At 42.6% G+C, this 72,089-nt stretch overlaps 1 protein-coding gene and 1 pseudogene across 1 annotated transcript; one reads left to right on the forward strand and one right to left on the reverse strand.

Annotated features, from left to right (window-relative positions):
- Nucleotides 1-45,034: 45,034 nt before the first annotated feature.
- LOC136458720 (uncharacterized) lies at nt 45,035-45,791 on the forward strand (annotated as a pseudogene).
- A 153-nt stretch (nt 45,792-45,944) lies between these two features.
- LOC136487163 (calcium-transporting ATPase 7, plasma membrane-type-like) lies at nt 45,945-49,957 on the reverse strand. Its single transcript, XM_066484296.1, has one exon. The coding sequence runs from the start codon at nt 49,165-49,167 to the stop codon at nt 46,093-46,095; it is 3,075 nt and encodes a 1,024-aa protein (XP_066340393.1). The 5' UTR covers nt 49,168-49,957; the 3' UTR covers nt 45,945-46,092.
- Between the last annotated feature and the right edge of the window lie 22,132 nt (nt 49,958-72,089).

Here is a 72,089-nt window from a genome sequence, read left to right on the forward strand (position 1 = left end):
GAGAAAGCAACACAGATGCATATGCAATGCAATACTTGAAAGTAATTCTAGTTGCTTGTCAAGTTTGATCTAAGATTAAGCTTCTTCACATGCTTTTCGGTGGTTATCTTAATCATGTTAGACAAGCCCTAAGTGCATTACCAACAATTGAACATGTTGTGTATTACAATGCAATGCAAGGAACAACACAAGCTCATTTTCTAGTAAAGTTACTAAAATCAAACACATTGAGCTCATTCCTCAACCGACAAAATGTAGCCTCATCTAGCGGTTTAGTGAATATATCCACCAATTGATCCTCGGTCCTTACACCTTCTAGTGAAATATCATTTTTAGCAACATGATCTCTAAGAAAGTGATGGCAGATATCTATGTGCTTGGTGCGAGAGTGTTGAACCAGATTATTAGCAAGCTTTACCGCACTCTCATTATCACACAAAAGAGGTACCATTTCTAGAACTACACCATAGTCTAGCAAAGTTTGCTTCATGTAAAGAATTTGTGCACAACAAGCACCCACGGCAATGTATTCCACTTCGGCGGTGGACAAAGCCACACTATTTTGCTTCTTAGAGGATCAAGACACTAGTGATCTACCAAGCAAATGGCACCCTCTGGATGTGCTTTTTCTATCAACTTTGCAACCGACATAATCTGAATCGGAATAGCCAACTAGTTGGAATCTGGTTTCTTTGGGATACCAAAGACCAATGCTTGGTGTGTGCTTAAGGTACCTAAGGATTCTTTTAACGGCAACCAAATGAGTTTCCTTAGGATTAGCTTGAAATCTAGCACACATACACACATTAAACATGATGTTGGGCCTAGATGCGGTCAAATATAACAAGCTACCAATCATAGAGCGGTAGAGAGTATGATCAACCGTTTTACCTCCCTCATCTAGGTCGAGATGTCCATTAGATGGCATTGGTGTCTTGATTGGCTTACATTCATCCATATTGAACATCTTGAGAAGGTCCTTGGTATACTTTTCTTGAGAGATGAAAATCTCTTCTCTCATTTGCTTGACTTGAAAATGAAGAAAGAATGTAAGTTCTCCAATCATAGACATCTCAAACTCATTCGACATCAATTCACCAAACTCTTTGCAATAATCTTCATTTGATGGTCCAAAGATGATATCGTCAATATATACTTGACAAATGAAGATTTTACCATCAAGCTTCTTGGTGAATAGTATGGTGTCGACCTTCCTAATGGTGAAGCCCTTCTCAATGAGGAAATCCCAAAGGCGTTCATACCAAGCTCTTGGGGCTTGCTTAAGCCCATATAGCATCTTAGACAACCTATAAACATGATTAGGATATCTAGGGTCTTCAAACCCAAGAGGTTGATCAACATAGACTAGTTTATTTATGAAGCCATTTAAAAATACAATTTTAACATCCATTTGATATAATTTCATTTCATGATGTGATACATATGCAAGGAGGATACAGATGGCTTCAAGTCTTGCAACCAGTGCAAAGGTCTCTCCAAAATCCAACCCTTCAACTTGAGAGAACCCCTTTGCAACTAGCCTTGCCTTATTCCTCACCATAATGCCTTGATCATCTTGCTTGTTGCGGAATACCCACTTTGTTCCAATGACTCTTGCACCTTGTGGTTGCTCTTCAAGAGTCCAAACTTCATTGCGAGTGAAGTTGTTCAACTCTTCATGCATGGCATTTATCTAATCAGAATCTTGAAGAGCTTCTTCTACATTCTTAGGTTCAACACAAGAGACAAAAGAGTGATGTTCAATAAATGAAGCAAATTTTTGAGAGCGAGTCATTACACCCTTTGAAGGACTCCCTATAATGAGATCTTGTGGATGTGCTTGTAGTAGAGGTGAATTTCTTCTATCAACCACTTGAGAGGGAGGTTGTGGAGCATCAACATCTTTTATTTGTGCCACCATTTGATCATGAGAGACATGAGTATCTTCATTTTATACTCTCCCATCTTTATCTCCATCTTGTGGCACATTTGATGAAGAAGGTGGATCAATCACTTGTACATCATCTTCATCATCTTTGGGCTTGATGTCTTCAACCAGAATGTTCTTCATAGCCTCCCACAATGGTTCATAACCTATATCATCAAGATTCTCATGTGCTCCTTGGGAGCTGTTAGATTCATCAAATTTCACATCATATGTTTCTTCAACCAAGTCGGTGGCATGATTAAATACTCGATATGCTTTGGACTTTAATGAGTAACCAACAAGAAAGCCAATATCACAATGTCTTTGAAACTTCCCTAGGTGTTGTCACTTCTTGTAGATGTAGCATTTGCAACCAAACACCCAGAAGAATGAGACGTCTGGCTTCTTCCCATTGAGCAACTCATAAGATGCCTTGCCAAGGAACTTTTGAAGGAATAGGCGATTGGATGCATAACATGCAGTGTTGATAGCTTCCGCCCATAAAGCTTCGAGTGTGTTGTACTCATCAAGCATTGTTCTTGTAAGTGTAATAAGTGTCTTGTTCTTTCTCTCAACTACACCATTTTGTTGAGGAGTATATATTGCGGAGACCTCATGCTTGATTCCAACTTCATCATAATAAACTTCAATGTTTGTGTTCACTCTCTTTTCCATTATCACTTCTTATCTTCTTAAGCTTCACTTCAAACTTATTTTGTGCTCTCTTGGCAAACTTCTTGAAACATGAAGCCACTTCGGTCTTGTCATGAAGGAAGAACACCCATGTATATCTAGAGTAGTCATCAATAATCACAAGACAATAGAGATTTCCTCCCAAACTCTTATAGGTTGTTGGTCCAAATAGATCCATGTGAAGGAGCTCTAACACTCTTGTTGTTGACATGTAAGCTTTTGTAGGATGAGTGTTTGCAACTTGTTTGCCGGCTTGACATGCACTACAAAGCTTGTCCTTCTCAAATTTCACATCCTTCAACCCTCTCACCAATTCATTCTTCATAAGCTTCTTGAGTGAACTCATTCCAACATGAGCAAGTATTCTATGCCATAGCCACCCAAGTGATATTTTGGTGAATAGGCATGTCTTCAAGTTAGCATCTTCAGAGGTAAAATCCACTAGATATAGGTTGTTGTACCTAAAACCCTTGAATATCACTTGATCATCATCTTTCTTAGATACAACCACTTCCTTCTCGATAAACAAGCATTGAAAGCCAAGATCACACAATTGACCAACGGATAGCAAGTTGAAACTCAATGAAGTGACATATAACACATTTGAAATTGAATGATCATTTGATATTGCCACTTTGCCCAATCCTTAAACTTTACCCTTTGAGTTGTCACCAAATGTAATTCTTTCTTGGCCATCTACTTCTTTATCTAGTGAGATGAACATACAAGGATCATCGGTCATATGTTGAGTACAACCACTATCAATTACTCAATGACTTCCACCGGTCTTGTAGTTCACCTACACACAAGAGATCAAGCTTGTTTAGAGACCCAAACTTGTTGAGGGCCCTTGACTTTCTTAACAAGTGACTTTGTAACCCAAATTTTCTTAGGCCTATTCTTGTAAAGAACATGACTTTCATTTTCCACTAGAGTCCTTTCTAAGCATGTAATGAGCATTGAAAGCAAAGGGTCTAGCATGCTTAGGCAAGGGTTGTGGTGGTGGAGTTTGACACTCATGGGCAAAGTGACCTTCTTGTCCACACTCAAAACACCTCTTTGGCTTTGGCTTTGACTTGTGTTGTTGTTGTTGTTGAGCTTGAGCCTTCTTCTCTTGATTTGCCAAATACTCAATACCACTTCTATCCATCTTCATGATGGTGTTCATGAGTAGCTCACTTGGGAGATATTGGCCTCTTGTGAACTTGCTCAAGCCGGTCCTGAGATGTTCTTTCTCCAATTTGAGCTTCTTGTTCTCTTCTTTGAGTTCATCATGATTTTTCTCCATCTTGAGTCTCTTGTTCTCTTCTTTAAGCTTGTCATTCTCAAGAACTAGATCACAATCATGGTCAAGGTTCTCTATCACAATGGTGTTGGTGGTTGATAGCTTTTCAAGATCTTTCTTGAGCTTCTCATTCTCATTCTTCATCTTGACATACTCATCATAGTTATCGGACTGAACCACTTGCTTGCCTTTGCTACTAGAACCTTGCCCAATGCTTTCAATAATCAAATCATCACATGATGTAGCTATATCAATCATAACAACATGGTTAGTAGCATAATGTGGCTCATTGGATAATAGCTCATGAGAAACAACAAGATTATCATGATTGATCTTGAGATTTATATATTCTTCTTTTAGCATATTGTAGCTAGTGATGAGCTCATTATGTATCCCCTCAAGTTTATCATGTTTTTCTTGAAGCTCCTTTTTAGAAGATTTGAGCTCCTTGAGTTTGAATGACATAGCTTCATTTTCTTCTCTAAGCTCAACACTAGCTTTTTCCACTATGTCACATTTAACTAAAAGTGAGTCATTCTTAAGTTCTAGCTTTTCATTTTTAGCTCTTGTCTTTCTAATGATTTTAGTATATTAGTTTAGCAACTTGACAAGATCATCATAAGAAGGTGATTCAAATTCATCATCACTATCACTATCATCATTGCTAGCATGATCATCACCGCTACTATCATCATCATTTTGTACCTTTCGTTCACCCTAGGCCATAAGGCATAGGTGTGTAGAGGATGATGGCGGTGGTGTCGGTGAAGATAGTGAAGAGTCGATCACAATAGCGGCCACCTTCTCATTCTCATTATCATCATTGGATGAGCAACTTGATGAATCAATATCCATGAGCCAATCACCGATGATGTATGCCTTTCCATTCTTCTTCTTCTTATGGAAATCCTTCTTGCCATCCTTCTTCTTGTATGGCTTGTTTTTCTTCTTCTCATCATTATCTTCATCACTTGAGTCATCTTTCTTGCCCTTGTACTTCTTCTTGTACTTGTGTTTCTTGGGCTTAGGGCATTGATGAGCTAGATGACCAAGTTCTCTACAATTATAGCAATCCATCTTGGAGATTGGCTTCCTTCTATTGCTAGTGAAGAACTTCTTCTTCTTGCCATCAAACTTGACACCGTTCTTGTTGAGCTTCTTAAGCATCTTGGCGGTTCTTCTCACCATGAGAGCAAGACTTGCATCATCAATTTCATCATCACTTGAGCTCTCATGTTCAACTCTTGCTTTGCCCTTGTTCTCTTGGCAAGCCTTGAATGCCAAGTCTTTCTTCTTAGTGGAGGAAGAGCCATCTTGTGGTGTGATGTGCATGTACATCTCATGTGCATTGATCTTTCTTAATATTTGAATTGGTGTAGCGGTGGAAAGATCACCTTGATAAAGCATGGTCACAATATACCCATATTTGTCAATGGGGAGGACACTCAAGATTTTTATTACAACATCGAAGGGTTGTATTTGTGTAAGTCCTAACACATTGACTTCCTCTACAAGAACATTTAAGCGTGAGTACATTTCATTAGCACTTTCTTTAGGAAGCATCTCAAATGAATTAATTTTTTTCATAACAAGATGATAGCGTTCCTCACGCTCACTCTTTGTTCCCTCATGGAGCACACAAATGTTCGACCATAGTGCATGGGCGTCTTTATGGTTCCATACACGGTTGAAAACATCTTTGCAAAGGCCTCTAAAGATGGTGTTTCTAGCCTTTGCATTCCATTTTTCGTAATTGACTTCATCACCTTGAAGGTTGGTGGGATCCTTAGGTTTTGGGAAGCCTTGTGAGGTGGCTCTAAGAATTCCAACATCTAAGGCTTCTAAATAAGCCTGCATGCAAATTTTACAATAAGGAAAATCATCTCCCTCAAAGATAGGAGGAGGTCCATCCCCATGGGACATCTTTCTCTAGGTGGTTAAGCCTAATTTAGCGAGCACATGGATCCAATATCAATTGAAAGGATTAAGATGCCCAAGAGGGGGGTGAATTGGGCTAATTCTAAAATTCTTTGCAAAAATTAAACCCTACACTTAGCCCTCTTCACCCCTTGTGCTTAGAATGTGTTTCTATTGTTCTACTGCACAAAAGTTTTGCAACCTAAGTTCCAATCCTACTCTAGCATGGCAATTCTAGGAATGTAAAGACATAAAATGAATTGCTCAAATGTAAATGCTTAAAGTAAAGAGAGGGAAAGGAACACGGCGATGTTTTGCCGAGGTATCGGAGAGTCGCCACACCCCACTAGTCCTCGTTGGAGCACCCGTGCAAGGGTGTAGCTCCCCCTTGATCTGTGCAAGGATCAAGTGCTCTCTATGGGCTGATTCTTCGACACTCTATCGTGGTGAATCACCCACAATCGCTCACAACTTGAGTTGGGTCATCCACAAGCTCCGCCGGATGATCACCAACCTCCCGATCACCACCAAGCCATCTAGGTGATGGCGATCACCAAGAGTAACAAGCACAAACTCTCACTTGACCATGACAGGCCTAATGAGAAGGGTGGATGCACACTTGCTACTCTCCTTGCACGAATAAGGCCTTAATCTTGGATTCTCAAATCTCAATAACCTCACTGGGCTCTTGCTCTCCTTTGCACTCTCAAGGGTGTTTCTCAGCTGAACAAATGGGCAAGAGACCTCCCTTGGACGAGTGGAGTAAGTATTTATAGCCCCTCATTCAAAACATAACATTTGGAGGCTGAGTCATCACTCTACGAGGTGACTGGATGCTCTGGTTAGGGTGACCAGACGCTCCGGTTAGTTATCCCCACCACTGTGTCAGAAAGAGCCGTTAAGTTCTGACCTGCATCCGGTCAGCACTGACCGGACACGTCCGGTCATGAAAAACGCTCTCTAGAACCTTACTGATGTTGACTGGAAGCTAGTGCCCAGAGTCTGATCACTTCACTGTTCAGCATCCGGTCAGTTATCGGATCCTAACCAACTTCCGATCAGCACTAACTGTACACGTCCGATCAGGAAACTCCCTCTCTGGAACCTCTCTGGAGTTGACCAGACTCTGGCACCCAGCGTCCGATCACTTTTCACTTAGCATTCAATCGCAACCAAACGACTCTAGTTTATCAAATGAACTGATCGGACTCTCACTCCAATATCCGGTCACAACTAGACCAGCGTCCGGTCAGTCATTTGACGCTCCATTCACTTCCAACTCGAAATTCTATGTGAATGAAGTTTGCTCCAATTGATCTTAGGGCTACTCCTAAGCTACCTAGTACTAGATTTGACAAGTGTGCACCACACCTAACCTACTAGACCCACCTAGGTCAAGCTACTAGTCCATACCCCCCTTAATAGTATGGCCAAATGGCTAGGCCGCGGCGCGTGGTGGTGCTTCGACCATCCCCGGTGATGGCATGGCTAGGCGAGCATGCCTATGGCATCTACGAACTTTAGCAGAGCTCTACGGTGTGGATCGAGCCATGGTGAAGCGATGGTAGAGCTTGGCCACGTGCATGGCGGCACGGCGGCGTGAGCGCAACGTCGGCATGACGGCGTTCCGCTCTAACGAGGCAGGCATTGGCCTTAGGCTCTTGCCTGGAACTAGACCTAGCTCTAACCTAACTCTAATGTCTAGAAGCACACAAGGAAGAGAACTGAGCATGCATAGCCATGATGACGTGAATGGTGGCGGCGCTCTCGTCTCACGGCGGTGCAGCCCCGTTTCGGCACTGGCGACGCGGTAGTAGCTCAACGAGCTACGACTATAGCTTCTAGGACCTACAATGATGATGTAGCAAGAGAGAGAGAGATGGGAGGACTGGTGGATAGGGCTGGCCACGGCGAGCTCGAAGCTCGGCGGCGCTCTGTGGCCATGGCGGCGACGGCAACATAAAATGCGGCCTTACCCTTGCTCGAATGGTGGTGCTAGCGGGTTGGCAAGGTGGAGGAGGTGGTGGCAGAGCTGTGTGCGCGATGGATTGGACAGTGGTGCGGTGGAGGTTGCGTGCAAGCTCAGTGGAGCTACGGTGGCGGTGGCGATGGCGCTATGTTTCCACACGGGCACGGCGAAGGCGAGGGCGCGACAGAGCGAAGCGAGTGAGGGCGAGTGAGGAGGGAGGGCGCGTTGCTGCCGATTTGATGACCGCGATGGCCTGACGCGTGGGCCTAACACCGGTGGTAGCCTCCATGCAGCGGCCATGGCCTATGACCGGTCGACCACGACACGCGCGCGGCACCGATTCAGGTGCCTTTGAATCCATCTGACAATGTGACTTAGCGATTCTATTACTCCTAATATGTGGTGAATTAGCAAAAACTTTCTTAATAACAATTGTAGAGCTATGTGAGATCTCCAACTTTGCTTTAGGAACCATCATCTAATTCTTACTGTTTTACAAACTACATTGCTCCAAAGTGAGGTACTTTGAAACTGAAAACCGTTTCAACACTAAGAAAATTTCTTAAGTCACAAAACAACATTTTGTTGATACTTGTGAGTGCTATTTGACCATGTTAGACACTGAATTAGCTCATGACCCTAAAATAAAGTTTGTTACCCATGACAAGAACTACAACTTTTATTTAGGTCAGACAGCCATGCAAACAATCTAAGATACTGTTCAACTTTAGTCAAACAAGCGTCATGAAAATGGCATTTCAAATGAAACCAACACTTAGAAGCAAAATTGGCCTATGTCATGAATACAAACATTGTTCCATTTACCATCCTAAATGTGTCTAAGGTGTTTTCATGACCTCACAACCATTTCCTACATTGCTCATACATGATTGCAAGCATAAACATATATATGAAATCAACATTTCATGTGATAACGTATAAGAATGAGATGAAATTTCATATGCTCATGTTCATGAATGCTTGGATGATGCTTGTGCTAATGAAATGCAGATGCCAAATGCAATGCTTAACACTAGGGTGTTACACCCATCTCTTATGCAATGGAAATGTGCTACTCCGGTCATCGTTTGTGTTTTGGTCCATTGCATGTTCGTGTTGATTGCCTGTGGACCGAGCCTTCGAGCTAGTCGAGGGATCGTACCGTGTTTGAACATTTTGGTCATGGGTTCGTCCCACCGTGGCCATGATGCCAAGCATAACTTGACCCCTCATTTTTAGTTGACTCTGTAGTGCCGTGATCGTTGGCCCCTCCTACGACTCTAGGACATGGCCACCATGGACTCGATATCGGTGCGCTTCCTACCCACACGATGAGCCCATAGCAACCTAGTCTATAGGAGATGAACTAGGGGATGACTGTCGTGGAACTTACGGAAGCCAACCCGTATGGGTAAAGCTCATGACCATGAGTTGCCTCGCTATGATCATCGGGCTCTACCTCTTTTGCTCTTTTGCTCGATTGCTCTTTTGCTCTTCTTTGCTCTTTTGTTCTTCCTAACCATCTCATACACTTGTGCCACTTAGATCGTCGCATTTCTATGGTTCTCGTGGTGACAACCGCACCACTATGAACCCTAGGGATTGCAAATGCCAATCTAGTTGCACATAGGTCGTGGTGCCCTATGAGATGGTGAGGATCAAGAGACTGTGGGATTTCTCTCCTTTCTTCCAACCTTTGTTCGTTCCATGATGAGTTGGTCGAAAGAGTGCGAATTCCATTCTTCTCTCCTCTCTTGTTCTCAATCCTCGTCGATCTAGTAAGATGTGGACTGAGCCCTTTGCTTGTTTGGTGTTTATTGCTCTCTTGATTCCATTCCTTCGATTCCCGTCGTTTGCTATGGTGAGTGGATCAAAGGAAGCTAAATCCCATGACCCCCTCTCTTGGTTCTGTCGTGCTTAAGCCCTTGTATGCTTGTACCTATTTAGACCATAGCACTCCCTTGGTTCTTATGGTGACAACCGCACCGCTAAGAACCCTAGGGGTGTCTTAGTGCATTTAGTGCACCTAGGTCATGGTACCCTACAAGTAGTGTGGGCACTCGTATTCTCTTGTGCATTGCTCCTTTTTAATGCCCCGTCTCTTGCCATGGCATGTGGATTGGAAGAAGTAGACCACCTCCCTTCTCTTCTCTCCCCATTCTACCCTTTCTTGGTTCTCGTCAATTATAATAGCGGATGGATTGAGAGAGACCAGAAATGCTTCCTTTTCCCCTTAGCCCGCTCTATTCGATCCCATCCTTAACAATGATGATCGGATCAAAGAACAGGCTATCACTTTTGGTTGGTGAGGTTAGCGTCTATGTCATGTTCTCAGAACCATGCAAGTCGACCTGATCGACCATTAGAGTACCATCTCTACTGAGGATGAGACATGGATGTGCCTAGCTAATTTTCTCCCTCGCCCCTTTTAGCCCGAGGAAAATGGACTCGTTTCATGAGGGCTAGCCTTGTTTTTCCGTGGTGTTTGCTTAATTCAAGCTAGGGTCTAGGCCATTATTCATGAAGCCGTACAAGTCGACATGATCGGCCCAGGAAGTACTTGCTAGGCTATGACTCGAGCTTGTACTTAATAGACAACTACTTCTGTTTCTCTCCAGCCCAAGGCTCGGACTTCCTCTGTGAGGGCTAAGTCCTTTTCCTTCAGTGTTCTTTTGGTGTTTATTTGCTCTTCCCGTGTTTTGTTGTCTTGTTATTCATAGTCTTTCTTGGGTTAGGGACTGATTGCTCTTTTGTCTTGTGTGTCACTCTATTGTGGTAGTTGCATCGAGGATGGCATTGATTGGACCAAAACCTATTGGGGGAAGGAAGTGTAGATGGCAGCAAGACCTTGGGGAGAACAACTACCAGTACGCTGAGGATCTCGAGGATGACCAATCAATAGGTGCCACGTCCCACCCCACCTTGTAGAATCCTGTTAGACATGCAATAAAGTAGATGCTAGTGCATTATTTTATGCAAATGATCTATGATAGGTTGCATAGTAGAATTGCTTGTGAGCCATTACCTTGTCGCAACCTATACCCCTGCACACCAGTTGTTAGGCTAGACACTCGCTTACTTACTTGCTACTACTTCTACTATGCATTATATCTGTGATGTGATGTTTGGTGGAGGGTTGTTTGTGAGTGGTTAAGACACTTGGTGCCGATAATGTGGTAACAACCGAGGAGATCTTGGCATGTGTCTTGGTGTGTGGTGAGGGTTGAGTCGATCGGGCAGGATCTTACGATGAGTCGTTCGACGAGCCTTGCTGGGGGGGTGCGACCTTGGCATCCCCTATGAGAGGTACCTATGGCAGGTGCATGTGAGATGAGGAGACCCTAGGGTAGAGTGTCTTTGTGGGATGAAGCCCTAGGATGGAGGTGCCATCGAGGCATGGGGCATTGGTTGGCCCCTTGTGAAGATATCCTATCCGGTCCCCCTAAGGATCAGTATGTCAAGAGAACCGGATCATAGGACCCTACGTGCATGCCACTTATTCTTGAATGGGTGGGGGACGGATGCTGACCAGCTAGGATGGTGCCACTACTACTAGGTTGGAAGTAGATAGTGTAGGGAGGTATGGGCATGTGACCCACACCCTCCTAAGATAGCGCAATGACCTCTGGGGCCTGGTACTATGTCTCATAGTCTTAGTGTTTTGGTGGACTCCGGGGTGGCCCAGGGCTGAGTGGTAGGGTGGCATCCCACCGATTGGAAGGTAGCCCAGTCTCAGCCTAGGCGGGGCACCGCCGATGATGGTGATCTTGTGGTTCCAGGTGTACACGCTCTGTAGAGTTGATCAATCTATACGTATAGCTGCGTCCTCAGATATGGACATTCCTATGACCTACGCTTCCCTTGATTAGTAAGTGGAGTCCTTTCTTCTCTCCCCTAGGTTCTTGTGTTGGATTCTGGCTTTGGTCATTGAGGCAAGGCAGAAGAGGGAGTCATCCTTGCCGCCTAGAGAGTGAGAGTGTGGTGAGATGGGTGTGATGGGATGGGTGAACATGTGGCTAAGATGGGTCAAAACTTGATGAACTATTATAAAATAATGATAAACTTGCATAGGAAAACAATAGCCATAAATAAGTCTTTTGCTCTACCCTTGCATACCACCTACCACAAAGCAACACATAGCATAGGGTGGAAGCCAGTGGCTAGTACAAATCATTTTGAAAGTTATTTGGCAGGTTCAGATGACATCTACGATGACAACAACAGAGATTAGAAGGATTAGGTGGTCTCGTTCCTACGCTCAAGTTTGGTTGAGGAGATGAAGTCTACACCCGTTGACATCCTACGCCGACTCTGAAGATTGCTCGTGAAGGAGGAGCCTTCACCCGCTAACGTGCTACATCGACTTTGATGAAGATCTGTGTGCGTTTCTGCTAGAATAACGATGTACTTAGGTGTGTTACCAAGTATTGTAATGCCTTGTAATCTTGTAATTCCATGATGTACGAACTGTGATATCAATTGAATGATGACAATGTGATAGTTTGGACTTCCTGGACTACCACATTATGATGTAACATGTGGATTTCCCTTCGAGGAAATTGTGGATTATTTCACATTTATCCGCTTCTCCTCAAAGTTAATTTCTTGCGCTACCATGCTCCCCCTGACCATCTCATCCTTGAAGAACACAACGTGTCTTTTTTCTACAAACTTCATATGTCTATCAGGACAATAGAAACGATAACCTTTTGACTTATCTGGATAGCCAATGAAATGGCAACTTACTGTCTTGGAGTCTAGCTTCCCAATATTTGGTTAAATACTTTAGCCTCAGCTAGACATCCCCACACATGTAAATAGTTAGGTGAGGGTTCCCTTCTTATCCACAACTCATATTTTGTCTTAGGCACCGACTTGCTTGGTACTCGATTGAGAATATGAATGGCGGTTTTTAATGCCTCCATCCACAAACTTATCGGTAAAGTGGAGTAACTTATCATACTTCTCACCATATCCATTAATGTATGGTTGCATCTTTCAGCTACTCCATTCAGCTGAGTCTCGCCTGGTGTAGAGTACTGGGCGACTATGCCATTTTCCTGTAAGAACTTTACAAAAGTTTCAGGAACTTGGCCATATGGGGTATGTCGACCGTAGTACTCCCCCCATGGTCGGATCTTACTATCTTAATCATTAAATTGTGCTGATTTTCTACTTTAGCCTTAAATATCTTAAATTTATCCAATGCTTCTGATATTTCCTTAATTGGATAAATGTAGCCATAACAAGAATAATCATCTGTGAATGTTATAAATGAATCAAAACCATCCACACTTTTCACATGAAATGGACCACAAATATCTGTGTAATTATTTCCAAAATTCCTGCACTTCATTTGGCGTCACACTTGGTCTAATTTTGAAATTGTCCAGAGTTTTTTATGTTGTTTTCATTGCAAAATGATGGATCTCCTTTCGTAACTTTCCAATTACGAGTACGAGAATTGAAAGACATGAAAATTCTCAATGCTCTATGGCATCTAGGAGATAGATCGAATATTTTTAGGAACAAGAAAATCAAAAGAATATTTTTCTCTATTCACTACCATTCCATGTTTCTTTATTTTCTTAACATACTTTCCTTTAATGCAATCAATGCATTGTTCTAAGTCTAAAAATTGTAACGGCGGAAGAATTGATTTCTTAATCGGTCGTTCTATCCTCCCCCTCAAAATATGGCCTGAACGACAGTGCCATAATTTCGATGATACATCATGAATTCTCTTCCGCTTATTACTTACATTCATAGACGAGGAGGCATTCTCATTCTTAGTGCTTACAACATTCACATTCTCACAAAGTGATAACAAATAAAGCTCGTCTTGTCGGAAGACAAGACCAACACACTTATGATTAAACATAATCTTACATTGGCCATTACCAAAATGGCAATCATATCCATCATCGTCTAAACATGAGACACTTATTAAGTTTCTATGCAAAGAGGGTACATAAAGGACATCTGTAAGTGTTGACACCAAAAGTTGATAAGCTTTCCCTAGAAAGGAGGGAATCGGCCGATAGTGTCAAAATAAGAAAATCTCCTAATTTAGGGATATTTGTGATTTGGTCGGAAAATATTATTTAATCTAGGAGAAGCCTCGCGTCCAAGATATCTTTACAAGAAGGAGCAGATCGTGAGTTGGTTTGCATGTGTGTGAAGAGAAGATATAGAAAGATAAAGATACATGCAGATCGGAGTTCATGTGTCCAAGGGAAAGAAGGGAGGCCTGCTTGATTAATTAAGACATGTGGTGCCTACATGTGTATATGCAGATGGAAGGCTAGCTACTTTGCCATAACCAAATCAAAGACCAAGTTCATGATTAGGAGGAGGCATGCAAGTACGATGAATTAACATATTTGGCCATGGTTATTCCTATTTGTTTCATGGATATATACTGCAAGTAATGGAGTCCATGCATGGAAGAAAAGGAATATTATTTGGGATAAGCACGACGTCCAAGCGCACATAAGGAAGCGAGGACACATATCATGTATGTGCATGCACATGACCGGCTAGGTGTCATATTCATATACGTGCTCGGCAAGGTGGTATGTTTGCATACAGGATCTTTGCCAGTTGAATTAAACAAGAGAAGACACGTCGGCCAAGGAAGAAGCTTTATTAGCAAGGATTCTACAAAAAGGGAAATTAGAGTCCATGTATTTTAGTATTTCTTTTTGTCTAGATATTTTGCTAGGGAAGTTATGTACAGGTCTTATCATGAGTCATTAGTCTAGGATATAAATATGTACCCTGGCCATTGTAATGAGACATACATACATCAATCAAAATCAGTCTTTACTTTTTCGGCTTCACGCCAATCCTTAGGAGTAAGAGTAATGTAGCTTTTCGTCGAGTTCTTCAGCAAACAGGGCTGCATCAACTGACCGACCTCCAGCTTGCTTGTGAGTACTGTCATGACTTGTATTGTGCTTATAAAGCTACATTAGCTAATTAATCTTTTATGAGCCATAATATAAGTTAGTTATCGATCTGTATTATAGTTTGTAAGGCTGCATCAGCTGATTGATTTCTTACGAATCATAATATAGATCAAAGTTATCGATCTTGTGTTAAATAACTTGTTGTTTAATACAATATCACCAGTTATCGAATCTGCTAAGATTAGCAAGATTTTCCTTGTTTTTGGTTGATTCACCAGTTATCAATCTTGTTATAATTAATATTTTATTAATTATAACAAATCACCTAATTGAGATAGAGATAGATGGGCATCATATCATCTTAATTGGTCGTCCTTTGATCTGGTCACGCTTTAAATCTCATAATTGATGACTTAATTCCATTAGATCGGCTGTTTTATCTCTATTCCAATCAAACATAGTATGCATCCAAAGACATGTTTCAATCTTGAATAAACTCACTAGTTAATGAGATCTAATCTAATGACACTACTATAGCTGCATCGATCCGATTGAACCTCACTGGTAAGAGTTTAGATTAGAAATTATTGATTAGTGGTTTTGTTCATGATCGAGATATGTACTCTGTTTGTTTGCTATGCTTGCATTGGCTATTTTAGCCGATTGCCTATGCTCTCACACATATAGCATGTTTTCATGAATCTGTTGACATATAGATGGTTTTATAGATTCTTTGGCTTTAGTTTGTTATCATTATCATAGCTACATCGATCCGGTAAAACCTCATGGTTGATGATAATAGATTAGATTCAGATTGTTTATGGATTCATTTATGGTAAATAGTCGATTGTTCGTGTGTTATACTCTTTTCATCAAACTTATCAGCTCAACATTTTATACTAATCATGTTCTATTTAGCCGATGATGTTTTCTTATATTGCTTTATTGCTGGATGTCGACTCTATAGTCGATGGCCATATCAATCGGCTATTTGGCCACATATTAGAACTGTCTGATGCAACACCGACATGTTCCACCTTAAACTACTGATTATTCTCTCCTTATCAATTGCAGGGTCAAATTGACTAGCACGCCTTTGGTCCCAAAACCGACCATTCTTGTGTTGAAGCTAAGCAGATCTTTGGGTTCACTCCGTCAAGATCATCTGTCTTACTGTGTGTTGATCACATCGCCATATTTTTGTGTCCACAGTAAGCTTAAGTACAAAGCCATCATTTAATTCTAATGGGGGTTCTCCAATGGCTTCAACTTTAGCTTTGACTCTCTTTGCTACCTTAATGTGTCTTTCTCCTCTTTGCAGGGTCCTTCTCGTATTGAATCCCTGTAATGAATTTGCAACATAAATAGTTGCACCTGAATCAATCCACCACGTAGATTTTGCATAACTTACATACAAGGACTCATATACAAAAGTAATAATGTCCTCACCTTTTCTCATCAGGTGCTTCAGAAACTTTGGATAATCTTTCTGGTAGTGTCCCTTCTTATTGCACTATTTATAGTATCCTTGTCTACTTGAACATGGTTTGATTTCTAATGGTGATCATTCTGTGGAGCCTTTCCTTGTGGCTTAGAGGAGGAGCTATTGTCCCACTGAGGTTTCCCTTGTGGTTTAACATTCTTATTGTTAAAGTTCTTTTTATTTTCCTTCACATGGTTGATGGAGTCACCATGTGAGCTCTTAAGCTTCTCCTCTTCTTGCACACACATGGCAATGAGCTTCTCAATGTCCAACTTATCTAGCTATAAATTGTAATTAACAACAAATGTCTCATACTCTTTAGGCAAAGATGCAAAAATCAAATGAACTAGGAACTCATCCTTGAGCCCCATGTCCATTGGTTTGAGCTTGGATGCCGTGTTGCTCATCCTCAGTATGTGCTCCCTTATCCCTCCACCAGTGTATTTCTTATTGACTAACCTCTTAATAAGAGTGCTTGCATAAACCTTTGAAGAGCTAGTAAGCTGACTCTCCACCTTCTTGAGATACTCAGTGGTGGTGGTACATTCTGGGATTGATCCCCTTATTGGGTCCTCAATGGAGCCCTTAATCACTATCAAACACTTCGCACGTTCAAGATCGTACTTCATTCTCACTGAAGCATGGTCATGCTCCTGAGTAACAAAAGTTGCATCAATCTCATTTTCTGCCCTCAACGGGTCCTCAAGCTTAGTGGGATAGGGAGAGGTTAGCGCTAGATCATTGTTGGACAGCACAAGTGCTATATCAAGCTTCTCTCACCATACATTATAGTTGCTTCCATTGAGAGGCAAAATCAACGAGATAAACATCATTGGGTTGTATCCTGAAAACAAGATCAGAGAAAGTGAGAAGCGTTTGACATAATAATTGCAAGCCGTAATTTAATGTTGGTCAAAATTAAAACATACAATATGCTTCTACATTAACTCTACATCACCATTGGGCAGAAATAGAACTAATGCATAAAACTCATAAATGAAAATTATAATATCATTATCATCAACTTTGGTCAGAAAATAGCAATATCATAAATACACCATTCTTCTACATTAACGCATGGAAAACTCATGAATAAACTTATAATATTGTTATCATCAACGTTGGTCAGAAAAATAACAATATCATAATTTAACTTAAACAAAAAATGACTACTCCAATTAAAATTTTTTTGGTTGGTTCCAATTTAATTAGAGGATAAACATAATCATAGCAGTAGAAACATGAAAAATTCTTGAAAAATAATACTTATTCAGAAGCAACACTATGTACTTATCTACTCTCTAAACAAATTATCCCATTGGTTCAAATTGAATAGAGATGAAAACTGAGTCAAATTCTTCAAAAAAATTGCTTCTGAAAAGAATAAACGAAATTCATAAACGTGACTGTTCATTTGGGCTAGCAGTAAAATGACTCACGGCCCAGCAGCGAAAAAGGCCCGCGCTCTGTCGGCCATCGATCTTGATCCGACGGTCGTTCGCGTAGATCGACAAACAAAATGCGCCTCGCCACTGCCTCCCCCAAACCCTAATTCATTCTTCTCCTCCCCTTTCTGTCTCAACGCCGCAGGCGAGCAGTGGGCGCGCCGCCATCGAGCGGCCTTACGGTGGTGCCGTGAGCCCAAGCCTGCGTGGCTCGGCTCATTCTCCCACACGGTGGCGGGATCTTCTTCCCACATGACGGCGGTGGCAACGACAGCAAGGGAACCTGGGTAGGCCTCCCCTCTCCGTCCTTTCTACTAGAATTAGGGTTAGGGTTTGATCTGATTCGAATCATCTCCTTCATTCTATCCAATTTCTTCCCCACACTAGATCTACATGCTAGGTAGGCTAACCGATACCTTTGTTAGAACAAAGGATCACCTAGTTGCAAATCTAGCGGGTAAAACAAGTAGATCGTGCTACAACATGAACTAGAAAGAGAGAGAGAGGGGTGCAGAGTGTAACGACCCAAAAATTATTACAATGTTGGCAGTCATTTCTGACCATCCTAGTGTGCATGTCATAATCAAAATTAGAATCTAACTTGTGCCTAGGCCAACCCAAAACTGAGCACTGTCAGTTTTGGTGGATCATCCGACATCACCATCGGATCGTCCGTCAAGACATCTCATAGACTTAGGACAATCTTGGCTAACTCGTGCACTGATGGAGTGTCCATGGTATCCCATGGAGTGTCCAATGAATTATAGAGGACTATAACCCAGCAACCCGAGAGTGACCAGTTCATACCAGAGCATCCGTCACTCATGGCGGAGTGTCCATCAAAACCGTAGCATACTCAGCCAGTCTATCAGAGAATCCAACGCACCTAATGGATTGTCCGATAAAACACACCGACACCTGTCTCATGCAGTTTGATGCGGTGTCACACACACCACATGGCCCCACCTGTCACTCACACAACTCACATATATCTACCCTCTCCACCAGCCCTCTCCATCATTCCCTCTCGCACTAACGCATAAGCACTAGAGAAAGGAAATGAAGAAGAGACGGAGAACGGAAGGGAGAAGAAGAGAGGAAGAGGACAAAGAAGGAGACGAAGAGGAGGATGGCGCTCACCAGCATCTGGAGGTCATCACCGATGAGCTGCTGCTTCCCCACGCCATCAACCTCGCTGGAGATGAAGGAGGCAGCCCCAAGCTTCATCTTCTTCAAGCTCAAGCCATGGAGCAAGCCCGACGTCGATCTCCCACCATGAGGCGTTCTGGTCCGAACTGCTGTAGATGGAGCTTCCCCAAGACATGGTGAGCACATTTCCTAGGACCCAACCACCCATGGTGAAAGGGTCGAGATGGCGACTAGAGGGGGGTGAATAGTCTTTTCTAAAACTTAATCTCGTCGGCTAACCAAAACAAGTGCGGAATTATAACTATCGGTCTAGCCAAGACTACACCCCTCTATCTATATTCACTAGCACCTTTCAAAGATACTAATTAGCAACAAAGGTGCCGGGCTAGCTAGAGTTCTCCTAACCAATTCTAGAAGCAAGGTCACACAAATCTATGCCACTAGTACTTTAAGCGACAAGGGAGCTCCTACACATGCTAGTAAGCAAAAGCACAAAGCCAACTAAGCTCACTAGCAATGCTCAATAACAAGGCAACCAATGCCAAATTAGAGAGCGCAATTACTTAGCTACACAAACTAAGCAATGTGACTAACAAGGTTACGCAAACCAAATTAGCCACGCAAGGGAGCTACTTCTATGCTACACAAGCCAGAAGGTAACTAGCGAGCTACACAAGCTAACTAATTACAAGAGCAACTACACAAGAACAATGTATATGAAAGTAAATACAAGCTTGTGTAACGAGGATGCAAACCAACAGGAAGAATAAGGTTGACACGGTGATTTTTCTCCTGAGGTTCACGTGTTTGCCAACACACTAGTCCCCGTTGTGTCGACCGCTCACTTGGTGGTTCGGTGGCTAATTAGCATCACCCGCTAAGCCCGCACGTCGAGCGCCACAAGAACCTACCCCAAAGGTGAGGGTAGCTCAATGACACGCTTTACTAAAGTTGCTCTTCATGACTCCCATGGGGCAAGCACAATGCCCCTCACAAGATCTTCTCTGGAGCATCGCACAAGCTTCTTGCGGGCTTCGACGGAGACCACCACCAAGCCATCTAGGAGGTGGCAACCTCCAAGAGTAACAAGCACCACCGGCTTGCAACTCGATCACCTAGTGCCACTCGATGCAGGTGCTCAGCTCCAGCCATGGCCGAAGGCCACTTCTATTTATAGCCCCAAGGGCTAAACTAGCCGTTACCCCTTCACTGGGCAACTATTGGGTCGACCGGACGCTGGACCTCAGCGTCTGATCGTGCAATGCACGCCACGTGTCCCCTTCTTCAAACGATGTTCATCCACTCTCAACTGTCATCTGATGACTAGACGCAGTAGCTTGAACTGACCGAACGCTGGACCCTCAGCGTTCGGTCGTTTACAATAAGGTACCGACCCAGACCGGACGTGTCCGGTCGGACATGATCAGACGCAGCCCTAGCGTTCGGTCACTCTCCAGTGACACTGCTTCGTCCAACAACAAGACCGGACACTACCTCCAGCGTCCGGTCACTTTCAGAGCTAGCATCCGGTCAATAGACCGACGCTGCACACTGACTGCCACTACTGACCGGACGTGGAGCCTCAGCGTCCGGTCACTGCGTGACCAGAGTCCGATCCACTCTGTGAGACCCTATCTTTTCGGAACAGGGCGCCGATGGAGTTCTGAACCCTTCTCACCTCCGTTCCATCACTGAGTTGATCCACATCAACTCTAACTTCATCTCTTTTGTAAATGTGCCAACACCACCAAGTGTACACCACCATGTGTATGTGTGTTAGCATTTTTACAATCATTTTTCAAAGGATTAGCCACTCAACTTTCCATGTCACTCAATCCTAGCGATGATGCAAAGTTAGATCACTTGAGTGGCACTAGATGACCGATATGTAAACAAGTTTGCCCCTCTTGATAGTACGGCCATCTATCCTAAACCCGGTCATCAACTTTTCTACACACCTATGACCGGTGAAATGAAATGCCCTAGGTTATACCTTTACCTTACGTATTCCATTTCATCTCCTCCAATATTGATGCAACACATGCACCAATATGATCAACAATGATATGATCCACTTCATATCATCACGTGATCATATTGGTTCATCGATCTTGACTTCATTTGCTCTTCACCGTTGCCATCGTCCATCGGTGCCAAGTCTTGCTCAAGCTTCACCGCCATGCGGTCCATCACTCCAAAGCCTTCGACTTGCCCTTCACGCTTGCAACTGGTCCATCAAGCCAAGTCTTGTCTGGATCTTCTCCACCTTGATCACATGACTCAATGTCATGTCTCATGTGCAATAAGCTCCTTCATCATCACATGTGTGAGCTTTGCAACATCTCCAAGCCATTTTCACCTTCATGGCATATGTTGCTCACACATATGTACCTGTGGACTAATCACCTGTGTATCTCACATAAACACAATTAGTCCACCTAGGTTGTCACTCAATTACCAAAACCAAACAAGGACCTTTCAATCTCCCCCTTTTTGGTAATTGATGACAACTCTACAAAGATATGGAAATTAAGCTCTTTTGGATTCATGTTGCTTGCCCAAGCAATTTTACCATGTGTAAATGATTTTGGACAAGTACCACAAACCTAAAATGGTAGTATTAGATCCCCCTACATATGTGCTAGAGTGTTTGTTTTGAAGCTCGCACATATGCATAGATTTAAATTGTGGAAGAGTAATTACTACCAAATGATGCTAAGGTGTATAGAATAAACCTTTGAAGTGTGTACCAATCGGAGTTGCACCTTTAAGTTCATCCTTAGCACCATGGTTAGCTAGATATCACTTGGAAATAAAAGCACTAGATACCTTTGTGAGATCAACATTAAAAGCAAGGTACTATCATTACTTGAAAAACATACCAAGTGTCTAGCTATCATCCTATGCATGCTAGTTATCAAATCATCATTCAAGTTCTACAACTAGCATACACCACACAAGCATGCATATTGAATTTGAAAGCTTATGCAATGCAAGCAAGCACATGAATATGCACATATCAAATGCAATCAATCAAAGTTCATGAGCTTGCTCCCCCTACTTGTGTGCTTCTCTTGTCCAAGAATTTTGATCCATCTCTTTTCTCCAATGTTGCTCCCTCTTTGCCCATGTTCATGTCCAACCTCTTAAGCTTTCATATCTTATCTCTTCCTTTACATAATTTATCTCTCCCCCTTATAAAGAATATCTCTTCCTTTACACAATTTATCTCTCCCCCTTATAAAGACTTTTATATCTTTGTACAATCTCTCCCCCTTTGTCATCAATTTCCATAAAAGGTGAGCTTCTCATTGATGCAAAGGTATACATTTGGGGTAGATGGTTGAGGCTTGAGTCTTGTATTTTTGATGGACATCACTTGTTTGTTGGAATGACACCATTTGTAGATACCACTTGTAACTTGTACCCCTTGTATCTTGTGTAGGGCTTCTTGAGATACCACACTTAGATTCTTTGATCTTGTTATCAATTTGTGTGACAACTCCCCTTTGTGATAGCATGCATCATCCAATTGATACACTTGAGCTCTTGTAGTTGAGGGATGCATTCTTCATTTGATGATCACTTAAAGTTGAGGATCACTTGTGGAACCATTTTCTTGCATGATTGATATTATGTGTAGATGTGATATCACTTGAAAGAATCTTCTATTATGGAACCACTTGTTGGATTTATCAATAAAAACTACTTCTTGAACATTTGCTATCTTCATGAGTACCACTTATAGGATATCACTTGTGAGTTGATCTAGACATAACTTGTAGATTCTTGATGAAATACTTGAGTCTAGATACTATTTGAAACAAACAAACTAGATATCCATTTGCATTGTTGTCTTGTGCTTGTACTCTTATCACTATCATGAGCTTCTATGATTGACTTGAACTAAATTGATTTGCCTAAGCCTCCAAGTCCAGTTTGAACCAATGACAAGCTTCTTCACACCTCTTGCAAGGGTTATCTTACCAATGTTGTACTTGTCACTTGTTAGCAATCCAAATTGGATCAAGTACTTGGGATCACTAGCTCATGAACAAATTCATATACTAACCACTAGATCAAGTAATCATTCAAACAATAGTGGTAGGCTATGAATTTAAGCATTTCATTTGTTATGCATGATCCTATGAAGCATGTACTATATGCACTAACCGCATACTAGTAAGGGATGAAATGATCATGCACATTGCAATGATACCTTTGCTATGTTGGAGTAGAGGATAGTCACATAGATTCCAATCCATTACTCGAATAGCAATATGAAGTCCAATTATATGCTTGGCGAAGACCAATAGATACCATGTTAAATTTCATTCTTCACCCATATGAAATGAATACCACTTATGATCAAGTGTACTTTCTTGTTGTGGTTGGCTTGCTTCATCTTTTGATCTTTGCTTGCATGAGAGCATCAATTTTAGAATACCACTTGAAATATCATGACTAGCTCTCTTTTGGGTGTTGCTTGCTTTTCTTGATCGACCCTTTTGATTGCTTCAACTAAGCATCTCAAATGTTCCTCGGATCACCACTTCTATGTTAGCCTTCCAAGTACCACACTTGGTTCACCTACACATAGGCGGCAAGCCCCTACACTAGGGAGAAGTGACCTCTCTCCAAGAATCATTCTTGATACTCACTTGAAATGACTTGAATGATTGATCCAAGTGATGGACTTAACTTGGTGAGTAACCTTGATTCCTTCTTTAAGTCCTTTTGTTTCTTCTTATTTAAGTCCTTTTCTTTCTACTAAATGATTTCCAATAGTCACTAGAACTTAAACTTCAACTTCACCTTGAGTTTGATCTTGATCTTTTAATTTGAGTACCGAATGTGTGCAAAGTACACTCCATAATCAAATAGCCTTGTACTCTCTGCTTGTCATGCTTCTAGATCATCTCAAAGCCAAACTTAGGTACCTCAAACACTTGTAAACATATTTCTAACTTGAGGACCTTTCAATCAAAGTGACTCTAGATCAATCCAACATTTGTCACTTTTCTGACAGATTTTGTACCCTTCAAAGAAATAAGCATATCTCCCAAAGTCCAAATCCAAATACCACGAAATTAGGTGGAGATGTTCTTTACTAAGTTATCTAGCAACTGTAAAAATTTGAGCTTCATTTGACTTCTAGATTGCTGCCATGTTTCAATTCTTCCACCACTGCTACATGCTGAAAACTGCTGCACTATAGCTGACAAGATCCACTCCAAAACTGAAGCATTTCTTATCCAATTCTCATGAAATTTCTACAGCATCTCATACCATAAGTCAAGAGAATGTATACAAATTTTGTTGCCAATCCAATAAGTTTTGAATACTCAAACATGGCTAAGATCATAGTTAGCTCAGATTTTCAATATAGGATAGATTTCAATCACTTGAGCTATACTTCATCAAATATGAATCAAACTTGAAACCAACTTGTTTGAATACTTTCACAAGACATAAATCAATTCAATCCACTTACTAAATGTTATCTCATAAATTTATCCAACTCAAATCAATCCAAACTTGATTGCTAATCAATTTATCCATTCAAACATCTTATAGCAAGCAACATTGCATATTTATCTAATTCAATTAACTCATATGCACCCAAATAAAATGATCAACAAAAGATATACCTTGGTTAGCTCATGATCATCCAACTAGCATGCTTCAACTCAATTATTTGTAAGTCATCAAATATATCCAATGAATCACCAACAACTTGAATTTGACACTTGTATGTTGTAGCACACTTGGACTTCACTCAATTTGTCATGGCATTGGGATAGTGATCATCACTTCGTAATACTTGGCTCAACTACATGATTAACAAGATGAATATCATTTGAACCAAGCCTCCAATGCCGATGGTACCTACATACAATCATCTACTTTTTGATGGTACCCAAACAACTTTGGGTCCTCTCAAGTTAGGAGCAACATACTTAGGCAATGCCTTAGTATGAGTAGCGGGATGTTTTGCAATAGCAACCATAGTGGTACCATTACCATCCTTTCTAAGCACATTATTATCAACAATTGAAATAGGCTTAGAAATGTCACCTAGGGGACATGAATGTGCCATGTGTCCCCTTTCCTGGCATGAGTAGCACTTTCTCTTTGCTTGAGCCTTCTCTTCTTTGCTCATGTGGTGCTTCTCATTGCCTTGCCTCTCATGGATTGCTTGAGCCTTCTTCTCAAGCTTGGCAGGACACTTAGAGGCAAAGTGTCCCACACTTCCACACTTGAAGCACTTGATGTCAGCATAGACTTTCTTCTCATCTTCATTCTTGCTCATCATCTTGGCATCTTGAGTTTGCATTGGATGCCATGCCTTTCCACCCCTTCTTGTTTTCTTCTTCATCATCATTTCACCACCATCTTCATGGTTGATCTTGATTTGCTTTTGGGGTGTCTTCTCTTGCTCAACTTGTGGCTTTGGTTGAGGCTCTTCTAGTTGCTTCATCAATTGCTTGGTTGGGCACTTTGAGGTAAGGTGACCCCAAGTGCGGCACTTGAAGCACTTAACATGCTTTAGCCTCTCTTCTTCTTTTATCTTCTTGAGCTTCTCAATGTTAGGGCAACCATTTGCAAGGTGTCCCGTTTCATGACATTGGTAGCACATGGTATGAGAGAGCTTTCTTTGTTGTAGCTTCTTCATCTTTCTTTCTCTCTTTCTTTCACCCTTTGTCATCTTCTTCTTGAAGCCAAGGCCACACTTGTCACCATAGTTTCTTTGAGTCTTCAACATGTGCTCAAAGGTGACTTTTGAGTTGTAGCACCTCTCTAACTTATTGCTCAATTTCTTCACTTCACTTTTGAGCTCAATGTTCTCCTTCAAAATGTTAGTCTCAGAAGACATGGAAGTAGAACAAGCATCTATATGTGAAGAGCATGGCATATCTAATAAATCATCACAAGAGGTGGATACATGCTTCTTGCCTACATCACAAGGGTTAGCAACAATTTATGATTTATCATTTGATCCATGTGATGAGCTCTCATTATTTTTAAGTTTCTTTGTAAACATTTTAATGAGAGAAGCATGTTGTTCCAATAATTCATCATGAGATGCAAGTAGTGTCTCATGATTCAATTTTAGCTCACCATGTGAAGATTTATAAGCATCAAGTAATTTCTTATGTTCTTCACAAGAGTTCTTTAGAAATGAGTTTTCATTTTCTAATTTCAATGTTTTAGCTTTCTCATTTTCTAAAGACATGGTCATGCTAGCAAGTTTACTAACAAGCTCATCGTATGAATCAACATGATCAACCATATTATCATTTGTTACCTTGGTGTCACCTTGTGACATGAAGCAATGTGGTGATGTAGTTGGAGAGCTTGTAGTAGCATCTTCATCAAGGCTTGAGCATGAACCATCATCACCATCAAGCGTGCATGGGGTAGCATCATCACTTGCAACACTTGTGGCATCATCATCAACCTTGTCAAGTGAGCTTGTAGTAGATCGATCATCATCATCATCACTTGACCATGAGGTGGAGCAATCGTCTACAATCACCGAATTGTGGTCATGCTCAACACACTCATGCGCCTCCTTCTTGGGCTCATCTTCATCATTGGAGACCGTCCCATACTTCTCATTTAGATAACTCCAAATCTCATGGGCGGTCTTCATGTCAATGATCTCTCCAAATATACAATCATGCAAAGATCTATACATGATGTTAGTAGCTTGGATGTCGAGATCTAGGCATTTCTCTTGTGCTTGAGTTAGATTATCTTCATCCAACACATGAGAAAAGCCTACATCTACCATCCACCACATTTGAGGGCTAATAAACTTAAAATTGCATATCATCTATTTTTTCCACCGTGTAAAGTGTGTGCCATCAAAAATGTGTGGACAATCAACATCTAGCCCATAAGCCGCCATCCTCTCGGGTCGGTGAAGACCACAAATGAGAGACCGGGCTCTGATACCAATTGAAAGGGTTGAGATGGCGACTAGAGGGGGGTGAATAGTCTTTTCTAAAACTTAATCTCGTCGGCTAACCGAAACAAGTGCGGAATTATAACTATCGGTCTAGCCAAGACTACACCCCTCTATCTATATTCACTAGCACCTTTCAAAGATACTAATTAGCAACAAAGGTGCCAGGCTAGCTAGAGCTCTCCTAGCCAATTCTAGAAGCAAGATCACACAAACCTATGCCACTAGTACTTTAAGCGACAAGAGAGCTCCTACACATGCTAGTAAGCAAAAGCACAAAGCCAACTAAGCTCACTAGCAATGCTCAATAACAAGGCAACCAATGCCAAATTAGAGAGCGCAATTACTTAGCTACACAAACTAAGCAATGTGACTAACAAGGTTACGCAAACCAAATTAGCCACGCAAGGGAGCTACTTCTATGCTACACAAGCAAGAAGGTAACTAGCGAGCTACACAAGCTAACAAATTACAAGAGCAACTACACAAGCACAATGTATATGAAAGTAAATACAAGCTTATATAACGAGGATGCAAACCAACAGGAAGAATAAGGTTGACACGGTGATTTTTCTCCTGAGGTTTCACGTGTTTGCCAACACGCTAGTCCCCGTTGTATCGACCGCTCACTTGGTGGTTCGGCGGCTAATTAGCATCACCCACTAAGCCCGCACGTCGGGCGCCGCAAGAACCTACCCCAAAAGTGAGGGTAGCTCAATGACACGCTTTACTAAAGTTGCTCTTCGCGACTCCCGCGGAGCGAGCACAATGCCCCTCACAAGATCTTCTCCGGAGCGCCGCACAAGCTTCTTGCGGGCTTCGACGGAGACCACCACCAAGCCATCTAGGAGGTGGCAACCCCTAAGAGTAACAAGCACCACCGGCTTGCAACTCGATCACCTAGTGCCACTCGATGCAACCTCACGATGCAATCGCACTAGAATCACTCACTCACACAATCGGATGATCACTATCAAGTATGTGTGAGATGGAGGGCTCCCAAGCACTCTCAAGCATGGACACAAAGTCCCCCAAGGTGCTCAGCTCTAGCCATGGCCAAAGGCCACTTCTATTTATAGCCCCAAGGGCTAAACTAGCCGTTACTCCTTCACTGGGCAACTGTCGGGTCGACCGGACGCTCTGGACGAATCGACCGGACACTGGACTTCAGCGTCCGATCATGCGATGCATGCCACGTGTCCCCTTCTTCAAATGCTGTTCATCCAATCTCAACAGTCATCTGACGACCGGACGCAGCAGCTTGAACTGACCGGATGCTGGACCCTCAGCGTCCGGTCGTTTACAGTAAGGTACCGACCCCGACTGGACGTGTCCGGTCGGACATGATCGGACGTAGCCCTAGCATCTGGTCACTCTCCAGCGACACTACTTTGTCCAACAACAGAACCGGACACTGCCTCCAGCGTCCGGTCACTTTCAGAGCCAGCGTCCGGTCGATAGACCGACGCTGCACGCTGACTGCCACTACTGACCAGACGCTGAGCCTCAGCGTCCGGTCATTGCGTGACCAGAGTCCGGTCCACTCTGTGAGACCCTATCTTTTCGGAACAGGGCGCTGGTGGCACCATCGGACTGTCTGCACTCTATGGGCGGACACTCCGCCAGTGGAGTTCTGAACCCTTCTCACCTCCGTTCCATCGCCGAGTTGATCCACATCAACTCTAACTTCATCTCCTTTGTAAATGTGCCAACACCACTAAGTGTACACCACCATATGTATGTGTGTTAGCATTTTTACAATCATTTTTCAAAGGATTAGCCACTCAACTTGCCACGCCACTCAATCCTAGCGACGATGCAAAGTTAGATCACTCGAGTGGCACTAGATGACCGATATGCAAACAAGTTTGCCCCTCTTGATAGTACGGCCATCTATTCTAAACCTAGTCATCAACTTTTCTACACACCTATGACCGGTGAAATGAAATGCCCTAGGCTATACCTTTTCCTTGCGCATTCCATTCCATCTCCTCCAATGTTGATGCCAAAACCAAAACCAAACAAGGACCTTTCACATGGCCATACCCATGAGCTTCACCTTCATCCATGGCCACCACCACCATGGATGGGTCGAGCTCAACACACGCTATGCATGTCACATCCAACACCTGTAGAAGGTTTCCCACATCACTAGAAACCCATAGAAACAAATCGCACTCGATTCAGAGTCTAGATGCCCCGAGAATCGATCCCAACATGTTGGTACAGCTATTGTTCGTCGTTTATCGGATGGTCCATCATTTTGGCAGAGTGTCCATTCAATTATAGCCAAAACCCTAGAGCAGCTTGTGTTTATCGGACGTTCCGATCTTAGTTCAGAGTGTCCTATAATCTATACACGTGTGCACAGCCTACAATTGTAAAATCCATAGAAGGTGCATTTGACCTCCAAAAATGGTGAAACGAGTTTCGTTGTGCTCCATAGAATGGCCTCTATTAGCTAGACATAACTTTTGCACCAAAGGACATATCTCATTTTTGACCACCGGAGGAGGCTAAGCCCTTATAATTCACTAGAGGCTCCACCACACGCATCGGAGTGTTCGATGAATTATAAATCACAGACAAAGAGTTACCCAAGAGCATAGACTCCATACCAGAGAGTCCGATATTAGATCAGAGGGTCCGATGTTTCTAGTATGTCATCTTCCCACTAAGTCCCAGAACCACCAGACCGTCCGACATTCACGTCGGACTATCCAATGACACAAACCGACAGCCCTTCAATGTATACCTGAACACTCCCTCTTGCATGTTTAATATAATGTCATGCATACATAAGTATCTCATACATGGAAATATATATAGGTACGTGATATCGGAGAGACATCCAGTGATGTTCCAAGCTATGGGATCCTTGCTGATCCAACGGGCAGGCACCCCACTATTATAAACCCTACTTTGGATACTTATCAAGTTGCATTATAAGTCATGCATTACATGTAGTCTTGGATAATGATCACCTCTACACTACACCTAGAGTAGTCTAATAATCTGTAGAAGCCTCTCATCTAAATAATGGGAATGGGAACGCTTAATGCTTATTGCTTAGTTGCTTGGGCAACGGTACAAGTCGGGCATGAGAAGGGAACTCATACTCGCGCGTGTAGGATGCTACACCTAGATAATTAACTACTAAAACCAATGAGGGTACAACTTGACTTACCTAACTAATCTGGCTAAGGACTAATATCCCTAATATGATAATCTTAATGATAACTTGGATACCTTGCTCATGCGAGGGGTAGGTCACCGTGAGTGTAGGATTTCAGATGACATAGCTCATGGAGCAGTAAGGACAATGTATTGGGATACGTAAGTCCAAGTAACCACACGTACAGACCACATGTCGCGGATGGGGTCGACAAGCCAAGTAACTAATTGTGACCTGTCTATCCATGAAACTGGCAAGGGGGATGGTGCCGAGAAGATGGTGTACGTAACGAACTAAGGACCCGTTACAGTACAGTAGCCTGACCTGAGACTAGGAAGAGGGGTAGAAACCTGACCCGGGCATCTAGTCGAAGCTTTCATGTGACATTCGGGCCGAATTAGGGAAAGGTTGGAAGGTGTGAGGCAACCCATACTCTTGTGCACGGGGTATGGTGGTTAGTCCAATCCTTCCATGTGGGTACAGTTGTACACCTCTGCAGAGTCTTAAAAGCCTAGAGTCCCTTGGGACAGAACTATTCGGTTGTTCTTTCTTTCTATACCCATGGTAGCATGAATGATGGACTATGAGCACTTCTGTTATAATGATAAATGCCTTTACTTCTATGTTGAGCATAGCATGTCATATTCTTAATGAACATCATTGCTTTCTACACTTATACAAATGCCTGATAATCACCCTATGCATCCACCAAATATTATATGTTGGAATTAAGTCCTACGAGTACGCAATGCACTCATGGTGTTGCTGTTAAGTTGTTTTGCATGTAAAGGACATTGGTGGCCATCTCACAACATCATCGGTGGCAAAGTGGGTGAATGGCAGGAGCCGTCCAGATTATGGTGGCACACCCATGGGCTGTGGCAGAACCTCCTAAGGAATCAGGCCCACGTGCACCTATCATTGTCTTAACAGACCTCGGATAGCATACACGAGTTCCCAACAACTCAACAGGTCTGTCGGGTGTCCTCGAGAGACCCGAATCATCCACGATTCTCTTTTCAAACAGGATCCCAATCACAGTCATTGCAGATTACAACAGTTTATTCAAATATATACCAGACTAAAGATAGCGGAAGTCTTAAGATAACATAATTACAAACCAGTTGTTTTCAAACTTACAATACCATAAGTGTCATACAACCATAGTAGCGGGATAATATTACATTAACTTTATTTATCATACAAACTAGTGCCTTGTCCAAAGGCCATTCATCACTCCTCATCATCATTGACTTCAAACACAGACATGCAGTAGGGACCAAAACAAGCCTACGCATGCGACTCACATACAACAAGGGTTAACAAACCCTGAGTACAAAAGTACTCAACAAGACTAACCCGACGTAATGAGTGTAAGACTTTAGGGATGCAGGGGTTTGGGACAAGGTAAGGATGTAGCAAAATTCAAAGTCCTTTGCCAAAAGCTTACTATACTTATCCTATTCTCAAATTTTACCCCTAAGTCCTTTTAGTTCATTATCTCAACTAAATATACATTTTCCATATTCCATTCCTTCTCATTCCATTCTTTTTCTCATATTTTAGTAATTCACCAGTCCTGCATTGCTTCTGTAATGAATCGAGTCTCCATATCCGCGGAGCACCGGCAATTCGAATTGATTCAAGTCCTAGCTGGGGATTCCTTATCACATGACATATGTAGAACTTAATCTTGCATATATCAACCTTGCTACCGGATTTCCTATACTAAGTCGTCTCCACGCCACCCGAGAGCACAGCACACCTCAAATCCGGCCACATTCTAGCCATGAGGGTACACGCTACTCCCACCATCTCTCCACTCCCAGTGCGCAAGCATTTATCTTAGTATCAGATTAGCCGAAGTAGGCTTACCGGAGTATGTGACCAGTACTACAAAGTGTCTCGTTTAGAAGATCCACAATGAGTGGCCTTTAAGCGACATAGTCGGCAACATTACCCAACATTCAAGATAAGTCACCCGACTAGTCTCTAGTTCATTCAATTTTCTTTCTTTCTTTGGCCAGTATGCCATCTTTGATTGTATCGAAACTTTTACTTTGAAAGCCTACCATAAAGCACACTAAGCATTCTACGCCTTTGTAAATGAAATCATCTTCAAGGATGGTAAACAAGTAACAAGGTAGGTAATGCATCAAGTAGGTGACATTTGAATTAAACAACTTAATGCAATAAGTAACATAGGTAATAAACTTTTCAAAGTAAACAAGGTAATGGTTTAATGCTTAAACCGAGGCTTGCCTTCGTTGACGATCTCAGATTCTGGATCAGTATCACGATTATCGAATCCCGTGACAACCGGGGATTCTTCCAGAACTTGCTCAACTAGAATCATTTCACTCTTGGGTTCTACACGAAATGATAACATATGCTTTAACATGATGATAATGTAAACATGATGCTTTCACGGTATATGAAATGTAAAAACACCCCGCAAATGATTTTATTTCACGGTACAGTTGCAAGCCAACAAAACCAACTTGCAATCCTACCATCAAGAACCACACATGTGACTTGACCAAATGGATCTCGAAACCCTACTAGTCACAAAACATGACCAAAACAAGATCCAACACTAATCAAACACTTAGGGTTTGTCTTTATTTATTTTTGAATTAATTTGGAATTAAGCCCAAAAATGAACTTGTTCCAAATGACCTAAAAATTTTATGTAAGCTTCCTCATGACAAATTAGTGTACCAAAACAAATTTCATAATTTTTGGAATTATACAGTGACCTACAAAAATCATAGAATTTGCATTTTTCAATTAATGGACTGAATATTTGAACATTAAAAATTTATTCAAGTTTCAAGTTTCAAATTTTTAAATCATACTAGAGCATGTACAGAAGCTACACAAAATTTTTCAGAATTTTTGGAGCTATGATTATTTTCCTACAAATTTCCAAAGCTTCAGCACTATTCAAAACCAGAAAATAACAAAAGTCACTATTCTCTCTCTTGCTCTCACTAACAGCCGGCCCCCACATGTCATCCCTAACCTTGGGCTTTGACCATGGCCGCGACGGCGCTGACCGACGCTAGCGCACCGACGGTGAGCTCAACTGCGACGACCATGGTATCTAAACACTCACAAAGACTAGCCGCGTCGATCTCTGGCATTTTAGAGGTGGATTACGACACGGAACCAGGCTCACGCCGTCCATGGCGGACGTGGTGCCATGGCCATGTTACGCCGGTGAAACAAGACCGGTTGAGATCAAACAAAAGGCTCAGAAAGGATCAGCAGCTCACCCCGGACGTGATGAAGCAAAGAACGAGACCGGAGGCACTACGGTGACGCGGGTCGACGGTGACAGTGCTCACGGCGGAGAAGACTTCGTCGGCGACATAGTTCCGGCGACTGTAGTGGGCAAAATGACCAAGCAAGAGCGAAATAAGGACCACAGCATCAAGATAAAGCTATAGAACCTACAAACAAGGACCACGGCTCACCAGATGATGCTGGCCACGGTGAACCGGAGCTTTGGTCGAGATCGCCGGCTGCGAGGAAGAAGAGTCGCTAGCGGCGGTTCTCGATGGACTCAGACAACCTCAGTTGGTGGGATGGGTTCGAAAGGAAGAGACAGAGTTGTAACACCGATTTGCCGAAACTGGTTTGGACTGAGGAAGCGAGGGGAACTCGCCGGAGTTGAGGCGGCGACGTTGGGAAACAGAGCAGGGAAAGAAAGGGCGACGACGGTGTTCTGGGCTTTATAGCGCGTCCAGGAGCACGCGGAATCAACACGCAGCGAGCATGCAGTGCCAGCGCGAAGCCAAGGGCGGCCGAGGGCGAGCCTGGAAGGCCGGAGAAGGTACGTCGGTGGTGGGCGGTGATCGTGACACTGTTCATGAGAATTACAGAATTGACACTGAGTTTAATTTGCAAATTACTCACAAATATCCTAAAGATGTTGAAAATCTCCAAAAATGAAAGTTGCTCAACTTTTCAAGCTCTACAACTTTGCTTCAAGGAACATTTTCAAATTCTGCCTCCATTTTGAAATTTGAATTTGGGGTGCATTTGAGTATTTGAATCATTTCAAAATTACTCCAAATTTTATATGTAAACTTGAAAAACTTTGAATACCAAAGTTGATCCTTATAAAATAAGCTCCAACTTTGCTTTTTGTCACAACCCCAAATTCCAAATGGATTTTGAAATATCCAAAAGGGCAAAAAGGACTTCTATAATTTAAAGTTGGATTCAAATTTGATTTGATTTCCTATTGTCTTAAATTTGAATTTTGACCAGTAACTTGGCCCATTAGGGTTATTTGAGTCAAATGACATATGATCTCACATGATCACATGAATTTTGACCCTTGTGGTCATGATCTTTATTTAGGGCTTTTGAAACACTTCACATGAAATAACAACATTATGAAATAAACCTTATTTAGTGAATGCATTCAAAGCTTTATACTATATGAATGCTTTGCAATGCGCATGATGACATGTCAAATTTTAGTATTAGGTCAAAACACCAGAGGTGTTATAACCCTTCCCCCTTAAAGAAATCTCATCCCGAGATTTAAAACTTAAGGCTAAGTAATGGAAAAGGAAATGTGTCAAGCTAACACACCGTAACTTTATTCAAAAGGCTAGTGAGGGGGTTTTCCATTCTGTTGACAAACGAGACAAGTTACAATATAGACAAGGTATTGCAACTAGATAGAAGCGAAGAAGTCAGGAAAATTCTCTTCTAAGTAATCCTCGGACTCCCAAGTAGCTTCATCTTCAGTGTATTGATTCCATTGTACTTTGTAGAACTTGATTGTATGTCTGCGGGTGACTCGATCTTTCTGATCTAAAACTCTAATGGGGTACTCGGCATAAGTCAAATTAGGTTCTAGTTCTACATCACCAAAGTCGATCTCTTGGTCAGGTACTTGAAGGCACTTCTTTAACTGTGATACATGGAAGATATCATGCACCGCTGCCATGTGATCTGGTAGCTTGACGCGATAGGCGACTAGTCCACATCGTTGTTGGATCTGAAAAGGACCTACATATCAGGGTGCCAACTTTCCCCGAATCCCAAAACGATGAACTCCTTTCATCGGTGATACTTTGAGGTAGACATAATCTCCCACTTTGAATTCTAGCGGTCGTTTCCTCTTATCAGCATAGCTTTTCTATCGGGACTGAGCTATCTTCATATTAGCTTGTATGAGTTTAACTTTCTCTTCAGCTTCCTTGACCACATCCGGTCCAAAGAACCAACGTTCTCCAGCTTCTGACCAATTTAAAGGTGTTTGGCACCTACGGCCATATAGTGCTTCGAATGGTGCCATTTTAATGCTCTCTTGATGGCTGTTGTTATATGAGAATTCAGCTAAGGGAAGGCATTCATCCCATTTAGCACCAAAGGAAAGAACACATGCTCTCAACATATCTTCAAGAATTTGATTTACCCTTTCAGTCTGTCCGTCTGTTTGTGGATGATAAGCAGAACTACGGATAAGTTTAGTTCCTAAAGACTCATGTAGACTTTTCCAAAACTTGGATATGAACAATGATCCTCTGTCAGAGACAATGGTCTTGGGTGCCCCATGCAGACTGAAGATTCTATCAAGATAAATCTTTGCATACTGCTCTGCTCGATATTTATCTCTGACTGGTAAGAAATGAGCTATCTTGGTTAGACGATCAATAATAACCCATATTGAATTGTAGCCTGCAGATGTCCTAGGCAACCCTACTATGAAGTCCATACAAATATCTTCTGACTTCCAAGATGCAACGGGCAAAGAATGTAATGGACCTGTAGTCTTCATATGAACCGCTTTGACTCTCTAACAAATATCACACTTGGCTACATATTGAGCTATTTCTATTTTCATTTTGGTCCACCAATATCTCTTTCTCAGATCATGATACATTTTGTTGCTACCCAAATGAATGGAGTATCTTGTAGAATGAGCTTCATCAAGAATCTGCTTTCATAGCTCTGGATTTTTGGGTACTACCAATCTATCCTTGAACCATACGATACCTGACTCATCAATCTTGAAACATGTTGGTTTTCCAGATCTGACTTTGTCCTTGATATGGGCTATGCCCTTACTTTTCTGTTGAGCAGCAATGATCTGATCTTTGATAGTGGACTCAATTACAATATTGGACAGGGAACCTTGTTCTATGATTTGTAAATCTAGATGCTCCATCTCTTGACACATTGTTTGCTGCATAGGTTCTACAATTAGGCAATGACAACGACTCTTGCGACTCAGGGCATCGACAACCACATTAGCCTTACCCGGATGATAGTGCACTTCTAAATCATAATCTTTAATAAGTTCCAACCATCTTCTTTGCCTCATATTCAACTCTGACTGGGTAAAGATGTATTTCAAACTTTTGTGATCCGTATAGATATGACATATATTGCCCAATAAATAATGTCGCCAAATCTTAAGTGAATGGACAACAGCAGCTAATTCAAGATCATGGGTGGGATAATGTTCTTCATGTTTCTTGAGTTGTCTGGAAGCATATGCTATGACTCTGCCTTCTTGCATAAGAACACAGCCGATACCAATTCTAGATGCATCACAATAGATATCAAATGGCCTCTCGATATCAGGTTGTGCTAATACTGGTGCAGTTGTCAGCAACTTCTTCAATGTCTGAAAGGCCTCTTCACATTCTGTTGACCATACAAACTTTGTTTGATTTTTTAGCAATCCAGTAATTGGCTTCGCAATTCTAGAGAAGTCAGGGATGAACCGACGATAATACCCTACCAACCCCAGGAAACTATGAACTTGATGAACAGTTGTAGGTGCTCTCCAGTTAAGGACTTCTTCTACCTTACTCGGATCAATAGCTACACCTTCAGCAGATAGCACATGACCCAGAAATTGTACTTCCTCTAACCAAAATGCACATTTGCTGAATTTGGCATATAGTTGGTGATCTTTTAATCTTTGTAGAACAATACGGAGATGTTCCGCATGTTTCTCTTTGTTCTTAGAATAGATAAGAATGTCGTCTATGAACACCACTACAAACTTGTCCAACTCAGGCATGAAAACTGAATTCATCAGGTACATGAAATGAGCCGGGGCATTGGTCAGCCCAAAAGACATGACTAGATACTCGTATAGTCCATATCGGGTAGTAAACGTTGTCTTTGGCACATCTTCACGTCTGATCTTAATCTGGTGGTAGCCTGATCTTAGGTCTATCTTCAAAAATACCTTAGCTCCCGCAAGTTGATCAAAAAGCAAATCAATTTGGGGTAAGGGGTATTTGTTCTTGATGGTGACTTCATTTAATGGCCGATAGTCAACACATAACCTTAAGGTTTGGTCCTTCTTCTTCACGAAAATAGCCGGACATCCCCAAGGTGATGAACTGGGTTGAATGAAACCCTTGTCTAACAACTCTTGTAGTTGCATTTTTAATTCTGTTAATTCTTTCGGTGGCATCCTATATGCTCTTCTGGACACTGGTGCTGTCCCTGGTTTCAGATCAATTCTAAACTCTACATCTCGGTCTGGTGGCAGACCAGGCAGATCATCGGGAAAGACATCCATAAACTCACATACCACTGAAATTTCCTCGGCTCCTTCAACAATAGTTGCACAGACTGTTTCCACTGTACTCTTAGGAAAGGGAAGTTGGATGAGAAGTTGGGTTTTGCTGTCAGGTGCATTTACCCTTATGGTTCTACGCAGGACATCTATGATAGCCCCGTGTTGAGTTAACCAGTTCATACCAAGGATCACATCTATTTCTTGATCCTTTAATATCAGCATATTGGTAGGGAACTCATAACCTCCCAAATCAATAGGTACATGCTGAACTACCTCCCTTGTACAGATTCGTCCCCCAGGCGACTGTATATGATAGGGTTCTTTTGTTTCCCCAATAGCTATCCTATGCTTCACAACAAATGTACGATTGATGAATGTATGGGATGCACCAGAATCAAATAAGGTAATTGCAGGATGTTTAGCAATGGGAAACATACCCATCATAACTGGTTCTCCTTCTAGAATAGATTCCACTTGCGTATAGAATACCCTTCCAGTTTTCTTCTTAGCCGGCCCCTTTTGATTGTTCTAAGCATTGCCCTTGTACTGATTCTGAGCTTGATTAACAGGAGCTTTGGGTGCATCAGGATTGTTCTTCCTAGGATATGGACATTCTCGGGAAAAATGTCCGGGTTTACCACAATTATAGCATGGAAAATTGTGATTCTAGGGAGTAGCATTGCGGTTTGCATTATTTGTATTATTCTGCTACTGCGGTGCTTGATGAGTATAAGGCATATTAGTTGCAGGGCGAATGAAGATTTGCTGCCTGCTTTGGCCTTGTTGTGGGCGGAATGGCGTACGGCCATGATTCTGAGGATGGTATACTATCTTCTGACGCTTGCCACTTGATGATCCGGAAGCAAATATTTTCTTCTTCTTCGCCTCCTTGTGTCGGTGGTAATTCTCTTTCGAAGCGATAGCAATGTTGATTGTCTCATGGTAAGTTGCATTACCACAGGCTGCCATCATTGTCTGAAGTTTAGTGTTCAAGCCTCTAAGAAAATGATTCTTTTTCTTCCTGTCAGTATTCACATACTCAATAGCATACTACGACAGGTGGTTGAAACGCCCAACATAATGCATCACCGGGTGCTCCCCTTGCTTAAGAGCCAAGAACTCTTCCAACTTCATAGTCATCACACCGTCTAGAATATAATGTGCCCTAAAGGCATCCTTGAACTCCCTCTAGTTGATTTGGTGACCAACGGGCTGTACTGCTACCAAATTTGCCCACTAGACACTAGCAGCTCCTCGGAGTTGCTGTGCCGCAAACCTAGGTTTCTGAACCTCGGTACAGTGAATCAGCTCAAACTTTTGCTCTATTGTCCTAAGCCAATCATCTGCTTCTAAAGGTTCTTTGGCCTTAGAGAACACCGGTGGACGTGTGTCAATAAAATCCACATAGGTTGACTCGTCGTTTTCATTATTACGATGGCCACGATTAGGGTATGGTGCCTGCTGGTTCTGCGCCAACTCCCTTAACAACCTGGCATTCTCTGCCGTTGCGTTAACGAGTGCAGCTATGGCATCTGCCATAGTCGAGGGCATTGGTGGAGGATTTGGGCACTCATCATCGTCATGCGAGCCACTAGCACCAGTTCGGGTGATAGGACGAGGCATCTGTTAGAGAAACATGTTTACTTACATTATTCTTTATTGAAAGCATTTAAAAGATTTCATACTACAAAGGGTCCTTATTTATATTACATGTCTTGTATCCCACAAGACAACCCTGGTTTTCTAGGAAAGCAGTAAAGGAACTATTTCTACTCTGAGCTCTCAGTCTTCGGCATCCGTGCCCATATCTGACGAAACCTCATCTTCATCTGAGAAGTACACTAACTCCTCAGGATCCTCCTCCTCTTCTTCATTCTCGACTTCTCCTGGAGCTACAATCATTTCTTCATCTATAACTTCACCATCCCCATGAGGAGGATGAAGTTGAGCGTACAACAGGTGGACATTCTCATGAAGAATGGCATTGTCCATCTCTAGGTCTTCTACGTAGAACTCCAACTCATGGACGCGTTCATTGGCCACATCCTCTCGTGTCCAGGCTTCATTCCGCAGCTCCATGGTCATGGTGATGCCCCTTTGCATTTCTGCCAACTCCTCTTGATCTTTGGCATGAGCTCGACGAAGAGTGTTGAGCTCCTTGTTAAGGTTCTTGATGTTGGTGGGGTTGCTTGAAGATCCTTCATCTCCTAGGGTCTTGGCACTACCTTCACCCAGCTCGTGGTTTCTTGGTGCCAACTGGTGACGAGGGACTCCATGAGGTCCGGTGGACTTGCGTGCGGTTTTCTTGGTCTTTGCCATAGCCTGCAGAATTTAAGGTAGGACTATAAGAATAGCTTGAGGATAATGGAGGTTAGCAAGAATGGGATTGACATTACTTACCCAACCACTATTAAGGGGAATTATTATGCAATGTGCTCAAGCATGATGCATGAATCGATCTTACGAATCTAAGTACAAAAGATTTATATAATCATAAGTACTAGATTTTTAATACATAGGACAAACCTAAGCATATTATTCGCCACAAACTTTCAAATAAAACAGGATTGAGTCTAGATCAAAGGTAAGAAGAAAGAAATTGAACTTTCAAAATATCAAGTTTACTTTCTTTGATCCAAATCAATTTGAAGGTTTTCCAAAGTAACCTACAATGATCTTAGATGGGAACTGCTCTGATACAAGCTATGGTAGAACCTCCTAAGGAATCGGGCCCATGTGCACCTATCGTTTTCTTAACAGACCTCGGATAGCGTACACGAGTTCTCAACAACTCAACAGGTCTGTCGGGTGTCCTCGGGAGACCCGAATCATCTACGATTCTCTTTTCAAACAGGATCCCAATCACAGTCATTGCAGATTACAACAGGTTATTCAAATATATACCAGAGTAAAAGATAGCGGAAGTCTTAAGATAATATAATTACAAACCAGTTGTTTTCAAACTTACAATACCATAAGTGTCATACAACCATAGTAGCGGGATGATATTACATTAACTTTATTTATCATACAAACTAGTGCCTTGTCCAAAGGCCATTCATCACTCCTCATCGTCATTGACTTCAAACACAGACATGCAGCAGGGACCAAAACAAGCCTACGCATACGACTCACCTGCAACAAGGGTTAACAAACCCTGAGTACAAAAGTACTCAACAAGACTAACCCGATGTAACGGGTGTAAGACTATAGGGATGTAGGGGTTTGGGACAAGGTAAGGATGTAGAAAAATTCAAAGTCCTTTGCCAAAAGCTTACTATACTTATCCTATTCTCAAATTTTACCCCTAAGTCCTTTTAGTTCATTATCTCAACTAAATATACATTTCTCATATTCCATTCCTTCTCATTCCATTCTTTTTCTCATATTTTAGTAATTCACCAGTCCTGCATTGCTTCTGTAATGAATCGAGTCTCCATATCCGTGGAGCACTGGCAATTCGAATTGATTCAAGTCCCAGCTAGGGATTCCTTATCACACGACATATGTAGAACTTAATCTTGCATATATCAACCTTGCTACCGGATTCTCCTATACTAAGCCATCTCCATGCCACCCAAGAGCACAACACACCTCAAATCCGGCCACATTCTAGCCACGAGGGTACACGCTACTCCCGCCATCTCTCCACTCCCAGTGCACGGGCATTCGTCTTAGTATCGGATTAGCCGAAGTAGGATTACCGGAGTATGTGACCAGTACTACAAAGTGTCTTGTTCAGAAGATCCACAATGAGTGGCCTTTAAGCGACATAGTCAGCAACATTACCCAACATTCAAGATAAGTCACCCGACTAGTCTCTAGTTCATTCAATTTTCTTTCTTTCTTTGGCTAGTATGCCATCTTTGATTGTATCGAAACTTTTACTTTGAAAGCCTACCATAAAGCACACTAAGCATTCTACGCCTTTGTAAATGAAATCATCTTCAAGGATGGTAAACAAGTAACAAGGTAGGTAATGCATCAAGTAGGTGACATTTGAATTAAACAACTTAATGCAATAAGTAACATAGGTAATAAACTTTTCAAAGTAAACAAGGTAATGGTTTAATGCTTAAACCGGGGCTTGCCTTCGTTGACGATCTCAGATTCTGGATCAGTATCACGATTATCGAATCCCGTGACAACCGAGGATTCTTCCAGAACTTGCTCAACTAGAATCATTTCACTCTCGGGTTCTACACAAAATGATAACATATGCTTTAACATGATGATAATATAAACATGATGCTTTCATGGTATATGAAATGTAAAAACACCCCGCAAATGATTTTATTTCACGGTACAGTTGCAAGCCAACAAAACCAACTTGCAATCCTGCCATCAAGAACCACACATGTGACTTGACCAAATGGATCTTGAAACCCTACTAGTCCCAAAACATGACCAAAACAAAATCCAACACTAATCAAACATTTAGGGTTTGTCTTTATTTATTTTTGAATTAATTTGGAATTAAGCCCAAAAATGAACTTGTTCCAAATGACCTAAAAATTTTATGTAAGCTTCCTCATGACAAATTAGTGTACCAAAACAAATTTCATAATTTTTGGAATTATACAGTGACCTACAAAAATCATGGAAATTGCATTTTTCAATTAATGGACTGAATATTTGAACATTAACAATTTATTCAAATTTCAAGTTTCAAATTTTTAAATCATACTAGAGCATGTACAGAAGCTACACAAAATTTTTCAGAATTTTTGGAGCTATGATTATTTTCCTACAAATTTCCAAAGATTCAGCACTATTCAAAACCAGAAAATAACAAAAGTCACTATTCTCTCTCTTGCTCTCACTGACAGCCGGCCCCCAAATGTCATCCCTAACCTTGGGCTTTGACCATGGCCACGACAGCGCTGACCGATGCTAGCGCACCGACGGTGAGCTCAACTGCGACGACCATGGTATCTAAATACTCACAAAGACTAGCCGCATCGATCTATGGCATTTCAGAGGTGGATTATGACACGGAACCAGGCTCACGCCGTCCATGGCGGACGTGGTGCCACGGCAGCGTTACGCCGGCGAAACAAGACCGGTTGAGATCAAACAAAAGGCTCAGAAAGGATCAGCAGCTCACCCCGGACATGATGAAGCAAAGAACGAGACCGGAGGCACTACGGTGATGCGGGTCGACGGTGACAGTGCTCACGGCGGAGAAGACTTTGTCGGCGACGTAGTTCCAGCGACTGCAGTGGGCAAAATGACCAAGCAAGAGCGAAATAAGGACCACAGCATCAAGATGAAGCTATAGAACCTACAAACAAGGACCACGGCTCACCAGATGATGCTGGCCGCGGTGAACCGGAGCTTCGGTCGAGATCGCCGGCCGCGAGGAAGAAGAGTCGCTAGCGGCGGTTCTCGATGGACTCAGACAACCTCAGTTGGTGGGATGGGTTTGGAAGGAAGAGACGGAGTTGTCACACTGATTTGCCAAAACTGGTTTGGACTAAGGAAGCGAGGGGAACTCGCCGGAGTTGAGGCGGCGACATCGGGAAACAGAGCAGGGAAAGAAAGGGCAACGACGGTGTTCCGGGCTTTATAGCGCGTCCAGGAGTGCGCGGAATCGACACGCAGCAAGCATGCTGTGCCAGCGCGAAGCCAAGGGTGGCCGAGGGTGAGCCTGGAAGGCCGGAGAAGGTACGTCGGCGGTGGGCGGTGATCGTGACACTGTTCATGAGAATTACAGAATTGACACTGAGTTTAATTTGCACATTACTCACAAATATCCTAAAGAAGTTGAAAATCTCCAAAAATGAAAGGTGCTCAACTTTTCAAGCTCTACAACTTTACTTCAAGGAACATTTTCAAATTCTGCCTCCATTTTGAAATTTGAATTTGGGGTGCATTTGAGTATTTGAATCATTTCAAAATTACTCCAAATTTTATATGTAAACTTGAAAAACTTTGAATACCAAAGTTGATCCTTATAAAATAATCTCCAACTTTGCTTTTTGTCACAACCCCAAATTCCAAATGGATTTTGAAATATCCAAAAGGGCAAAAAGGACTTCTATAATTTAAAGTTGAATTCAAATTTGATTGGATTTCCTATTGTCTTAAATTTGAATTTTGACCAGTAACTTGGCCCATTAGGGTTATTTGAGTCAAATGACATATGATCTCACATGATCATATGAATTTTGACCCTTGTGGTCATGATCTTTATTTAGGGCTTTTGAAACACTTCACATGAAATAACAACATTATGAAATAAACCTTATTTAGTGAATGCATTCAAAACTTTATACTATATGAATGCTTTGCAATGCACATGATGACATGTCAAATTTTAGTATTAGGTCAAAACACCAGAGGTGTTACATGGGCAAGGCGACCACTATTTATTAGCTATATGAGTGATTCGTAGCATAGCGATGTTGTTAAGAGAGTCGTTTGGTTCACACTACATTTTGTCTTATGTTGTATAATTGATTGATTATATTCAACAAGACTTCGAATATATGCTTCCGCTGAATTATTATGTGCTCCAATGATGAGATGTGATCTTGAGTGGTGGAGGCCGTTGTGGTATGATACTCAACCTGATCCTGAAGAGGAGTTGCTACGTGCGCTCCTGGGGAGTCACCGATGTTGGTTTGCTTAAATTGGGTTAGTCAAGTGGATGACACTCGATTTAGGAGAATTAGCGTGGCGGGTCCCCACACAGAGGGTTAGAAGTCGCTGACCATCGGGCATGGTGGAGGAGGAAGCCATGGCAACGGCGTCCGGCGACGGCGGCGTCCCAGGGTGAAGTCCAGTGATGGCGGCGGGTGTCGAGGACAGTGGCGGTGGAGTTTCCCATCGCTGTTAGCGCCTTCCTCTGGATCGGTTAGGGTTTGTAGGTGGGTATTGTGGGCGACAACAAACCTCGTAGCCTGAGCCCCCGGGCCCCACCTCCTTTATATAGCTCTACGCGATGGGGGCCCACCAACCAAGTGTACGGCTGGGCGCCCTCGATCAGGACGCGGGATCCTAACTAGGTCGTTGGTCCGAGTCGGAGGAGATCAACCTAACAGAGACATCTCCAAGACTACACACAATGATGCTACGATAGAGTGAGCTCAATCTCAGAACGTCTGTCCACCAAAAGGATAAAGGAGGACTTGGAATACAGTAGATGAGCATATAACAAAGAGAATTATGTATTTGGCACTGAAACAAATCAGTCTTCCGCATTTGGCACTAAAAAATTTGAATTTTCTTATTTGGCACCAAGTTGAAATTTCCTTCCCTAGACAGCACTGCTGTCCATTTGGGCTAGTAACGGCGTCAAGTGGCTGGTAAAATAACATGAATGCCCTTCTTTATAGCAGAAATACATGAAGCCAAATAGGGAAATAATAGATGAACATGTTGTCAAATAAAAAAATTATAAATATCACAAATATATTGTGAACTAAAATATGGGATTTTGATAATCGAAGTCTGCAAATAAATAAATAATAAATTTCAAATTCGGCAAGAGCAGATCACGAGAGAGCAATGGCCGATGCAACGGCGAGGGGAGGGCGATGAGGTGTGCCAGGCACCCGTACGAGGGCGGCGTGGGCGTTTGCGCGCCGTGCCTTCGCGATCGCCTGCTCGCGCTCGCCGCCGCGCAGAACGCGGCATCCTCGCTACCCCCGCCCCTACCCCTACCGGAGCTTGAGCCGGAGCCGGTGTTCCTGAGGTCGGTGTCGTCGTTGTAGTGTGCTGCATCCGCAAGTCCGACGCGTCGTCGGTGCCGCGGGGCGCCCGCTGGGCAGCCTGCTCTTCTTCCGAACGCTGCAGGTCGGCCCCGCGTACGTCGTCGGGTCAGGAGCAGCAGCCGGGTTCGAGGATGGCGACATCGGGTTGTTCCGGAGGTGGCGCAGCAGGTTCTCCGTGCTCACCGCACTCTTCGGCTACAGTCTGGACGATGGTAGATGCGGCGACAAGGAGCGGAGGTACAGGTCCTCCAACTGGCTCGCAGGGATCGTGCCGCGCGCCGCCCGCCGGAGGAGGAAGGACAGGGAGACCGCTCTGCCGCCGCCGTCCCCGCCGCGACGCTCGTGCCACGGGGTCAGCGACTGGGGGACCTCGCCGGTGAGGTACTACGCCGACGGGGACGGCGAGGAGAGCAACTCACCGGCGGAGTCACTGTGGCTACCTTCGCCGTCGCCGATGTGGAAAACCCCGTGTCGTCGCCGCCTAGGACTAGGACTGGGACTGGGAGCGCCCGGGGCCGGCGTCTCGTGGAGACAGGAGCGCTCGGCCGCTTTGGAAGTCCAGGAGAAATTGGATGCGTGAGTAACAGAGGGTATGTTGGTCACACTAACAAAACAACTGACATGGTCAAAAATGTCAACTAACAGATGAATGTATGAAATAGACGGTAGTGCCATATAGCAAAGAAAATTTTAACTCGGTGGCAGATAACAAAGTTCAAATTTTTAAGTGTCAAATACGAAATACTGATTTGTTTCAGTGCCAAATACATAATTCTGTCTATAACAAATCCATTAACTCAGTAAACTGTATTTTTTACAATAAAAATAATAAATTAGTTCAATTAAAAAAACATTATTGTGTCCTCATCCTAGTATAATGCTTAGAATAATTTCCTCCTGGTTGCTAAGATCTGACGTAGCGGCCGCTCAGGCACGGGGATGAACTTGACGGCCCATCCAATGGGCCACGACATCGCGGCAATGGCGACACAGACACCCCACTGGGGCAAGCCAAGCCTCTGGGTGCCGGCAAACCTCGTGAGCAGCTCCACCATGAGCACCTGCATGGCGATCGTCACGGCGATGATGCCCAGGAACATCTTGTTGCGGAGCACGCCAGCGAAGACGTTCCTCCGCTCGATCTCCCGCGCGTTGAACTCGTTGAACACCTGGCAGAGCACGAAGGCGTTGAAGATCATGGTGCCGTTGGCCTTCTCGCTGACGCCGAAGATCTCCCGGCCGCGGTACTGCAGCGCCAGGAGGACGGCGACCTGGAACGCCGCCTGCGCGGCGAGGTTGCGCCACATGGCGTTGCTGATGAGCGGCGCCGTGCGTCCGATGGGCGGGCGGCGCATGAGCGCCTTGGTGGGCGTGTCTGTCGCCAGCGCCAGCGCGCCCATGGTGTCCATGATCAGGTTCACCCACAGCAGCTGCACGGTCGACAGCGGCATCTTGCCAGAGGTCAACGCCGACACGAAGTTGATGATGAGCGCGGCGACGTTGACGGTGAGCTGGAACTGGATGAACTTCTGGATGTTGTTGAAGACGCAGCGGCCCCACCGGGTGGCCGTCACCACCGTGTCGAAGTTGTCGTTCATGATGACGATGTCGGAGCTCTCCTTGGCGACTTCGGTGCCCTGGATGCCCATGGACAGGCCCACGTCGGCCTCCTTGAGCGCCGGCGCGTCGTTGGTCCCGTCGCCGGTGACCGCGACCACGTGGCCCCTTTGCTTCAGGCGCTGCACCAGCGCCAGCTTGTCCATGGGCAGAGACCGCGCCATGACGCGGATGCGGTCCACGATGTCCAGCTGCTCCTGCGGCGACATGGCGCGGAACTCTTGCCCCTCGATCACAATGGCGTCACGGTCGCTGTTCGAGATGATTCCGCACTCCATGGCGATGGCACGGGCCGTGAGGATGTTGTCGCCCGTGACCATCTTCACCGCGACGCCCGCCTTGGTGCAGGCCTCAATGGCAGTCCTGACCTCTGGCCGGCAGGGGTCCTTCAGGCCGACGAAGCCGAGCAGTGTCAGCCCTTCGTCGTCGATCTTGGAGTGCTCACCGTCGACATGCTTGTAGGCGAAGGCGATACACCGGAGGCTGGCGGCCGCCATCTCACTGATGATCTCTTCGAGCTTCCTCCTCTTCCCCGCCTCGAGTTCGCGTGCCGCGCCGTCTGAACCGACATACGCTGAGCAGCTCGCCAAAACCATCTCCGCGGCGCCTTTCCAGTGCGCGGTCACAGCGCCAGTCGCGTTGTCCATGATCATCACGCCGCTGCGCTTCTTGTCGGAGTTGAACGCCTCGACGTGCAACACCTTGCAGCTCCTCTTCAGCGCGTCGGCGTCCATGCTGAGCTCCTCCACGGCCCAGGACAGCAGAGCCTTCTCCGTCGGGCTGCCCGATATCTCCGGCGGCGAGGCGTTGTTCGGCTTGTACACGCTTCCGGTGGTGTTGAGCCCAGCTCCCTGGCGCAGCAAGCTGACGACGGTGCCGGTGACCTCCTTGGGTCGGTGGTCGGTGCCGACCCAGAACTCCGTCACCTTCATCTGATTCAGCGTGAGAGTGCCCGTCTTGTCGGTGCAAATGGCGGTTACCGAGCCCATGGTCTCGCACGCCGAGAGCGTGCGCACCAGCGCGTGCTCCTTGACCATCCGCTTCATGGAGAAGGCGAGCGTCAGCGTGACCGCGAGCGGGAGGCCCTCGGGAATCGCCACCACGATGATGGTGATGGCCTGCTGGAAGATGCCAACGAGCGCGGTGAAGACGCTGTTGAAGGTGACGTGCTGCCTGTCGAACGTCGGCTTGCCCTGCTCGTCCCTGGTGCTTCCCGTGAAGTGCCGCGCGGTGAGCACGGCGAAGACGAGCACCGCGACGGCGATCCCGACCTTGCCGATGCTGGAGGTAAGGCCCTCGAGGCGCTCCTGGAGCGGCGTCGGCTCGGTCTTCTCCCTGGTGATGCTGCCCATCATCTCGCCCCAGGTAGTGTCCGTGCCGACGGCGGTGACGAGCATGTGTCCGTATCCATCGATGACCTTGACGCCGGAGGCGAGGAAGGGGCTCTTCTCGGCGTCGACGTCAACAGGGTGCGGCTCGCCGGTCGTGCTGGACTCGTCCACCTGCAGCGCGTGGCCCTGCAAGAAGACGCCGTCCGCAGGCACGACGTCGCCGATGTTGAGCACCACGACGTCGCCCACGACGACGTCGAAGATGGAGACCTCCTGCCTCCTGCCGCCGCGCACGACGGCGACGGCGATGTTGTCGGACTCGGTGGCGAGCCTGTCGAAGCGCCTGGCCTGGCCGTGGTTGCTGACCGCTGACACGGCGGCGACGAGGAAGACGGCGAGGAAGATGCTGACGCCGTCGTACCAGCCGTCCTTGAGGCCGTGCTCCTTGATGCCGAAGCCCAGCGAGACGGCGGCGCAGACGAGCAGCACGAGGAGGAAGACGTCGTTGAGCGCGTCCCACACGTGGGTCCAGAACCCCTTGGGCTTCCTCCGCGGGTACGTGTTCCCGCCGAAGGCCTCCCGGCGGCGCCACACGTCGCGGTCGTCGCCGCGGATGCCGGCCTCCCCGTCCGACGCCAGCGCGGAAGCGATCCCGGCGGCGCCGCCCAGGCGGCGGAAGGAGTCGTGGCGCTTGTCCTTGACCAGGCGCCTGAAGCCCTCGTCGTCCGCGGCGACAGAGAACTCCGCCGGCGCGGCGTCGGCGTCGCCGTACTGCGACGTGCTGGCGGCGGCGGCGCCGGTGTCGCAGTCGCCGTCGGTCTCGTCGTGGATCTTGATTTCGACGTAGGAGCCGGTCCGTCGCAGGATGGCCCAGGAGAGAGTGAGGCGGGCTAGCCTGTGGCACGTCCGGATGACGTTGGTGGCCTTCCTCCATTGCTTCGTCCACCGCAGCGGGTCCGCCGCCGTCGCGATTCTGCCCACCTCGATCAGGTAGTCAGCGCACTCCATTTGTGCAAAGGAATGAAGACGAGCCTCCACCGAAAGAGGAAGGTGAGCACAAGCAGGCAACTCCGATTTGTCCAGAAACCCGATTGAAAAACAAAGGAAGGCAGCGATGAATCGGTGAATCGATCCAAGCCACGTGAATGCAGAGTGTGCAGGTCAAGGAGAGACGATGCGACGCCTGTGACGATGACGGCGACCGTTGTTTTTTTTCCTGTGCTCACGGCTTGCGCGCTGTTTGTTTCTATTTTTCTCTCACAACAAATCAGTTAACAGTACTTTCAATCGCTTATCAGCTAAGCGAACATGTGCTGATATTCTGGATTGAAACAGCTGCTGGTATTGTGGAGGAGGAAGATGTCACGTCTTATAAGGGGGTCGGGTTTGCTTCCTTCCCTCTTAAGTCCCAAACGGTCGGGGAAGCTGCCAGGAAGCCCGCCACAGCTATTTTGAGGCGGTTGTTTTCGTTCCGTTTATGAAGGCATCGAGCCGTTTTCCCATGATACAAGGTATAACCGCAAGGACGTTGGTTCAACTTCAAGGGAAAGGTTGGTTTTCTACTCTCGAGGTAGTACTGCTGTACTAGCATGGCTAGTAGCAGGCAATTCCACGGGTCTGGACCCGAAGGACTCCTGTATGTTCCCCAAAGACAATCTGCTGCTTGCAACTGATGAGAGAGACCTGGATACACGACATTGACCGTGGTGTGAACATCTCGCGCACGACCACGTGGACGTGGCTATCTATTTACGACGGCTCCTTGGCCACCGCCAGCGAAGCAGCGTCGACATGCGACACGCACCCGCGGCAAAACTCCGCCGTAGCGCGCGTGCGATTCGACGTCGCAGCCGTACGCGTACACATTATATATTACTTATATACTACAGCGAGTTAGGTCGACGGCGGCGCAACGGCTCATCTCCACGGCGGCGCGCGCGTCTTTCGGCTCGCCGACGTTGTATACGGCGGTGCTAATGCTTTGCTTCGGCTTTAAAGGAATCCACTGTACATGTGCTGCCCAAGGAAGCCACCTACTGTACTACCCTGTATGGAAAGATCTCAGCCTGCCCATAACCGCTGTGACATGCTGCTGCGTCATGACGCGGTTTATCGTTATTGACGCGTTTCCCCCATCCCCGAGCTTTTGGGACGCGGCCCCACGACGTGACAGCCACGTAACGCCACCTGAGTCGGAAAACATTGTTTATCTGCACTGAGCAACCTGAACCATGAACGGACGAGTAGGTATTCTCAGATAGCCTAGGTTGGTGTAGCTCCTTTCTATTTGGTGGACTTGTATCTGTTGGGCCTGGTCTACACATATATTTGTTTGACTACGCTGCGCTCGAGGGCCAACACTTCAGCCACACTCACCAACCACCTGCGCCTGCATCAAAGCCTGAGCGAGCCGCGCTCGGGAGAAAAGAGCTTTACTTTCATTTCCTCCTGGCCTGGCCTAAGGGCGATTTGGGTTCTATGCTGCACAGGCTCCAACAAAGTCTAGATAAACAAACAAGTGATGTTGCACCTCTAGAGCTTGTTCCTGGCTGCCGTCTAGGCAAACAAACACGCCCAACATGTTTACATGCCCGATTTTCTTTCTTTATTTCTCTCTTTCCTTTTTATTAGCACAAAATGTTACTTCTAAATTACACTAGCGCACTCTGTACTCAAGTGATCAACCTATAACAGAGGAAGACGATCTGCTTCACAACCGAAGCACTTTCATACCAATGGTTTTGCTAATACTTATGTATTTCCTTGACATAATATTCCTGTATCGATGATTCGTATTGCAAATGTTTTTTACGTTCAATGTTCTTTTAATCAGCCTTATATCTTAGATTTGTCTTAAGTCGTTTTAGGTCCGTCTTGAAATAAATTTCACTAAATTTTGCCAAATTTATAAAAATAGCACACATCCACAACATCAAACTAAATGCATTAGATACACTATATGATATATTTTCGGCCTGTTCGCTTGTTGGTTTCAGCCAGCCCAAACCAGCCAGCCAACAATATTTTCCTCTCATAAAAAACCAGCACCAGCCAGTCCAAACCAGCACCAGCCCCAACCAGCGAACAGGCCCTTTGATAGTATATTTTATTTAGTACTGGAAATTTAGAATATTTTCCTGTAAAACTTGGTTAAAATTAGACAAGTTTAATCATTTAAGAAAACAACAAAGATGAACTCGATTTTGATGGAGGAAATGCGTGTTATTAATTCATGGTATACTTTTAGGAACTAGATGGTTCTAAGATTACTTGTTGCATTATATAGTATCTTCTATCTTAATACTTAATTTTGCTTCAAGATCAAAAGTATCTTGCGAAAAGTTCTAGTATTTCTATAGATCATTACTTTTTCATGACAATCCATTCTTTGAAAATGATGAGGCGGTGCTGCGTGTGTTTCGATGGCTCGAACATATGACGAGGTGACGTGTGTGTGACATTGTGACCCGGCTGTCAGCGGGTGACCGGTTGGCCATGGCGGCGGGTCAAGCCAAGGAAACCGAACAGCCGCTCTATCGGATTCGAGTTGCCGCGTCCGAATGCGCTTTTCTGTCTCTGTCTCTCATGATCAACATAATAGATGAAAGTAGAATACATACACATAAAAGATAGGAAGACTATTCTTTATTTCTCTAAATATTGGTAATTACAACATAGAGCTCCCACGTATATATAATTCTGTCAAGGTCTAAGAGTTTGGTAAGAGCCCACGTATAAACGGTTCCTCCTCCTTTCCTTCTAGGATAGAGTCCGTATGTTTTACAACACTCTCCCTTGGGCAATTACCATGATATGCATATGCCTTGTTAAAAACTTCATCCAAAAATCCAATAGAAAAAAACGTTTCTTAGAAAAAAAGAGTACATCGTATTCGTTAATTGCATTGTAGTCTCATTAAAAACCTTGTGTGAGAAACCTTCAAGTAAAAACTCACATAGAAAAAAAGAGTACAACATTTAATCTTCTTGGTCATGTATTCTTTAGGATATTCTATTATTAATGAATAGATATTTATCTTCACGATCTATGCATAAACTTCAATGTTTAAACAAATATGATCTACTTGATCTTTGTAATTCTAATGGTTTCAATTACCTTCAAGGTAGATTCACTCAAATTGCTCCCCCTCATAAAGTCATCCTTTGAACTTTATTGCTCAGACCACAACTTTCATAAATATGTGCTTAATAATGGTATACAGTACCATAATACTATATCTTTCAAAATATTGGCTTATCATTCTTTAATGAATTATAATATGAGTAAACAAGAGCAATATGCTTCATGCATAGATAACCACTTATTAGTTGTGCAAAATAAATAAAATTTATCTTTCAGGGTAATAAATCATTTCAGAGGATTACGGGGTAAATAAGTTACATTCAATATCTTGTAGATAGGGTATCAAACTTATATTAGAGTTTGAATACTTATAATTCTTTCTTAGTGGATTTTCAATTATATGTTCTACAAATCTTTAAGATTTTAATTGTACCACTAAATAATAAATCCAGTCTTGTATTTGGCATTTAGGGAATAATTCAATTATCAAAGTCACCATTATTCTTATACCTTCTATAGTATTTTAGAGGATATCAACAATTTGCTGCTAGCTTTACGATATACACTTTCTGAGTGTTTGTATGACACCTTCATGGTATTTAGCATTTCTTATTTTCTTTCTCTCGGGTCTACATCCACTTCAGGGATTAATGGTGTTTTTTTAAGAATTGACTAGTAAATCCTTCATGGATTAAATCCTTCAAGGATGTTCTCATTCTCAGTGAATAAGATTTCTCTTCTATGAGATATATTCTCTACTACACGAGATATTATTATGTGATATACATAATGTGATAGTGATATTCACTTACAAAGTCACTCGATGACTTTTCCTTCTAGGACATGCTCTTCTTGAGACTTTAATATTCAGGAATATATTATACCTTAGACTTCGTAATACTTGGTATGAGATTTAATTTCCATATGTTACGATTTATATTCTTTAGGAACTATATGGATCTTCGTAATCCACTCATTAACTGTATATTTCATATTCATTTATTTTATTTGCCAAAGATATAGCTGTAACACCCCGGGTGTTTAAATATTAAAAACAGAACATGTCATCATATGCATTGCAAGGCATTGGTCAAATTGCAAACTTTGATATGCATTCACTAAAACAAGTTTACATTTATGTGGTATGTGTTGAATTGTATTGTTCGAATCAAGTTCAAAATTTGGTTTGGATTTGAATTTTCAAGAAAACCCTGATTTTCTGTATTTAAATCCTACCCTGAAAACTCATTTCAAAATCTAAGCATATTTTGGGGTTGAGCCCAAAAGCAAAAGTGTAGAGCTTGTCAAGTTATACAAAGTTTGTTTTTTGGAGTTTTCAAAGTTGTTATGAAAAATTTGAAGTAATTCGAAAAGGCGTGATTCGTTAAATGTCCCCTATTTGAATTCAAAAGTTCATTTCAAAATATAGACCAAATTAGGGGTTGGTTGTAAAAGCAAAGTTGTAGAACTTTGGATTTTGAACAACTTTTATTTTTGGAGATTTTTGAGTTATTATACAAATTTGGGAGTAATTTGAATTTGAAAACGAATGGCAATTCTGTAATTACTGTGAACAGTGTTCACCGCCTAAGCTACATGGCCGGCGACCTTCTTCGGCGTTCCTGGCGTGTCGTGGCCGTCTGTGGCGTCATGCTGGCATGAGGAAAGGCTCCTCCGTGGCTTCTCCTTGCTTCCTTGGCCGCCCTATAAAGATCAGACACCGTCGTCGACCTTCATTTCGCTGCTCTGTTTTTCCCGTCGCCCTTGCTCATCGCCAGCAAGCTCCCACCGTCGAACCAGTGTCTCCACCGTCGCAACAAAGCGCTCAATAGCTTCGCCAACTCCTTGCGCACCTAGCCAACCTACTATGGTCTCTTGATTTCGCTGGGAACTCGCGTTGCATCGCTTTCTTCTCCATGGCCGGTAACCTCGCCGTCGTGCTTGCGCCGTCGTGGCTAGCGCCCTTCGGTGAGCCGTTGCCCTTGATCGGTGTACCTACGGCTTTGTCTCGATGCCGTGGTGCTAAATACCTCATTGATTTATCGTTTTGCCTGCTGTAGTCGCCGGAACACCATCACCGACGAGCCTTGCTCCGCCACGATCACCGTGAAAGTCGACCCGTGTCGCCGTTGCTTTTCCGATCTCGTTCTTTGCTTCAACAAGTCCGGGGTATGCTACTGATGCTTCCTGAGCTATTTATTTGATTGCTACCGGTCCCCTATCACCGGCATCGTGTCGCCGAGCCACCATGTCCGCCATGGTTGGCGTTGAGCTAGTATAGGGCCGTAATTGGTGCAAGTAGGGACGTCAGTCGATGCGCCTAGTCATGGTGATTGTTTTGGTGCCTTTGCCATCGCTGTTGAACTCACCATCGGCGAGTTTTTGCCGGTCAGCGTCATCACCGCCGTGGTCAGCGCGTGAGGTTAGGGATGACAAGTGGGACCCGAGTATCAGTGACTCAGCGTTCAAAATGATTTTTCTTTTTTCAGAATTGAATGAATAGTGTCTGTTTTTGTTATTTTTGTGTAGATTTATTTAGAGCTCCAAAAATTATGAAAATTTTTGTATGACCTCTCTATGATGTATATTATTTAGCAAAAATATGAAATATTGTTTTTCAGTACTTTTTGAATGTGATGAAAATTGCTCAATTAATTAATAAATGGATTTCCATGATTTTTCTAGGCTCTATTAGTTATCCAAAAATTATCAAATTTGTTTTGCCACTTACTTATCATGTGATGAATCTTTACTAAAATTTTGAGCTCAATTAGAATAAGTTGATTTATTTCATAATTTTGAATTAAGTAATTAATTCATAAAAGCAAATAGTAACCTTTAATGATTTAGGTTTTGTTTGAAATTTTGGATTGAGTGGTGACCTTGGGTCATTAGTTGATAATGATCCTGTATGTGTTACGACAAAGATTTAGTTCGTTTGACTTGCAACTGTACCGCGAAGGAAAGTTGTATTCGAATTGTTATTTTTGCATCCCTCATCAAGCATCATGTTTCGTACTCCGCATCATGTTAAACATGGCATTGTTACTACGTGTAGTGAATGAAGGTGAACACGTGGTAGTTAATAAAGTTGTGGAGGAGGTTAATCCGTCTGTTGAGGTCGGATCTGATACTTGTGGAACGTCGCTGGAACCTAACTTTTCCGTCAACGAAGGCAAGCCCCGGATGCATTTAACCCTACCTTGTGTTTTACAAATTTTATCGATTTTGCTTCTATATGCTGCATTAAGTGATTAGGAGTCAAGTGGAAACCTAACTGGTGCATTACCAACCTTGTTTTTCCATATCTACCTTGATTACCTGTTTTATTTATAAATGTCTAGTTATGCTTAGTCATGCTTAGTCGGGTGATTACCTATCACCTGAAAGTTTTAAATGGATCTTTGGTTACTTATGTTCTCCTAAAATATGAGTATGTGGAGTAATAAATCTAGACCGGGTGGACTCGGTGTGTGAGAGCCACAAGGCATGGAGGTCTTGTGAGCAGCTTCTTTCCGCCTGTGTCGATTAAGGTCCGTCCGTTGTTGAATTGCATGAGATGAGACTTTGTAGTACTAACCATATACTTCGGTAAGCCTTAACTCGGCTATTCTATTACGAGAATGGCTACTCGCGCACTGGGAGTGGAGAGATGGCAGGAATAGCGTATACCCACGTGGCAAAGGGCCGGATTGGTGGAGTACTGTATTCTCGGGTGGCGCGAACCTGTTCTTATTTTAGAAGATCCGAGGGTAGGTTGATATATGCAAGTCGGGGACCTGCATATGTCGTGTGGTCTGGAATCCCCAGCTGGGTTTTAATCGGTTTGAATCGTCGTTGCTCCTCGGTTATGGAGACTCAACTCACTGTTCATCATCGTAGTTTAATAACTAGAACTTGAGTAAGGTTTGAGAAAGAGATTGATATGCAGTTCATGATCTCATTACGGATCATGGTAGATTCATATGTGGTACTTATAAAGTTTTACATGTTGAGACAAAGAATTTTGTTAAAGAGCTTTTACGCAAAAGAACTTTGATTATTGCTAAAGCCATACCTTGAATCCCTAAGCCTGCATTCTTGAGTCTTCTCAGCTCTTATTTCGGTTAAGTCTTGTTGAGTACTTTTGTACTCAGGGTTCGTTGACCCTTGTTGCAGGTGAGCCTCATGAGCAGATCTATTTTGGATCGTGCTACATGACTATTGTTCGATCTAACGATGAGAAGTGAATGTGTGATCCTTGGGCAGGATACTTATATTGTGTGTTTGTATTATATTATAATGCCACTCCACTACTAATATGGTTTGTAATATTTATCAAACTTAGTTTGTAAGGTTTGAAACCACTGGTTTGTAAACTAAGTTATCGTAAGACTTTCGTTATTTTTACTCTGATGTATATATTTGAATAAATGTTGTAATACTGCAATGACTCTGTAATGTGATCCTGCTCAGAAATTGTGGATGATTCGGGGTTCCCCGAGGACACCCGACAGTCTTCTTAAGTTATTAGGAACATATGCATAGTCGTCAGAGGTCATTGGACAGTGATAGGTGGATATGGGCCCTATAATTTAAGAGGTTCTGCCACAGAATGGTATGAGAGCGTGATCATTACAAAGTCGTTGTCGTATTGGTTTACAAAAACTTCAAAACGATTTGGGATGACTAAACTTAACTTGTTAATTTGGTCCAAATTGCTTCTGACTTGTCTTATCTCTTTCTCACCCTTCCTTATTTGGTTAAAAAGGTTTTGTGTGGTGGAGTAGTAATCTTACTATGCCCTATATAAAACAATTGTTGTTTATGTACTTTATGAGTTTTGATGTTTTGTTCGTAAGAACGATTCATGCATCATAATTAATTCACTCGTTACTTCCTTCACCTCTGAGTCTGGAGTTGAGTAGTGAGTCTAGTTTGAGTTGTGTAGTCCACTCTTGCTGCTCTCGAGACTATTGTTAGATTGTTTTACTAGGATTGATCTTGCTTCCTACAGTATGGCTCGTACCAAGATGACGCCCTGTAAGTCCACTGGACCCAAAGGAGTTCCTCGTCACCAACTTGCCCCTAGGAATGATGGTGCTAGTAGTAGCCGTTGTAGGCCTGATCCTCAGGTAGAGATATAGAGGATTTCTGTAGAGTTAGCACAAGCTACTAGAGATAGGGCTGTGGATGCTATCCGGATAGGAGAACTACAGGATCAATTGAGGCGTCTTACCACCGCGCACAGGAACTATGAACGTATGTTAGTTCGTACGGTGGAAGGAAGAAATGAAGCCTGGTATAGAGAAAATGTAGCTAGAGCTAGAACTCATGAGCTAGAATTCTATGTAGAAGATTTAGAAGAACATAATACTTATCTGCATGAGGAAGTTCATAGGCTAAGCAATTTCCTAGATCCAAATTATGAACCCCAAGCTGATGCAATGGACCCCGGTGTCATCCTTGCCAATGATGGCGAACCGAAAGAGGAAGAAGAAGAAGATCCTAAAGAATTAGTAATGATCGATGAAAGTGATAATGAGGGCGGAAATATTTCCGGAATGGATACTGAGCCCAAAGTTTGAAGTTATCAAGAAGACGAGTAGAGTTGTATAATAGTTAGTTCTAATTAAAGTTAGTAGTTTTGTTTAGACACGGGTTTGTGTTTAAATAAGTGAACCAATGTAACGTGTTGTAGCCAGCTCGTTTAATAAGTTCAATAAAGGCTTATGAATAAAGTTGGTTTGTTATGAAACAGATGCGTCTTACACGGGGTTCGTATATTCCTGGTACCTCACAAGATGAAGACGGCATCCTTGATCCACCACCAGTTCCAACAAATCTAGCTGATGCTATAGCCACACTTGTCAATGTGACGATCGAAAATTCTCGTTTACTTCATGAGATAGCTCAAAGTAATCAGAATCAGATGCAAGGAAACCGTGGTCGCCATCACAATAGGCAGGAGGCTACATATGTTGATTTTACAGACACAAGACCACCAGTGTTCACCAAGGCAGATGAACCATTGGAGGTTGATAATTGGCTTCGGACTATGGAGCAGAAATTTGATCTTATTCCATGCACGGAATATCAGAAACCTACATTTGCCGCCTAGCAACTTCGAGGAGCAGCAAGTGCTTGGTGGGCAAACTTAGTGGCTATGCAACCAGCTGGCATTCCAATAACTTGGGCTGAGTTCTGTACTGCCTTCAGAGCCCATTATATCCCTAAAGGAGTTATGGCTATGAAGCTGGATAAATTCCTTGCTTTAAAGCAAGGGGATCAAACAGTGATGCAGTATGTGGAAAGATTGAATCACCTGTCACAGTATGCATCTAAACATGTCAATACTGATGCCAAGAATAAGAGGTGATTTATGAGAGGCCTGAATACCAAATTGCAGACTATGATGACAATTTGTACCAATGTCACTTACTATGAGGCAGTGAATATTGCCATTGCTTCAGAGGAAAAGTATCGGCAACATAAGGAGATCAAAAAGAAAAAGAATGTGCCGTCTGGATCTTTTGGGAGAAATCAAAAGAGGCAAAAGATAATATATCATCCAGTCAACCATTATCGTCCTCCTTATCGTCCACCGCAGTCTCAAGCTGGGCAATAGTCAAATGTCCATCCTGCTATAACCTACCCGAATTCACAGCAGACTAATGCTCCTGGTGGCAATGCTCCAACATCCCAGGGACACAATTATCCATGTTACAATTGTAGAAGGACCGGTCATTTCTTTAGGGAATGTCTATATCCTAGGTAGGCTAATCAAAATTATTAGAAGGCCCCTACTAATCAACAACAGGGTCAAGCGTAGAACAAGAACCACAATCAGAATGCTCAGAAGGGCAAAGATGAGAGGAAGACAGGACGGGTGTTTTATATTCAAGCTAGAGAAATTCTGGAAGGAGAGCCAGTGATGATGGGTATGTTTCCTGTTGCCAATCACCCTACAGTTATACTTTTTGATTCGGGTGCATCTCATTCATTCATCAATAGAACATTTGTGGTAAAGCATGAAATTTCAATTGGGGCAACAAAGGAAAATTTCTTTATACAGTCGCCCGAGGGACGTCTGTGTACTAGGAAAATGGCATACCAGGTACCCGTAAACCTGGGTGGGCATATTTTTCCCACTACCATGATTATCCTTAAGGATCAGGATATAGATGTAATCTTGGGAATGAATTGGATGTATCAGCATAAGGCTGTTATAGATGCTTTGAATAGAACTATAAGGGTGAGTTCTTCTCATCCAACTTCCTACCTTAAGAAGATCAGTGGGCAAGGTTTGTGCAACTACTATCAAAGAGATTAGAGATATCCCGATAGTGTGTGAATTTCCGGATGTGTTTCCTGAAGATTTACCCGGTCTACCACCTGATAGGGATGTCTAGTTTAACATAGAGTTACAACCTGGAATAGCTCCGATTTCTCAGAGAGCTTATAGGATGCCACCTAAGGAATTGGCCGAGTTGAAGACTCAGTTGCAAGAATTGATTGAGAAGGGGTTTATCCAACCTAGTTCATCACCTTAGGGATGTCCGGCAATTTTTGTGAAAAAGAAAGATGAGACCCTGAGGTTATATGTCGACTATCATCCATTGAATGAAGTGACCAACAAGAATAAGTATCCCTTACCTCGGATAGATTTGTTTTTTGATCAATTGGCCGGAGCCAAAGTTTTCTCCAAGATAGATTTGAGGTCAGGATATCACCAAATCAAGATAAAGCCTGAAGATATTCCCAAAATGGCATTTACCACAAGATATGGATTATATGAATACTTGGTAATGTCTTTTGGTTTGACAAATGCTCCAGCTCATTTCATGTATCTGATGAATTCAGTATTCATGCCTGAACTAGACAAGTTTGTAGTAGTGTTTATTGATGACATTCTAGTATATTCCAAGAATAAGAAAGAACATGCGGAACATCTCAAAATTGTTCTGACCCGCTTGAGAGAACATCAACTATATGCCAAGTTCAGCAAGTGTGATTTTTGGCTTAAGGAAGTACAATTTCTTAGACATGTCTTGTCAGCTAAAGGCGTTGCAGTTGATCCAAGCAAAGTGAAGGATGTGCTTGATTGGAAACCGCCAACCACAGTTCATCAAGTTCGGAGTTTTCTGGGATTGGCGGGGTATTACCGTTGGTTTATTCCAGATTTCTCTAAAGTATCAAAGTCCATAACTGAATTGTTGAAGAACCAAGTCAAGTTTGTCTGGTCATCTGATTGTGAAGAGGCTTTCTAGACTTTGAAGAGACTATTGACTACTGCACCAGTATTAGCCTAACCTGATATCGAGAAGCCGTTTGATGTTTATTGTAATGCTTCAGGTATTGGTATTGGATGTGTGTTGATGCAAGAAGGCCAAGTCATTGCCTATGCATCTAGGCAACTTAAGCAACATGAAGAACACTATCCAACTCATGATCTAGAGTTAGCAGTTGTGGTCCATGCTTTGAAGATTTGGCGGCATTACCTGCTTGGTAATACATGCCATATTTATACAGATCACAAGAGCTTAAAGTATATCTTTACTCAGTCAGAGTTGAACATGCGACAAAGAAGATGGTTAGAACTGATTAAAGATTATGACTTGGAAGTACATTATCACCCCAGTAAGGCAAATGTGGTTGCAGATGCCCTCAGTCGCAAAAGTTATTGCAATTGTCTAGCAGTGAGAACAATGGGTTTGACCTTATGTCAAGAGATGGAGCAATTGAATGTAGAGGTAATTCAACAAGGTAGCTTGACCAGCATAATAATTGAAGCCAATATTCGAGACCAGATTATTGTTGCTCAGAAAGAAAACAAGGGTATAAATCATATCAAGGAAAGAGTTAGGAATGGAAAAGCGGAATGCTTCAGCATAGATGATGAAGGTGTATTATGGTTCAAGAATCGCTTAGTGGTACCAAAGGTTCCTGAGTTGTGACAGTCAATTCTTGAAGAGACGCATGCTACTAGGTTATCTATCCATATGGGAAGCAACAAGATGTACCATGACTTGAAACAAAAGTTTTGGTGGACTAAAATGAAAATAGAGATTGCTAGATATATAGCAAGGTGTGATACTTGTCAAAAGGTGAAAGCTTTACATTTGAAGTCTGCTAGTGAATTACAGCCATTACCTATTCTAGCTTGGAAGTGGGAGGATATTAGTATGGACTTTATTGTTGGTCTACCCAAGACATCAAAAGGATTTGACTCAATATGGGTCATTGTGGATCGACTAACCAAATCAGCACATTTTCTTCCAGTCAAGAGTATATACCCCACTGTCCAATATGCCAAGATGTATTTAGCAAGAATCATGAGTCTACATGGAGTACCAAGGACCATAGTGTCAGATTGGGGTACACAGTTTGTCTCCAGCTTTTGGAAACACTTGCATACTTCGTTAGGTACCAGACTACTGTATAGTACCACTTATCATCCACAAACCGATGGTCAGACTGAAAGGGTCAATCAAGTACTTGAAGATATGTTAAGGTGTTGTGTCCTTAACTATTCCAATAAGTGGGACGAATGCTTACCTTTGGCCGAGTTCTCATACAACAATAATTATCAGGAAAGCATTAGAATGGCTCCATTTGAAGCACTCTATGGCCGTAGATGCAAAACATCACTAAGTTGGTCTGAGCCTAGAGAGAGAAGATTCTTTGGGGTTGACCTTGTGAAAGAAACAGAAGACAAGGTTAAGCAAATACAAAGTAATTTGAAGATAGCTCAATCTCGACAAAAGAGTTATGCGGATAGACAACGTAGACCATTGGTGTTTAACAAGGGAGATTTTATATATCTGAAAGTATCACCAATGAAGGGAGTTACCCGTTTTGGTGTTAAAGGCAAGCTGGCACCTCGATATATTGGACCATTTCAAATTTTAGAGAGGTATGGAAAAGTGGCATATCGCTTGAAATTACCAGAACATCTCATAGCTGTACATGATGTGTTCCATGTTTCTCAATTAAAGAAGTGTCTCCGAGTGCCTGAGCAGAATGTTGAGGTTGAAGGAGTGGAACTCGAACCAGATTTGACTTATTCCAAATATCCTATCCGAGTTTTGGATCAAAAAGATCGTGTTACTCGAAGAAGGACAATCAAGTTTTACAAGATACAATGGAATCAACATTTAGAAGAAGAAGCTACTTGGGAATCAGAAGACTACTTGTTAGAAAAATTTCTAGAGTTTCTTGCGTTAATATAGAGTAATGTTAGTTGAGCTCGGTTGTTACTAGTTGTGTTTTGTAAAGGGACCTCAGCTGTTTTATGGACAAGTTTTGAATGTTTTTGGACTAACACATTTCCTTTTCCATTACTTACCCTATGGCTTTGAATCTCGGGGTGAGATTTCTTTTAGGGGGAAGGATTGTAACACCCCGGGTGTTTAAATATTAAAAAATAGGACATGTCATCATATGCATTGCAAGGCATTGGTCATATTGCAAACTTTGATATGCATTCACTAAAACAAGTTTACATTTATGTGGTATGTGTTGAATTGTATTGTTCGAATCAAGTTCAAAATTTGGTTTGGATTTGAATTTTCAAGAAACCCTGATTTTTAGTATTTAAATCCTACCATGAAAACTCATTTCAAAATCTAAGCATATTTTGGGGTTGAGCCCAAAAGCAAAAGTGTAGAGCTTGTCAAGTTATACAAAGTTTGTTTTTTGGAGTTTTCAAAGTTATGAAAAATTTGAAGTAATTCGAAAAGGCGTGATTCGTTAAATGTCCCCTATTTGAATTCAAAAGTTCATTTCAAAATGTAGACCGAATTAGGGGTTGGTTGTAAAAGAAAAGTTGTAGAACTTTGGATTTTGAACAACTTTTATTTTTGGAGATTTTTGAGTTGTTATACAAATTTGGGAGTAATTTGAATTTGAAAACGAATGGCAATTCTGTAATTACTATGAATAGTGTTCACCGCCTAAGCTACATGGCCGCCGACCTTCTTCGGTGTTCCTGGCGCATCGTGGCCGTCTATGGCATCGCGCTGGCGTGAGGAAAGGCTCCTCTATGGCTTCTCCTTGCTTCCTTGGCCGCCCTATAAAGATTAGACGCTGTCGTCGACCTTCATTTCGCTATTCTGTTTTTCCCGTCGCCCTTGCTCATCTCCGGCGAGCTCCCACCGTCGAACTAGTGTCTCCACCATCGCAATAAAGCGCTCAATAGCTTCACCAACTCCTTGAGCACCTAGCCAACCTACTGTGGTCTCTTGATTTCGCCGGGAACTCGCGTTGCATCGCTTTCTTCTCCACGGCCGGTAACCTCGCCGTCGTGCTTGCGCCGTCGTGGCCAGCGCCCTTCGGTGAGCCGTTGCCCTTGATCGGTGTACCTACAGCTTCATCTCGATGCTGTGGTGCTAAATACCTCGTTGATTTATCGTTTTGCCCGCTATAGTCGCTGGAACACCATCACCGACGAGCCTTGCTCCGCCACGATCACCGTGAACGTCGACCCGTGTCGCCGTTGCTTTTCCGGTCTCGTTCTTTGCTTCAACAAGTCCGGGGTATGCTACTGATGCTTCCTAAGCTATTTATTTAATTGCTACTAGTGTCCTATCGCCGGCATCGTGTCGCCGAGCCGCCGTGTCCGCCATGGCTGGCGTTGAGCTAGTATAGGGCCATAATTGGTGCAAGTAGGGACGTCAGTCGATGCGCCTAGTTATGGTGATTGTTTTGGTGCCTTTGCCGTCGCTGTTGAACTCATCGTCGGCGAGTTTTTACCGGTCAGCGTCGTCGCCACCGTGGTCAGCGCGTGAGGTTAGGGATGACAAGTGGGACCCGAGTGTCAGTGACTAGCGTTCAAAATGATTTTACCTTTTTCAGAATTGAATGAATAGTGTCTATTTTTGTTATTTTTGTGTAGATTTATTTAGAGCTCCAAAAATTATGAAAATTTTTGTGTGACCTCACTATGATGTATACTATTTAGGAAAAATATGAAATATTGTTTTTCAGTAATTGTTGAATGTGATGAAAATTGCTCAATTAATTAATAAATGGATTTCCATGATTTTTCTAGGCTCTATTAATTATCCAAAAATTATGAAATTTGTTTTGCCACTTACTTATCATGTGATGAATCTTTACTAAAATTTTGAGCTCAATTAGAATAAGTTGATTTATTTCATAATTTTGAATTAAATAATTAATTCATAAACGCAAATAGTAACCTTTAATGATTTAGGTTTTGTTTGAAATTTTGGATTGAGTGGTGACCTTGGGTTATTAGTTGATAATGATCTTGTATGTGTTACGATAAAGATTTAGTTCGTTTGACTTGCAACTGTACCGCGAAGGAAAGTTGTATTTGAATTGTTATTTTTGCATCCCTCATCAAGCATCATGTTTCGTACTCCGCATCATGTTAAACATGGCATTGTTACTACGTGTAGTGAATGAAGGTGAACATGTGGTAGTTAATCAAGTTGTGGAGGAGGTTAATCCGTCTATTGAGGTTGGATCTGATACTTGTGGAACGTCGCAGGAACCTAACTTTTCCATCAACGAAGGCAAGCCCTGGATGCATTTAACCCTACCTTGTGTTTTACAAATTTTATCGATTTTGCTTCTATATGCTGCATTAAGTGATTAGGAGTCAAGTGGAAACCTAATTGGTGCATTACCAACCTTATTTTTCCATATCTACCTTGATTACCTGTTTTATTAGTAAATGTCTAGTTATGCTTAGTCATGCTTAGTCGGGTGATTACCCGTCACCTGAAAGTTTTAAATAGATCTTTGGTTACTTATGTTCTCCTAAAATATGAGCATGTGGAGTAATAAATCTAGACCGGGCAGACTCGGTGTGTGAGAGGCACAAGGCATGGAGGTCTTGTGAGCGGCTTCTTTCCGCCTGTGTCGATTAAGGTCCGTCCGTTGTTGAATTGCATGAGATGAGACTTTGTAGTACTAATGACATACTCCGATAAGCATTAACTCGTCTATTCTATTACGAGAATGGCTACTCGCGCACTGGGAGTGGAGAGATGGCGGGAATAGCGTGTACCCATGTGGCAATGGGCCGGATTGGTGGAGTACTGTATTCTCGGGTGGCGTGGACCTGTTCTTATTTTAGAAGATCCGAGGGTAGGTTGATATATGCAAGTCAGGGACCTGCATATGTCGTGTGGTCTGGAATCCCCAGCTAGGTTTTAATCAGTTCGAATCATCGTTGCTCCTCGGTTATGGAGACTCAACTCACTGTTCATCATCGTAGTTTAATAACTAGAACTTGAGTAAGGTTTGAGAAAGAGATTGATATGCAGTTCATGATCTCATTATAGATCATGGCAGATTCATATGTGGTGCTTATAAAGTTTTACATGTTGAGATAAAGAATTTTATTAAAGAGCTTTTACGCAAAAGGATTTTGATTATTACTAAAGCCATACCTTGAATCCCTAAGCCTGCATTCCTGAGTCTTCTCAGCTCTTATTTCGGTTAAGTCTTGTTGAGTACTTTTGTACTCAGGGTTCGTTGACCCTTGTTGCAGGTGAGCCTCATGAGCAGATCTGTTTTAGATCGTGCTGCATGACTATTGTTCGATCTGACGATGAGAAGTGAATGTGTGATCCTTAGGCTGGATACTTATATTGTGTGTTTGTCTTATATTATAATGCCACTCCACTACTAATATGGTTTGTAATATTTATCGAACTTAGTTTGTAAGGTTTGAAACCACTGGTTTGTAAACTAAGTTATCATAAGACTTCCGCTGTTTTTACTCTAATGTATATATTTGAATAAATGTTGTAATACTACAATGACTCTGTAATGTGATCCTGCTCGGAAATCATGGATGATTCGAGGTTCCCTGAGGACACCCGACAGTCTTCTTAAGTTATTATGAACATATGCATAGTCGTCAGAGGTCATTGGACAGTGATAGGTGCATGTAGGCCCTATAATTGAGGAGGTTCTGTCACAATAGCAGAACATTTATTTCTTCTTAGTAGGAGATTCAACCTCAATTTCTTTCTTCATTGACCCAATATAATCGTTATAGGCGACTTTGCCATAGACTTTGTTTTCTGGATCCAGGTTCTCATAAGAGAAACATTTGTAACTGTAGAGGTAGCGTTGTCGACAACTATTATTTTCTCCAAACACTCTCACAATGTGAGATTATTCCATCTCTTTGTCATTGCCCAAACAAGAAATAATTTATTATTCTATGTACCCAACACTATAATGCGCGTGCTTAGTGTGTTGGATTTCATCTTCATGATGATCCTCTTCATGAGGTGCTTAACCTTATTCATGAGGTGTTATCTTCATGAGAATGGGGGAGTTTGTTCTTATTTTATTTAACAAGTATACACTAAACTAGAACCCATAGGCGTCCTCATAGATTTTAGCTTGATAGTATACAAGCTTTAGTTTACTACTAGTAAACACAACTTCTTGTTTTGTAACTTTAAGTTACTCCTCTCATTTTTTCTAAAATATCTAGCGTATGCTTCCCTTCATGCTTCACAACAGCATTAATCAAACTATTGTTTGATTTATTGCGTGATACTACTTCTACCTCAAGCTTCAAGGAATATTTTTCTCTTAAAACCATTTTCCTTCAATGGAAATAATATTTGGCCTTCAACCTAGGCTTTCTCTCCCCCTAATGCCAATATTAGATCTTTAATAGCATACTTCAAATGATATCCCCTATCATGGGCTTAAAATAATTTAAATTCATGTATCTCCAACTACAAGTGGAGGACCATTCATGTATGCTATGATGTAATTTTATGGGAAATATTCACGCACATATTTTAATACAGAGGTTATTATTCACTAAATACAGCAAGCTAGAATACATATAGTGCACTTAAGAATATTCAACATTCCTACAAACTCAGGGATGTTCTACCCCTGATTTGCACATATTATGGTTTAGAAAACTATTTTGTTGTCTAGCTTCTTTATTGTTTAGCAAAAAAAATTGATCCAATTACTCATACATAAAAAATAGACCATATACTTCAAATGTATAAAATACGCAACATTCAAAATTACATGGAATTTCTTCTAAAAATTTCTAATGTCATTAATGCAGAATTCCTGAAATGCCTTGTCTTAAAAAAATCCCAAATCATTTAAGTGTGTTATCCACCATCTTAATTCCATAATTATTCATCCCATCAATTGGGTTACTTCTCTATTTAGCTAATTTCAGATTAACTGACTCCCCCTGATCTTAGGCTACTTGGCAATAGACCAATGTATTGCTTATGCATGCAACGCATTGAAAGTAAAATATTTCTTTGTTCAATGAGAACTAGCGTGCTAGCTAGCCAATTTAAAATTATGAGGGAAAAAGGTAGTAGCTACAAGCTACGAATATAGCTTCTATGCTAATATTCATGCAGGAGTAAAGATAGTTGAAGCTCAACGAGAGCACAGCATAGTGATACATATTCATGTGTAATGTGGAATGTTGATATTCAATCCAACATAATAGATAACAACAAAATGCAAAGTTACAAGCTTACTTGCAATTAGTGCAATGTAGAGAAAGTTAACTCAGCCGAAAGAGATGCGGCTAGGACTTCAAGTTCTGATACATGAACTTAAAGATAGATTTAGGAAGGCTATGCCTATTAAATATATATTACCCACATTTTCTTATGTCTTTACCCAAAATTCCTTTCCCCTTTCATGTCATAATTACTTTAAGTAGTAATAAGCTTCATGCATCTATGAATAATCATTTCAAATGTTCCATAGAATTCAATCATACTTCTAGTATTTAATGGTTCTAGCATGAAATTCACATATCCAGTATATTATTCAGTGTACAACAAAAGATTCAGGGTAGGACATAAACTTCTAGTTTTTGGGATAAAGTATTAAATACTTAGTTTATGGATTATACTATTTCTTGGCTAAATTGATCCTTCTAAGATCAGTTTATATGCCAGTATAGTCCAATTATTCATATGCTTGTAGGAAATTCAATTTTCCTTCTACCCATATGGTAGTAGTGCACAAAGAACTATAACTTTCATGGTTAATTGAGGCTTCTTTGTGGATAAATCATTGCAAACTTATTTAGATAGGCAAAAATAGATAATTATTTATATGTGAAACATATAAAACTTATTTATTCCATGCAAGATTGACACATGTTACTGCAAGTAAGAATTGCAACTAAGAATATATAAACGCTTCATATTAGTCTTCAAGCTAATAAAGTAACCATTAACTCTTCTATGAGTTTACATAATCCACTTAATTCAACGGGAACTAAAACTTAAAGCACCATCACCACTGCTACTAATACTTCAAGATAGTAAGTTTAAAGACATACAAGTCTATGAGCACATGGCTAAGCTCTTCTTCAAGAGAACCTCTCAATATTCTAATTCTTATCCATTCTTATACTACCTCCGGTTCTATAAAACAAGTCGTTTTGACATCGACACGGTCTTTAAGAAACGACTTTGACTGTAACTTTTTGCTATAAAATATTTATAAAATATAGTCAATATATACTTTTATGAAACTATATTTCAAGATGAATCTACTTGCATCATTTTTATATTTTCAAACTCAACCCAAAAGAAGTTATTTGTAGTCAAAGTTTAAAATGTTTGACTTAAGACAACCTCAAAACAACTTGCTTTAGAGAACCGGAGGGAGTATGTCTTAGCTTCTATGCTTGACATTTAGCAACTTCATACATGCTCTACTTCATAGTTGTGATATGTAATCATGATCCGAAGTATAACATATGCAAGTTATATATCCTAATTAATAATGCCACCTAAAAATTCTAACTCAATATTTACTTGATGTTGAGTAATTCTGGATGATAAATTTGAATACTTCAAGTACTCAATGCTCTCTCGGTCTTCTATTTAAAGAAATATTTCTTCTAGAATTAGACAAAGTCTTATTTATCATCTTGTCTTCTATGACTTTTAATCACAAAGCTTCAAGCTGATTGTATTTGTTTATAGAGCAACATTATATCTCATATAGTCATATACTCATTCTTGAGAGTTTAATATCAGGAGTTACAATGCCTGAGACCCACTCCACTTCAGTGGCAGTAGAGCATCCTACTAGGATTTAACAAAGGACCATGTTATATAATTCTGCCATCCAGGACAAGTTCAGGATATACCTTCTTCACGAAGGTATGCATATGCTACTATAACTGAAATCATCATGTGAGTATGAGTTTACTACATATAAACAAGTAGCAATGTGCAAAAAGATAGTGAATGGTTATGCAAAATACTCTTAGAAGCATCCTTGCATTTTCAGAATTATGGTATATGCAAAATTTCATAATTAATACCAACCATTCATTCATCCCAAAAATTCATTATATTATAAAAAATAAATATGAGCCTCTCAAAGGTGATAAGTCTAAGGTCTGTAGGATTAGAGAGCTCATATACCTTATACCATGTTTCTAGTGTAATCATTCAAGATTTCATTCTTATAATTACATGATATATAATTCATAATGTGGGATAGATAAATGCATTCAAAAGAGCATAATAAAATATCAACACATGGTACGTATATATAAATATAAATTAAATATTATAAATGCGTACAAACAGAAGGATTTTATTGTTCAAAGCCTACACACAATTTCTTCCAGAAATTTAAGTAACTTGTGGTTCATGTAGCTGCAAGCTTCATGCTTAGCCACGGTGATGAGCTGCATGCTAGCATCAAATTAATAATCCGTCGTGCATGTTCAAACTGCAGGTTCAAAATTTCCAAGGCCAGACAAAAACAAGACCATATATTAGATTAGCATGTAGAAACTACGGGTTTCTAAATCAATCTACTAACTGCTTATCTAACAGATGTATAATCAACATGATCAATCTAGTAGATGATTGTACTAGATAGTACTAATACACAACTTCATGTCGTATGTAATGCAACGCCCTTAAGGGCTTCGTTATGCATATTATTGCTGACCAATGCGAGGGGATTAGCAAGCCACGTGTGGGTGGATGATGAGTAGACGGCGTGCAGGCTGCATTATTTGATGGCATGTGAGCCGTGGATGACTCAGCGACGTACAGCCCGCGGAGAATACAACAACATCGTTCGTATCGCAAGCCCGCGACTGGGGGCTTGTGGCATGCGACGGAGGTGGCATGCAGGCCACGATGCTTTGTGAGATCGTTCAGCGACTTGCAGTCCGTATTGCTCAAGGAGATGGCAGCGGCGTGCAAGCCGCAATGGAGGAACACGACGTTAATGCAAACGAGCGGTCTTGCGGCGTGCAGGCCACGTGCAGTTGGAGTGGCGGCAATGCCAATGGCTTCGAGCCGGGGATCATGAGCCGTGCGGACCACCGCAGGATGTCCGGTGAGTTAGCGGCAGCACGCGGGTTGCTGTTTACACAATGACGTGTAGGCTGTACAGCAAGACGGTTTGAATTTGAAACCACGCGTGACTCGGATGCAATCCGAATTTGAGTAGGACGTAAATGGCAATTGTTGACGGCTTCTTACCGACACATGTTTGATGGATTCCATACCAATTCATGGCTGTTATTTTGGATCTTCGAGACCAATTAATATTGCTGCAAGCGACTTTAATGACGATGAGGATGGATCTTGCTGGATCAGCCTCTAATCCTAATTTGCATGGCACCGTGATGGCTACTAGACCCATCATACAAGCACATGTACTGTTCATATATGCATGTATGTTCGTACTTCATGTACTCGTCTATACTGCATATACGGATGTTACGTAAAAGACCAACAAAATCTAGCTCAATGGCCAGGACAAACACACAATCGGCGAGACGTGTTTTCTCATACCTTCTTTAGATCGGATGCCAGTTGATCTACTTCACGTGTCGCGTAGGGCAGTGATTAGTAGATACATACTGTGTAGGGCGTTTGGCATCACTACCCTAGATCTGGACATCACTGCCAGTTCAAAAACCTACTTCACTGCCCGATTTTGAACCGACAGTGGCATACTGACAGTGATGGGGGGTTGACATCACTGTCGGTCCTTAAAAACTGACACTGATCTATAGGAAATAGTGTCGGTTCCTGGCTCCACCCGGCAGTATCCAGTTGAACAACACTGCCGGTTTGTAGTGCCAACCGACAGTGACGGTTGCTTTAAGAGTGTCGGTTCTTGACTCAAACCAGCAGTGTTGAGCAAGCCTACACTGTCGGTTCATGGATCAAACCGACAGTGTTGTAGTAAATATCAATGTCGGTTCATGAATCAAACCGGCAGTGTTCTTGTAACTATCAGTGTCGGTTCATGGTTCAAGCCGGTAGTGTTGAGCAAGACAACATTGTCGGTTTGCTTCTAACCGGCAGTGATGGTTACGACTGCCGGTTTGTTGCTAACCGGTGGTGATGATCCGTTCATATTTTATTGTTTTATAATTTATTTTAATTTATATTTTTTCATGGAATCGGGTTTCGCTTTATATACGCTATGTAGATGACAGACCCATCAATATTAAACATTACAAATGTTACTATTACAATTCAAATGTTCTTATCCGCATCTCGATCCCTCCAAATAAAAAAGAAATGTTCTTGGACTTCACACATGCTTCTCGGACTTCTTACAATAATCTGGCGAGCCGCTCTAGGCCATACTGGTCCTTGTACTTCAAGGATTGTGTAATGGAAAATACTCTATCTTTTTCCAATACATCGGCTAAGATGAATTTTGCCAGCTCCGATTGTAGTGCAACGATCTCCATGTCTAGCAGCCTTTCGTGCTTATATTTCTTGCGCTGTCGTTCAAAAAAGATGATATCCAAAGAGGAACAGTAAATCATTTTGTTGAAGTATTAACAGACATAAATAAAATAGGGATTATAC

Source organism: Miscanthus floridulus, chromosome 1 (genome assembly GCF_019320115.1).
Source record: "Miscanthus floridulus cultivar M001 chromosome 1, ASM1932011v1, whole genome shotgun sequence".
Taxonomy (NCBI): Eukaryota; Viridiplantae; Streptophyta; class Magnoliopsida; order Poales; family Poaceae; genus Miscanthus; species Miscanthus floridulus.

What these genes read in the sequence shown, in the direction of transcription:
- LOC136487163 (XM_066484296.1), bottom strand. Translation starts at nt 49,167, where the DNA reads ATGGAGTGCGCTGACTACCTGATCGAGGTGGGCAGAATCGCGACGGCG.